General features: G+C 47.4%; 3 protein-coding genes across 3 annotated transcripts; 2 read left to right on the top strand and 1 right to left on the bottom strand.

Annotated features, from left to right (window-relative positions):
* The first annotated feature begins 20,515 nt into the window (after positions 1 to 20,515).
* LOC144101857 (nucleolar complex protein 4 homolog B) lies at positions 20,516 to 22,513 on the top strand. The gene has a single exon (XM_077635081.1). It carries the CDS (start codon positions 20,636 to 20,638, stop codon positions 22,427 to 22,429), a length of 1,794 nt encoding a protein of 597 aa, XP_077491207.1. The 5' UTR covers positions 20,516 to 20,635; the 3' UTR covers positions 22,430 to 22,513.
* A 5,563-nt stretch (positions 22,514 to 28,076) lies between these two features.
* LOC144101858 (uncharacterized) lies at positions 28,077 to 53,612 on the bottom strand. The gene is made up of 11 exons (XM_077635082.1): positions 53,473 to 53,612; positions 50,204 to 50,335; positions 47,169 to 47,441; positions 45,046 to 45,512; positions 43,349 to 43,403; positions 40,981 to 41,061; positions 38,966 to 39,195; positions 36,560 to 36,712; positions 32,496 to 32,629; positions 30,641 to 30,725; positions 28,077 to 28,688 (listed from the first exon to the last, which is right to left on the bottom strand). Exons 1-11 carry the CDS (start codon positions 53,495 to 53,497, stop codon positions 28,542 to 28,544), a joined length of 1,782 nt encoding a protein of 593 aa, XP_077491208.1. The 5' UTR covers positions 53,498 to 53,612; the 3' UTR covers positions 28,077 to 28,541.
* Positions 53,613 to 54,217: 605 nt separating this feature from the next.
* Positions 54,218 to 71,073, top strand: Amun (protein amun). Its single transcript, XM_077635084.1, has 4 exons — positions 54,218 to 54,375; positions 62,722 to 62,815; positions 64,744 to 65,059; positions 68,728 to 71,073. Exons 1-4 carry the CDS (start codon positions 54,218 to 54,220, stop codon positions 69,189 to 69,191), a joined length of 1,032 nt encoding a protein of 343 aa, XP_077491210.1. The 3' UTR covers positions 69,192 to 71,073.
* Positions 71,074 to 71,379: the final 306 nt, after the last annotated feature.

Here is a 71,379-nt window from a genome sequence, read left to right as displayed (position 1 = left end):
AGAAGGGAGGCCCCCTACTCCCTACCCAGGCACGCAGGCCTAGGGGGTAGGGGCCGGGACCCCCGTGATTAAAGGCAGGCAAAGAGTTGCTGGCTCTTCGCGGCCTCCACCGCCAGATGAATGGCTTGCTTCTGCTTGACGGGGTCCGTGCTCCGCAGAAGGGTCTCCCAGGCTTCTGTGCTATCAGTTCCTTCGTTAGCCCCTGGGGAGTCTACACATCCCCAAATTACGTGATCGAGGGTTCCCCTCCCTCCACATTTTTTACACTTATCATCTATGTTTTCGTCTTTGAGGACGTGCGATGCCAGACCGGATTAATGTAATTTCCTGCATGTAATCTGCGCCAGACCGTCGCCTCTTTGTTTCCGAGCTCTCTGTCCGGTGGAGGGACTAGTCTCCTTTGTAATCTGTAGTTTTCAGTTATTTCCGTGTAATTCTGCAGTCTCTCGTCTAGTTCTTTGCAGTCGGGCGGTTCTGCTCCGGCTCGGAAGTAGAGATCTCGAGCCAGAGCGTGTGCCGCCTCATCGCCTGAAACTGACGTGTGAGCTGGTGCCCATACGGGGCTAATTTTCCTGTCTATCTTTCCTCCTGTTAGTATCCGCACCGCTTCTGGTGCAATCCTACCTCTACCATAGTTATATATGGCCGTTTTGCTGTCGCTAACTATGAATTTTGCTTCTGTCCCTACGCAAGCAAGCGCTATTGCAGCTTCTACTGCTGACTCCTGATTGCGGCTGCGTATGGTTGCTGATGAGACTGCCTCACCCCGGCCATCCTCCACCGAGGCTACCGCCACTCCCAGCTTGCCACTCGCCGCGTCCGTGTATGCTACTGTTTTCTCGTTTGCCTCGCTGAAGCGCCTGACTAGCGCCTCAGCTCTCTTCTCCCTCCTTTCCTTGTGAAAGGTGGGGTGCATATTCCTAGGGAGAGGATCCACCCTAAGTTGTTCTCTAATTATTCTTGGGATGTCCTGCTTCTTTTGCATACCCCTGTCTATTTGTAGTCCTACCATGTTTAGGATAGCCCTACCTGTGCTGGATTGGCTAAGTCTTTCCAGCTGGGCTGTTTTAACAGCCTCGGCGATTTCCCTCCATGTGTTGTGAACTCCCATTCCTAAGAGTCTTTCGGTTGAAGTGCTTATGGGTATACCGAGTGCTCGCTCGTAGCATCTCCTGATTATCGAATCTAGTTTGTCTCGTTCCGAGGCCCGTATATTAAGGTATGGTGTGGCGTAGCTCAGACGGCTAATAACGTAGGCCTGCACCAGCTTAATTAGGCTCCTCTCTTTAAGCCCTCTTCCCTTGAGGGCTATTCTCCTAAAGATTCCTATGACCTGTGCCGCATAGCCTTCCAGCTTCTTTATAGTCGCATCATTATGTCCATTGCTTTGGATATGGAGACCAAGAATCCTGATCTTTTCTACCTTGGGGACCGGTTTACCTTCGACTGTGATGTTAAAGTCATTGCTTTGTTTAAGTCTTAGAGATTTAGGGTTGTACACCAGGAGCTCTGACTTCTCTGGTGAGCACGAGAGCCCCCTAGCTGCTGCGTAGTCTACAACTATATTTGTGGCTTCCTGCAGCTTGCTCTCGATGTCAGCGTGGCTACCCTGGTTAATCCAAACGTTTATATCGTCCGCATACATGCTGAAGTTTAGGCTTTCTATCTGAGTCTCGTGGGGAGGCCTCTCATTGCTAGGTTAAAGAGGAGCGGGGATAGTACAGAGCCTTGGGGGGTACCTCTGCTTCCCAACGTGATTTCCTCTATGTCCTGATATTTTATACGCGCTGTCCTATCAGACAGGAAGTCTTTAATGTAGTTGTAGGTTGTACAGGCTACACCTACTTCTTGCAGTTCTGCTAGGATTGCCTCGTGCTTGACATTATCAAAGGCTTTTTTAAGTCTAATCCTAAGATTACCTTTGCGTCTCTCGATCGCGAATCTATGATGTCTTGCTAAAGTCTCAGCATTACATCTTGGGTGCTCAAGCTCGGTCGGAAGCCGATCATCTCGTTTGGCCATAGCTCGTTATCTTTCATAAATCGAGTCATTCTCGTTTGGATCACGTGCTCCATTAACTTTCCTACGCAGGACGTAAGAGAGATCGGTCTAAGGTTTTCCAGCTTTGGTGGTTTGCCTGGTTTAGGAATTAGTATAATACTAGCTTCCTTCCACTGCTTGGGGAGCTCACCCTTTTCCCATACTTGCTGGATGTAGTTTGTAATTGCTGTGATCTACTCGTCGTCTAGATTCCGCAGCATTGCGTATGTGATTCCGTCCGGGCCCGGAGCGGATTTCGTTTTGAGCTTAATTATCGAGGTGCATCGAGTTCCTCTCTGGGAGGCCCCCTATACTCCGGTAGGCTAGAGCGAGTTACATCTCCTACGTATGTTTGTATGATTCCCTCCATAAAATGCTCGTCTGACCCATCATATACGTGTCGCGCTTTGGCTAGCCTGATTTCTGCCTGAGATTTTGATTTGGTTGGATCTAGCAAGTGTCGCAGAATTTTCCACGTCTTTGCTAGGCTCATACCTCTTTCCATGTCGTCGCACCTGCTACACCAGTTTTGCTCGCAAAGTTGCATCGCATACTTTTCGATCTCCCGGTTGTGTCTGGCTATCCTTCTTTTGAGGTTTCGATTCCAGCTTTGCTTTTTAAGTCTGCGTTCTAGGCCACATTTTGCCTCCCACATGTGGAGGAGCCTGCTGTCGGCTATTATTGGAGCGTCTGAACCCTCTAAAAATATCGTCACCTCGGCGACGTGTCTCTTTAGTGTATCTGTCCAATCCCCAATGTCCGTGATGATTCCGATCGAGATTTCCCCCCGTCGTTTTCTAAATATTTCCCATTCCGTAACTTTCGGCTGTTTTAGCCGGTTTTCCCTCACCTTTTTCGTTGATGTTGTGGCTATTATATAATGGTCACTTCCCAAGTCTTGATCTGTATTCTCCCAAGTAACCGCTATTGCGTTCTTGGAGAGCGTCAGATCAGGCGTGGTGTCCGCCATCACGCTATTGCCTCTTCTGGTCGGGCAGCCTGGGTCGGTGTGTAGTGTAAAACCTAGCTCCTGTATGTCCTCCCATAGCTGCCTGCCCTTGCCGTCTCTTCTTCTGTAGCCCCACTCCTCGTGTTGCGCATTTAAATCGCCCACTATAATCAGGGGATTTCTCCCCGCCGCCTTCAGGGCCTTCCTAAAGATGGCCCTGAATCTGACTTTCCGTTGTTTTGGTCGCGAGTAGATGTTTAAAAGAAAGAGGCTCGGCTCGTCCTTTCGCCCCGTGAGCATCTCTACTAAAACCCCTTCTATGTCTTTAGAGTTGATTTCGTGTTCAATTGTCGCTATGTTTCTTTTCACTAGAGTCGTTACGTGTGATTTCCCTCCCCTATGACTGTGAAATGCCTGATATCCTGGGAGGGTTGCTAGTTTACCGGTTTCCTGCATCGCTATTGCCAGCGGCTTTTCCTTCTATAGTGTCTATGTATTGTTGCAGTAGCGCTCGCTTGCGTTGGAACCCTCGGCAGTTCCATGGCCAAATTACGGAATTATTTCGAGCGTTTCTGGCCAGGTTGTAGCTGAGTTAGAATTCCTTTAACGTTTTTTGCCGCTCCGCGTGGGCAACCAGCTCAGCTCTTTGCATTTGTAGCTCTGCTCTCTGCGCTTGCAGTTCTACTCTCTGCGCCTGTAGTTCTACGACTACGCTTTCGTGTTTTTGGTTTGCGTTCTCTTGCGCTTGATTGTGTGCAAGCATCATTTGTGCCATGAATTCTCTGAGTTCTGCCTGATTTGCCTTAGTTGCGGCCCGATTGTCTTCTCCCTCTTTCTTGAATGCTACCCATATGTCGGCCTCTTCCTCTCCCCTACACTTGAGCGGGGGTCTCCTGATTGTTTCTGCCTCCTCCATCGCCTCGCCTGCTATTGCTTGCGGTTTGGGTGCTGGGGGGGGGGGGGGGGGGGGGGGGGGGTTGACCTGTTGTACTTTCTGTTTTGGCTGTGCTAGTTGTGTGCGAGAGGGGGATTCCGTTTTTGCCTTTCTCTTATCCTCCTTCTGTTCTTTGACAAAATTGGCTAGGAGCCCTTGAAGCTCCTCTACCTTCCTTTTTAGCTGTTCGATCTCCCTATCCTTATCATCTTTAGCCTGGGAGGGCCCTTCTACAAAGCTTACTTTTTTCGGGTCCTTGCTCGGGTCTCTCCGCGTCTTGCCCCAGGGGTTCTTGGGGTCCCTGGACCTCGATCTTCTGTGCTCTTTGGGGGCCTCCTGGCTCCCGGGGGTCGCCTGGTCCTGCTTGTCTTCTCCCAACCTTGGGAAGCTGCCGTCCCTGCGGAGCTCCTTAACTCTGTCCGCGGCCTGCTCCCATTGCTGGGCTTGTCTTTGCAGCTCCTACTGTTTCTCGATCTTCTTCTCCCATATTCTTTTCTTGACCTCGTACGGGGTTCTGTATATCTCTTTGCATTTCTTGTCGCCAAGTGAGTGCTCCTTGCCGCAGAGCTGGCACTTGGTCTTGCATTGGTGGTCTTCCTGCGGGTTGTTCTCTCCGCATTGTCTGCATTTCTTGTTGTTTGGGTCCGGGCATACGTCCGCTCTGTGGCCCATATGGCCACATGCGTAGCAAACTTCGTATCTCTTTTTGTAGAGTAAGCACTTAGTCGGTGCGGGTGAGAGGTAGACCTACCACGGAACCTTCCTGTCCTCAAAGAGAATGAGTACAGCCTTGGAGTCTTTCCCTAGTCTTCTTAGCCCTAGGATTGAGGGGTTCCTCGTTTTGAAGTATTCGAGTCTCTCCATAATTTCTTCCTCCGTCCAGAAGGATGGGACGTCGTAGATTACGCCTTTGTCGCTGTTCTCCGGTGCCGCCACGTAGGCTTTTATTGCCACCTTCTCGTTTTCTATCGTGAGTTCTTGGACCGCTGCGTATTTGTCTCTTTTCGCTTCGTCCTTTGCAGCAATGAGGATGGATTGCTGTTTCGTATTGAATGTTATGATGTCGTTCATGCCTCTACCGTTGGTGCCGGCCGCTTTGCTGATTGCGTCAGCCAGGAAAGCGCCTCCGTGCTTCAGCAGTTGCTCGAGATTCCCCTGAGGTCTCATAACGATCTTCTCGAAGCCGCTTGGAATTCTTGTGAATTGCCGTTCCACCGACTTCGCCGCTAGTCGTCTCCCTTCACGCCTCTCCGCCGCTCGTCTCCGCTCATCTTGGCCCATGTCCACGTGGCCACCATTGTCCGTCTCCGCCGGGACTATCTTCCCGTTTCATTTTGCCTTGAACCACTGTCCAGGGATTTTCAATTCGCTGGGATCGATATCCGTCCCTTCTACGACATCCATGTCGTACGGAGTCGCCTAGCGGGGCCGTTAGGCCTCGGTCTCCTCCTTTGTCTTCCGTCTTGCCCCTAGGCCTTAGTAGGCTTAGCGTCCCATGTGGCATGTGGCGACTTCACGGGCATGAAATGTAGGAAAATACGGTCCCACCTTGTGAAATTCGGTGAATCCGCTGATCGGGCGTCCCCTGTCGTTGATTCCAGCCAAGAAGGTTAGCACCCAGGGCCCTGAGTGCTTCGCCACCCCCGATGTCGACGGAGCTCCTCGAACGCAAGTCCGACTACCTCGACAGCCGGCGGAGGCGAGAAGAAACCACGCTATAGCTGTGACGTGACTCGGCCGCCGCCGCCGAAACTGAGCGCTCGCCTCTGCCTAGTCACGTGACAACCATGACATTCTTCAACCGCAGCTACGCCGGAGCCGTGCGTTCGCTCTGATGATAGCCTCCGCTGTCTCTCAACCGGTGCCAACGGATTGCAACGGATGATCACGGCGAGACGCCTCATGATCTGTCTGCGTCTCAGAGGTTGTGGGGACGACAGGCCGAATCCGATGGTCCAGTGGCTGTAGCTCGCCGATAGGCTGCCGCACAGAGACGAAGAGAATAACCAAAGCGAAAGTTTAAAAACTTTCAAACTTTCGCTTTGGTTACTTAGGTTTAGCTGGGTTGAACCTTTGCCTATTTTTTTCAGTGCCAACAAAATATGGCTGACTCTACCGCCCTTTCCTATCCTCCTATCCTCCTTATCTCCCCTTCGAGCCTGACCCGTCACGGTGGCTCAGTGGTTAGAGCGCTCGGCTACTGAGCCGGAGTTCCCGGGTTCGAATCCGACCGGGAAACGCTAAGGCGCCCGTGTGCTGTGCGTTGTCAGTGCACGTTAAAGATTCCCAGGTGGTCGAAATTATTCCTTAGCCCTCCACCACGGCACCTCTTTCTTCCTTTCTTCTTTCACTCCCTCCTTTATCCCTTCCCTTGCTGCGTGTTTCAGGTTTCCGCCGTTTAGTGAGACAGATACTGCGTCATTTCCTTTCCCGGAAAAAAAAAACAATTTTCGTTTGTTTTCCTTGAACGATTAATAACTGGACGCCCCACTCCAGTTGTAACCAGCACAGTGCTGTGCGCATGTGTGATTTAATTCCTCTAAAATGAACTAATCACGCGCACAACCTGGACACATTTCTTATTGTGTAAATAGTTTGTACATATTACTTCTCCCCATATCCTCTCTTCCTGTCCCCTCACCTCTTTCATTTCATTTCTCCATTCTGCCGCTATCCTTTATTCCCGCTGCCCGAGCTCAGGTGCTTCAGTATCGATGGCAGATGCCGGGGCTAGCAAAAATCTTTTCCTTCCTTTTTACTATTATTTTTAATGAAACCACTACCACCACCACCTTTTTCGAGCCTGCTCCACGTCTGTAGGGGAGAGTATACTCTCTTGGTGGCACCCTAGGACGCAGCAAGGAAGAAAAGAAGCTGCCGTAAGCGGGCGCGTGCAGCTCCAGAGGACTGTGCATTTAACCGATCCTGGAGTCCCGCGGTGGCTCAGTGGTTAGGGCGCTCGTCTACTGAGCCGGAGTTCCTGGGTTCGAACCCGACCGCGGCGGCCGCGTTTCGATGGAGGCGAAACGCAAACGGCGCCCGTGTGCTGTGCGATGTCAGTGCACGTTAAAGATCCCCAGGTGGTCGAAATTATTCCGGAGTCCTCCACTGCGGCACCTCTATCTTCCTTCACTCCCTCCTTTATCCCTTCCCCTTACGTCTCGGTTCAGGTGTCCGCCGATATGTGAGGCAGTGAAACAAGAAAGGTTCAACCCGGCTGAACCTATAGTAGACGAGCGACAGCAAAGCCAGTGGTATTTATAGCAAAGAATGGTGTGACATCATTTGCTATGTCATTGCATGACGTCACATCAGGCGACGCAAATTTCAGCTCTAAAGGATAACGATGAAAGGTCAGAAGTCGAAGGTCAAGTGACCACTGGTCATCGATCACGCGGCTGCTGGTCATGTAGCTATGACCATACCATATACTATCATATCGTATAAAGAAAGAGCGAGGAGAGTGAAGTTCCTCAAAATAATGTCAGACCAGTGGTGGTTCCGTACTCCCACAATGGGGCTCATAGTCTGAAGAATGTTGCTGTGAATTACTAAGTTTCTGTTGTCTTCTCTGCGCCCAGAAAACTTACCTCGATGTGTCGAAAGATTGAGGCTGATAATGTCAAGGTAACAGAATGCGAAACAAAGCATGGAAACCCATTTGTGAAATGTGCTGGAGGGATAGTCTATAGCATCCCGCTTAGGTGTGGAAAGGTGCACATCGGCCAGACAGGCCGATGCGTTAACGAACGTCTAATGGAGCACAAACGTTCGCTAGGAAAGGGTACCGGGTCACTTATACCGCATCATTACAAGGGCGGTGGTAAAGAAGAGCAGAGAATTTGTGAAGCGAAGCTCCAAGGTACTAAGATATTATGCAGAAGCAAAGATAAAACTGCCCGTGAATTGCTAAAGCCCATTGGATTAGAAAAAGCAGGAGTTCCTGTGTTAGCACCCCATCGTTTGTCACTCATAAGAATGAAAGTGTGTTTTTAGATAAGTTTCAAAAGAGTTTATTCATTTTTGTACCCTCCATTGCATTATTGTTGTCCTCCCACTTGTCATACACCTGTTTTGTATTGTTTTTTCATCGTCCCTTATGCCACACCTTCCTCTTGGCTATATAATAAGTCGCACCTGAACTCAATAAACAGTTGCAAGTAGGGCGTGTCTCGTGTTACTCTTTTCCGTGTGCTGTCTTTTGTGCGCTTCATCTATGTATTTAATCAAATTGAACAAGCAGAGGTCAGGGAAGATTTAAGCCGCCTGAAAAGCAATTAAATCAGCAGCCGGCCCTCACGGTGTAAGCAATAAGACGCTGCGAAACTCAATCACCGAGCTCACTAATTACATGCACTGAGAGTGGTGGGAGCGAGGACAACTCCCAGAGATATGGAAAACAGCTCAAATTGTAATAATTTCAAAACCAGGAAAGAAATTGCGACTAGAAAACCTGAGACCCATCTCCTTAACATATTGTGTGGAGAAGCTCATTGAGCATGTAATATAGAAAAGATTTAGCAAACACACGGAAGAAAAGGGATTACATCCCAACACCGGAATTGGTTTCAGACCAGGCTTATCCACGCAGGATGTTATGCTAGAAAGGAAGCACTAAATATTAGAAGCCTATACAAAAGACACCTGAGCAGTCCTTCGATTCGACTTGACAAAACCGTTCGATAATGTCAAACATACATGAAAACTTATCAACATACTCAGTTTTGCCCTCTTACTGAGTACAGTTATGCAGAGAGAAAAGGAAGAATTTATTAACCTGCCTCGCTAGTGCGAAAATGCTCCGACGAGCCTTCGAGGTGATGCGGAAGCTCTACCAGTGAGGTGTCCCACTCTTGCTTCTCAGAGAAAAACGTGTGCATATTTTTTTAGTCACGGTTCGAGTTCATCAACTGTACGTCCAAAGCGCAGATCTGCGTAATGCAGAATTGTGGTAGAATCAACAAAACAGAAAGAAGCCGCTTAATTTTCACTTCAGTGCATATACCTGCCTGGGATTTTTCACGAAATGCATACAATGAGTTCGTAATCCTCTTTTAGACGCCCCCAAGAAAATATGCCCATCACGTGTTTATTCTCAGCTCAATAAAGGGGCACTGGTTGCCGAAAGCATGCTGCCTTTATTTTCCGTTGTTTTTCACTACTGAAACTTCGTTTATAGCGAGAGCGCGCAGCATGCCTATACTTGCACGCAAGGCGCTGGATGTGCCCATGGCTCTGGGGTAGAGCGGTTGGTTACTGGACCGTGCTTTTTGGGCGCGCGAACCAATTTTCATACCACTGTTGATAAACGTATGTTAATAGCCGTGGGTGATTTATATATTGGCTATCGCCATAAAAGTTCTCACGAGTGTAAGCTGTCTCACGTGGTAAGCAGACCGAAAATCATCCAGAAGAAGAATACGTAACTTGCTATCGAACGACTGTGACAGTGAACAAAGAGCTTAACCTTTGGGCTGCAGTTCACTGCGCACTATATATAGCTGTCGTCAATTTCATACACAAAAAGTCACTGATAAGAAAAAAAGTTGCATAGTGTTCTAATGCGCAGTCCGTACAAAATAGCTGGCATTTAGAAGCATCAAAGACATAGTGCACGCCCCGTCTCATGCACGGGCCGCACCCGGCGGGCGTGAGCATACTGCGAAGCTCGTGCGAGTGACGCAAGCAGCTAGCTTTCTTGCGGTTCTGTCACAGCAGTATGCTGCGAACTCCTAACAGCGCTTAGATTTTTCGATACACAGAATCTAGGCGCGCACGATGCAGCAAAACAAATACTTAGACGCAGGATTAGTTCGTCAATTGCAGGAGAAAACAAAATTGAACAAAAAGAACTGACCCCGCCGCGGTGGCTCAGTGGTTAGGGCGCTCGACTACTGATCCGGAGTTCCCGGGTTCGAACCCGACCACGGCGGCTGCGTTTTTATGGAGGAAAAACGCTAAGGCGCCCGTGTGCTGTGCGATGTCAGTGCACGTTAAAGATCCTCAGGTGGTCGAAATTATTCCGGAGCCTTCCACTACGGCACCTCTTCTTCCTTTCTTCTTTCACTCCCTCCTTTATCCCTTCCCTTACGGCGCGGTTCAGGTGTCCAACGATATATGAGACAGATACTGCGCCATTTCCTTTCCCCAAAAACCAATTATAACAAAAAGAACTGTAAACTTTTGGAACGGTTTGGTTCTAGGAGACGTAACTTTCGTAATCGATAGGTACGCCTAATCTGCAGTACAAACCACAGTTGCATTACGAAACTTTACTTACCAAGATCATCAATTCTGCTGTGGCTGCTGGGGCTATGATCACAGTAGTCACATCGAATACTCTCCTGGGCCATGTCTGAGGAGCGTATACCGCCATTTAGTAGCTTGCAGTCGCATTGCTGCTCATTGCAGCGGCCGCAGAAAGCGTTACAATGTCTACACTTGACGTGCATCGCAAGAGCACAGCGTCCAACATGAACAACACACGCGCAACGGTTATGCAGTGGGGTGACGTTTCAAACGAACCAATTGCGAGCTGAAGCTGGAGTTTGCTCGGCGACGCTAGCGCTGGATTTCTCCCCTCCGCCAGCGGAACAGGCGCAGCGCGTCCTCCTCGCCGAATGATCATCGCTCGCCCTCTTTTTTGTTAAGAATGCAAAACTTAAACGTGTACAACGCACACTCGGTCAGCCATAGAAGTCACCGCTTACGGTATACAGGTCAGCTATATCCTTATTAATGAGGAATCCCAAACCTAGTTCTACAGTATTAACGAGAGGGTAACAGCTATAGTAATTAGGCTGAACATGAGGTACAAGCTGAAAGTGGTGCAGGCCTACGCACCCACATCCAGCCATGATGACCAGACCGTTGAAAGTTTCTATGAGGACGTAGAATCAGCAATGAATAAAGTAAAATCGCAGTACACTGTACTGATGGGCGACTTCAATGCGAAGGTGGGCAAGAAGCAGGCTGACGACCACGCGGTAGGTGACTATGGGATAGGCTCTAGAAATAGCAGGGGAGGGCTATTAGTCGAATTCGCGGATAGAAATAATTTACGGATCATGAATACCTTCTTCCGCAAACGAGAAAACAGGAAGTGGACCTGGAAGAGCCCCAATGGTGAGATTAAAAATGAAATCGACTTCATACTATGCGCTAAACCTAGCATCATTCAGGATGTGGCCGTCCTCGGAAAGGTGCGTTGTAGCGACCACAGAATGGTAAGGTCTAGAATTAGCTTAGACTTGAAGAGGGAACGGAAGAAGCTAGTGAAGAAGAAGACCATTAACGAGTTAGCCGTAAGAGGGAAAGCACAGGAGTTTAGGATAGCGCTGCAAAACAGATATTCGGCTCTAACTGAGGAAGATGAACTTGATGTTCATTCAATGCACGATAATCTGACATCAATAATTACGGAGTGCGCAGTAGAAGTAGGCGGTAGGACAGTTCGAAAGGATACCGGGAAGCTATCTCAGGTGACGAAAGATCTGATTAAGAAGCGCCAAAACATGAGGGCATCTAACCCTACCGATAGAATAGAACTAACTGAGCTATCAAAGTTAATAAATAAGCGCAAGGTAGCCGACATAAGGAAGTTTAATATGGAGAGAATCGAGCATGCTATAAAGAACGGAGGTAGCCTAAAAACAGTGAAGAGGAAACTAGGCATAGGTAAAAAACCAGATGTATGCATTAAGAGACAAGCAGGGCAATGTCATTAGCAATATGGATAAGATAGTTAACGTAGCCGAAGAGTTCTACAGAGACCTGTACAGTAACCAATGTAATCAGAGCGCTAATGAGAAATACAGCAGTGCACAGCAATGCGTCATCCCGCCAGTAACGAAAGATGAAGTAAAGAAAGCCTTAGAAGCAATGAAAAGGGGAAAAGCAGTTGGGGAGGATCAGGTAACAGCAGATCTGTTAAAGGATGGAGGGGACATCGTGCTAGAAAAACTAGCCACCCTGTATACGCAATGCCTTATGACCACGACTGTACCAGAAGCTTGGAAGAATGCAAACATTATCTTAATTCATAAGAAGGGAGACGCCAAGGACTTGAAAAATTACAGGCCGATCAGCTTACTATCCGTTGCCTACAAAGTATTTACTAAGGTAATGGCTAATAGAGTCAGGACAACGTTAGACTTTAATCAACCAAATGATCAGGCAGGCTTTCGTAAAGGATATTCCACAATAGATCATATTCACACTATCAATCAGGTGATAGAGAAAGGCGCAGAATATAACCAACCTCTATATATAGCTTTCATTGATTACGAGAAAGCATTCGACTCAGTGGAAACCTCAGCAGTCATACAGGCATTGCGCAATCAGGGGGTAGAAGAGCCTTATGTCAAAATACTGGAAGATATATATAGCAACTGCACAGCTACTATAGTCCGCCATAAAGTCAGCAATAAAATTCCAATAAGGAAGGGCGTCAGGCAAGGAGACACGATCTCGCCAATGCTGTTCACCGCATGTTTACAGGAGGTATTTCGAGGCCTGAATTGGGAAAAGTTGGGAATAAGAATAAATGGAGAATACCTAAATAATCTGCGATTTGCTGATGGCATTGCCTTGCTGAGTCACTCAGGAGTTGAACTGCAAATCATGATCAATGAGTTAGACAGGCAGAGCAGATCGATGGGTCTAAAAATTAACATGCAGAAAACCAAGGTAATGTTCAACAGCCTAGCAAGGGAACAACAGTTCACAATTGGCAGCGAGAGCCTAGAAATTGTGACGGAATACGTCTACTTAGGGCAGGTAGTGACAGCTGATCCGGATCATGAGAGGGAGATAACTAGAAGGATAAGAATGGGGTGGAGCGCATATGGCAAATTCTCGCAGATCATGAGTGGCAGTTTACCAATTTCCCTCAAGAGGAAAGTGTACAACAGCATAATCTTACCGGCACTCACCTACGGGGCAGAAACGTGGAGGCTAACGAAAAGAGTTCAGCTTAAGTTAAGGACAACGCAGCGAGCCATGGAAAGAAAAATGATAGGTGTAACGTTAAGAGATCGGAAGCGGGCAGAGTGGGTGAGGGAACAAACACGGGTTGATGACATCCTAGTCGAAATCAAGAGGAAGAGATAGGCTTGGGCAGGGCATGTAATGCGAAGGCAAGATAACCGCTGGTCCTTAAGCGTAACGGAGTGGGTTCCAAGAGAAAGTAAGCGTAGCAGGGGGCGGCAGAAGGTTAGGTGGGCGGATGAGATTAAGAAGCTTGCAGGCAAAAGGTGGATGCAGCTGGCAAAGTATAGGGTTAATTGGAGAGACATGGGAGAGGCCTTTGCCCTGCAGTGGGTGTAGTAAGGCTGATGATGAAGGTATACAGGAGCTTCATATCTTTAAATTTAAGTTGTGACCTCTGTGAACGAGTATATTGCCGCGAATCTTTTTAGTGTTTGTTCATTCTTCAAAGCTGCCGGCACGCCGCTTTATCGCTTTATAACCTCGGCGACCTTGTCGTGGCGCTTTCCACTGCGGAAAACAGACGGCGCCACTGCCGCCCTTCAGCGAAAAAACGTCGTCTGCGGATTTTGGTTCGCCGATCTCCACGTAGACAATTACGTTGTCGCATCATGCACGGCTTAACTCAGGAAGTACCGTTGTAAAACTTGCTACGATTCAAAAGTTACCATAATACGCAAGCTCTGTGTGCAGTTTCACCGCAAATAAGCCAGCGGCTGAGGCGGGGAAATTTTTGAAAGTCTTCACGATAAAAACACACAATACTATATATACAGTATTGTGCGTTTTTATCGCTGACACTTTCAAAAATTTCCCCGCCTCAACCGCTGGCTCGTTTGCGGTGGAACTGCACACAGAGCTTGCGTATTACGGTAACTTTTGTATCGTACAAGTTTGACAATGGTACTTACTTAGTTCAGGCGCACATGATGCGAAAACGTAAGCGTCTACGAGAGATCGGCGAGCCAAAACCCGCAGACGACGCTTTTTTGCTGAGAACCGGCAGTGGCGCCATCTGTTTTGGGCAGTGGAAAGCGTCACGACAAGGCCGCCAAGGCGAGCATTGCAAACAATATTCTTTAAAAGGTAAAGCCTCGTTAAATCATTTGTTCTGATGTTTTTCCGCTTAATTAGTCGAAAATGTTTTAAGCGCTTCAGTAGAAGCAGACGAAACGACAGGAACGGCCTATTCAAACGGCCCGCGCTCCTTGCAACGCTCTCCTCGACGGCCTTGTCGGGACGCTTTGCGCTACCGCAAACAGATGGCGCCAATGCCGCCCTTCAGCGAAAAAGCGTCGTCTGCGGGTTTTGGTTGCCGATCTCTACGTAGACGATTACGTTTTCGCATCATGCACGGCTCAACTAAGTAAGTACCATTGTCAAACTTCCTACGATAGAAAAGTTACCATAATACGCAAGCTCTGTGTGCAGTTTCACCGCAAACGAGCCAGCGTTTGAGGCGGGGAAATTTTTGAATTTTGAAAGTATATATATATATATATATATATATAGTGGGATGCCACGGGGTGGCCACGGGCCCGCCCAGAGAAATATAGCAGCAGTACGGAGGAGAGCCGGCGAAGCACGACCGGCGGCGGCCAAGCTTTTTCGTTCTATCTCCCTCGTGCTAGAGCCGCGCGCTCGCCGCTCGCGCTCGCTCTCCGCCTCTTCTTTTATTCCCGTATCACCTTTCCACCGGGGGGGGGGGGGGGGGGGGGGGGGGGGGGGCGGAGAAGTCAGGCCGTGCTTTGATGCAGGGTTTCCTGGGGCGATGCAATGTGGGCTCGCAGATAGGAAACGGTCACACTCTTCGTTGAATTCGAAGTGTGTGAGCTGGGCGAAGGTGTCTGCAGTCGCCGAAGAAGGTCCCACACCGGTTAGGCTAACTTCAGGGAGTTTTATGCATATTGAGCGGCGATCCGTTTATGGGACTGCATTGCGTGGGGAAGGCATGGAGCCAGCAGGCGACGACGGCACTGATGAGGACCCGGTAGCTAAGTCGGAGTCACCGCAGGCGCCGTAGACATATCGCTTCATGTTTGAAACATGCTCTGGGAAAATGTGGTGCACACCGCATGGTCGATGCTCTGGCAGGTCTTCGAGGCGGTATGTCACGGGGCCGAGTCGGGCAACGACACGGTAAGGGCCGCGGTATCGGGGCAAGAGCTTTGCGGCACGGCCAGTCGCACGGATGGTGCGGCGAACGAGGACCAAGTCACCGGGCCGGAAGGGGGGATGTGGTGGTGCTGCCGCGTTGGCGGCTTGCACACGCGCGTGAGCCGTGAGGAGGTTGCGCTGGGCGTCGAGGCGGGCGGAATAAAGTCGTTGAGCAGATTCAGTTGGTGACGCAGTAGGATGGGGAAGGCCCAACTGCGCGTCGAGAGGGATGGAGGGCGTTCTGCCATAGACGACTGAGAACGGCGTCACATGCGTTGTTTCTTGCGCTGCAGTGTTGACTGCAAAAGCTGCAGCAGAAACAAAACGATCCCAGTTTGTGTGGGACGGAGCGACGTAGGATGCGAGTATATCCGTGAGGGTACGGTTAACACGCTCCACGAGGCCATTGCACTGCGGATGATTGACGGATGTAGTGGAATGCGCAATGCCGAAGGAGCGGAGGGCTCGCTCGAATTCATGGGACATAAAGCAGCTCCCACGGTCCGTGATGAGGCGCCGGGGAACACCGTGCCGAAGAACGAGATGCTGTTCCACAAACGCGACGGCATGAGCGGACGACGTGTCTGGAACGGGCAGTGCTTCGACCCACTTGGAGAAGTAGTCGATCGCAACCAGAACATACCGGTTGCCGGCACGCGTCTTCGGAAACGGGCCCAAATGATCCAGTCCAACCAGCTCGAAAGGTGAACTTGGTGGCGAAAAAGCCTGCGGGGGTGGCTTGGTTACACATGTGGACGGTTTTCTGTACTGGCATGTCTGGCAGGACGCCACGTGTTCCTTGACATCTCTGGACATATTAGGCCACCAAAACCGCTCCGACACTCGTGCGTAGGTCTTGCCGCGACCAAGGTGACCAGCCGTGGGAGCGTCGTGTAAGCCGCGCAAGATTTGCGACCGCAGTGTTGCCGGCACAACTGGCAACCAGACGTGTGGTCGACCACGGAGCCGCTTCACATGACACAAGAGGTCGTCCTTCATTCGATAGACCCGGCGTAGTTGGCGGAGGCCTGCGCCGGCGGCGGTGCCAAGGGAGTGGATTATGGCAGCAATGGCGGGATCTTGCGTTTGTGCAGTCCTCAGGTCCGTCAAAGCCGTCACGGAACAAGGGTGGCGAGAAAGGAAATCGGCATCTTGATGGACAGAGCCGCGCCGATGCACTATTGTGAAATTGTACTCTTGAAGCTGCAGGGACCAGCGTGCAATCTTGGCATTCAAATGTTTGGCGGACTGCAGCCAAGTGAGAGCGCTATTGTCCGTGACTATGGTGAAGTGACGGCCGTACAGGTAGGGACGGAACTTCTCGACGGCCCAGACAACGGCGAGGCACTCGAGTTCTGAAGAGTGGCGGCGGCGCTCAACGTCGGAAAGCTGGCGGCTGGCATAAGCTAGGACTTTGTGGTCACCAGACTCGTCTTCTTGCAGGAGGACAGCGCCGAGCCCATCTTGGCTGGCATCCGTGTGGAGGACGATGGGGGCCGATTCGTCGTAATGGGCCAATGTAGGAGGCTCGAGGAGGGCGTGCTTGACGTCAAGAAACGCGAGCTGTTGGGCCTGCGTCCAACTCCACGGTGCATTCTTCTTCAGCAGGGCGGTCAATGGAGCGCTGCGCTTGGCAAAGTCCGGAATGAAACGACGGAAATACGAAGCAAATCCAAGGAAACTTTTGAGCTCCTTGGCGGTGGTGGGAGCTTCGTAAGCTGTAAGCGCTTTTAGCTTTTCAGGGTCGGGACGGATGCCATGCCGGCTCACAACGTGACCCAAGTACGTCACCTCCGCGAAACCGAAGAAACATTTTTTTGGTTTTAAGCGAAGCCCAGCAGAGGTAAGGGCTTCGAGGACGAGTTTGAGGCGTCTCTGGTGTTCTTCAAATGTAGCCGCGTAGACAATTACGTCATCCAGGTAGACCAACGCCATAGTCCACTTCAAATGGCCTAAGACTCGGTCCATGAGACGCTGGAAGGTGGCTGGAGCGTTCGAGAGACCGAAGGGCATACGGTTGAACTGGTAAAGGCCGTCGGGAGTCACGAAAGCCGTCTTTTCCGCATCATCGGGGTGAACAGGCACCTGCCAGTAGCCCGAGAGCAGATCTAGCGTGGAAAAATAACGGGCCCCCTTCAGGCGGTCAAGCGCATCGTCGAGGCGAGGCAGCGGGTACACGTCGCAATTAGTAATAGCATTTAGCTTCCGATAGTCAACGCAGAAGCGGAATGTTCCATCCTTCTTGCGCACAAGGACGACAGGGGAGGACCAAGGGCTACAAGAAGGGGCAATGATTCCCTGGTCAAGCATGTCGCACACGTGCTGCTGGATGACTCTCCGTTCGGCTGGCGCTACACGGCGAGGTTGGTGATGAACGGGCCCGCGGTTTTCGGTGTTGATCCGGTGTTGAGCCCAGGAAGTGCACCCGAGTTCACCGGCGCTGAGAGCAAGGCAACTGCGATGCTCGAGCAGCAAGGTCTTCAGAGAGGCGAGCTCCGCGCAGGTCAGGCTGGGTCCAAAGTTAAATTCTTCCCATGATAGGATCGCCGGCGCTGGAGGGTGGCGAGGCGGGGCTTCAGGTTGCAGAGACGCCACTGGTGACCCGGGGTCCAAAACTGAGGCTGTACCCAATTGCGTGCCGGAAGTCAGCGCGAGAGGTACGCTGCTGATGTTGAGCACAAATACGTGGGCCTCTCCTTTGAGCACCGGCAGAAAGCTTCGAGGGGAGGTCATCTGACGGGCTGGAGCTGAACACCGGATGGGTTCGAACAGCACGTCTGCTGTGACCGGACTGTCAAGCTTGGCATACACCCACGTTGCCGCACCCGGTGGCAGGGTCACGGCGGACGCCACAGTCACGGTAGTGACGTCGAACGGCTTGACTCGACACGGCCACTTCGTCGCGAGGTCACGCAGAGATGCTGAGGCACGCTTGGTCGCCGACACCAGGGACTGCCACAGGGCGACACCGAGGCTGGAAACCCGGCTAAGCCAGCCCGGCCCACAGAGAGTTCGGCTCGCCCGTGGTTTGGTTCTAGTAAAATTAAGGACGACTCCGGCTTGCTGGCACCACCCGCACCCGAGGACCACTGGCCAAATAGGGCTGTCTGCGACAACAAACTCGGTGGAGATGGTATTTCCGAGTGCTGTCAGGTTGACGACGACACGTCCGACTTGCTCCACAGGGGTGCCGTTAAAAGCTAAGAGCCGGGTTTTGGCGGCTGGCAGAAGCAGGTGGGGCGCGTTAGCAACAAACGATTTGTGCAGTACATTGACAGCCGCTCCAGTGTCAACCAAGGCCTTTACGTGCCGGTCAAGCAGGGCGACGTCGACGAGCACATAAGGAGCATCAGTGGTAATCGGAGCCGACGAAAGGAGGGGACGCGGAGAACGAAGGAGTGTGGGGACGGACTCTATTCGGCGGAACGGTGCCCCCCGGAGTTCCGCCAAATCGTTTCCCGACGTTGGAGGGCCGGCACAGTCCCTCGCGTAGTGTCCCCGCAGGCCGCAGCGGAAGCAGGTCATGCGGACGTCGTTACGCAGGCGTCGGATAGAGGCCGCAGTTGGGGCTGCGGACCGAGGAGCCTGCACCCGGACGCTGCGCTCGGCAGACGGTGGCGACCCCCGCGTGGCCAGCAAAGTCAATTCCGCCTCGATGGCGAGCGCCATGGCGGCGCGGACGGAATCAGGACGGCCAGAGCGGACCAAGCGCTGCACCTCGGGGAGTCGGATGGCGTCGACAAACGCCTCGGTGCCGACCAGGGCCACGGCGTTCTGAGGCGCTCCCGGCAGCGACTGCAGAGCCAGGCGCTCAATGGCGGCGGCGAGGTCCTGGTACGTCTCCCCGGGCTCTTGACGGCGGGCTCGCAGGCGGTGGTACTGCACACGGGGTTGACCTGAGGCACCATAGTGGTCGGCGAGGAGGCCCGCCAGGACAGTGTAAGAGCCCAGCTGGTCGGGCGGCACGTTCTGCAGCAGCTCGGTGGCGCGGCCCCTCAGTTTTGCAACGAGCATCCATGCCTTCATTTGCTCGTCCCAGCCTCTCGCCGCCGCAACACCGTCCAGCTGGATGCGGTAAGCATCCCACGAGATGGTGCCGTCAAATGTGGGCAATTCCACAACGTCCAACGAACACTGCGGCGAGGACGCACCCGCGCCGAGCACGCCATTGGCGGCCACGACCGCAGGCCCAGCGACGGCAGAGCCGTAAACAGCGGCGGCGGGGACGCCCAAAGGCACCTGACCTGTGCTCGGCTCGGCTGGCACCAGGCGACGGAGTTCGCGCCGGAGAGCTTCCATCTCCCCAGCCTGGGCAGTCAGACGGGCCTCCCATGCGTCCATCCGTTGGGTGACTGTATCCAGGAGGCGCTCAACACCGGCGTCCGGCTGCTGCGAAGAGCCGAGCCTCTCCGAGCGCCTAGGTCTAGCGGCGCCGGCCGCCGCGTCGTCGGCGCTATCGGCTGGTGGTGGACTCCTGTCGTCTGGCACGTCGGGTGCTTGATTCTGGGAGCGGGTGAGCGGCATGATCCCACCGCTGCCACCAAAATGTTACGGTGTGGGATGCCACGGGGTGGCCACGGGCCCGCCCAGAGAAATATAGCAGCAGTACGGAGGAGAGCCGGCGAAGCACGACCGGCGGCGGCCAAGCTTTTTCGTTCTATATCCCTCGTGCTAGCGCCGCGCGCTCGCCGCTCGCGCTCGCTCTCCGCCTCTTCTTTTATTCCCGTATCAATATATACAAGCAAGAAAAGTTTTGCTTTCTTTCTAGTCTTCTATTGTTTCATTGGTGATAGTTAATTCTGCTTGCTATAATGCCACGCTCAATGCAGCTGCCTTATGCGCGGCATTTTAGCAGGCATAATTAACTATCACCACGAAATAATGGTAGACTAGAAGCTGCTTTACGCGCGGCATCTTAGCAGGCAGAATTAGCTATCGCCAAGAAATAATGGAGGACTAGAAATAAAGCAAACTATTCCTTTGCTGCTTTGTGCGCGGGAAGACGATGGCGGCGCGATAGCGCGCTGCTGCACGATGGCCCGAAAGCTGACGCGCCTTCAAGTGCAGCCGACTGCCGCGCCTCCGCACCTTTCTACAGTTCGAGGCCGGTGGGAATGCGACATCCAGCCACCTAGTGGAAATCATGAGGATCAGTGACCGAAATTGATTCAATTCTTGTCGCCAGAGGACGCCACAAAAACAAACATTTGTAACCTTTGTACTTTGATACAACAGCAGATATTGCACGAGAAGAGCACAAAGAACTGTTAACAAAGGCACAAAAAGCGAAAATTTTTTCCGACAACATCCATTTGACTTCCAGAACATATTGTCTAACTTCCGGTGGCTTCACTCCGAAATGCGATGTCCAGCCACCTAGTGGAGGTCGCAGAGATCAGCGACCGTAATTGATTCAATTCTTGTCGCCAGAGAACGCCACGGAAGCAATCAACATTTGTAATTTTTATACTTCTTAGCCGAGAACACGTGTTAGTTTGTATGTGCTGTTTGGCAGTGCTTTATTTACGCCGTATGTGCTCGAGCCGCCGTTGCTAAGCTCAGAGACAATGGCAAAAGGCAGAAGAAGTAAGAAGGCGCCGACTTCGTCGGAAAAACTTCAGGAAAGCGCCAGTGCCGAAAACGGAGAAAAGTGCACGCCATCGTCACCTAGCCAGGAAGCAGTAGCGAAAGGCAAGGAAATTCAAGATTTGGACTCCGAAATTGCGACAGATGTCGTCAAAGAAAGAAGTTCGAATGCGTCCAAAGAATCTGAGGACGTGGCGAAATCCAAGAAGCGGCAAGATTCCGTCTCTGATGTAAAGAAGAATGCGTCGCTCGTCATCGAAGACCGAAAAAACTCAAACCTCCTGATCGACATCGTCGGTTCCTTGTCTTCCAAGTCTGACGACGTCGTCATCGCGGGTGCCCAAGCCGCTAACAAGGTGTTCTGCCACTTTCTCAAGACCAGCGCGGCGTTGTACGAGAGTGACAGCCTCGCCGGAAAGCCCGCCGAATCTGAAAGCCCGTTAGAGAAGTACCATGCCTGGCTCCGGGACCGCTACGCCGACGCCTGGCGTCACATCGTCGCGATGCTATCGGGCAAGTCCTCCAGTCGCAAACAGAGCCTGGCGCTCCAGGTGGCCATGAAATGGATCGAGCTGGAGACTGTGTACCGAAAGCAGGGAGAACACCACGTGCCCATCAACAAGCTGGGTACCGTCGTGGAGACGCTGCTGGACCCCGAACACGACATGAAGAGCATCATCTCAAAGTTCAGCCAGTACCTCGACCTGGCCGACGTCAAAACCTACACGCTCAAGGCTTTGGGAAGGATAGCGCGAACTTGGAGGGTGAACCCTCAAGCACCGGCGGAAATGAAAGGCGATGGGGAAGAACCGGCGTCGCAGAAGAAGCCGGAACTGACCGATCGGTACTTGACGAATGTCTATCACCTTCTGCTCGGCTTCGACATGGCGGCGGAACCACCAAAAGCCGGAGAGCCGATTGCCGTCTTGGGAGGTGACAGCATGCGATATGTCATCGACCGCGAGCAAGAGGTGAAGCGCCTATCGACTGTGTGGATCACTTTCTTACGCCAGAAGCTGCCTTTTCGGCTGTACCGTGAGTTGCTGATCATGCTGCCAGAAAAAGTGGTCCCATACCTGCACAACCCTCTTCTAGTCACCGACTTCTTCATAGAGTCGTACAACCGTGGCGGTTCCCACAGTCTAATGGCTCTGAATGGACTCTTCGTGCTAATCCACCGGTATCATTTGGACTACCCGAACTTCTACGAGAAGCTGTATGCCCTCCTGGAACCAGACGTCTTCTACCAGAAGTACCGGGCCCGTTTCTTCTTCCTCACAGACTTGTTCCTCTCGTCCACCCATCTCCCTGCCTACCTGGTCGCCTCCTTCGCCAAGAAGCTGGCGCGCATGGCCCTGTCGGCACCCCCTTATGCCCTTCTGTACATGATACCATTCATTGGCAACCTCCTGATAAGGCATCGCAGCCTTAGCACAATGATCAATGACCCTTCAGACCAGGATGCTTCCACTGATCCTTTTGACGTGGAGCAGGCAAACCCAAGCAAGTCGCAGGCTGCCGACAGTTCCTTGTGGGAGCTGAAGACACTACAGAGCCACTGGCACCCGACAGTAGCCAAGAAGGCCAAGTTCATTGACGACAACTTGCCTCGCATGGAGTGGGACTTCTCAGAGCGACTCGAGGAGGGCTACGCAGAGATGATGAAGCGTTCCAAGGCAGCCAAGCACAAAGAGGCACCCACAAACTTCCACAAAGTGGAAGGGCTCTTGAAGCAGAAAGAAGAATTGCTGAGTGAACTGTGGACTTTAGAGTGATCGGGCTTGACACGTTTCTCGGCTTTCGCCTTAGGGCAACTCTTGTAAAGTAATAAAGTGCCGCTAGGTCTTCGGGTTTCCTACCATCTGCATTTGGGTTCTTTATCCTCTTGTCCTTTTCCTTTTTGGCGGCTGTTACATGCAGCTCAGGTGTTAAAAGGCTGTTACATCAGCTCAGGTGATGTTGATTCCTAACTCAATACAGTGCTTACGGGTTACGACACCTTCATGCAAGTCCTCCGTGTTGCTGCTAGAGCGCCCGTGTAATCTCGTGTTGTGTACCAGCACAAGATGGTGGCTGGAAATACAAGGCTGCAGTGTATAAATAAATAAACTATAGGGAGCCTATAATTTGCAATACTTGGCAAGACTAGCCTCTGCATTTCCCGAACGTGTGTTATTGTTGCAATCGTTCTGCCATGTTATTTTCGGAGGGTACAGCCCCCCATGTAAACTTGGCCATTCCCGACAGTGTGCCATGGCATTTGTCTGGCAATATGCACCTTTGCAGGACTGCGCTAAGCTGCCACAGTGTCTGACTGTAAACCTGTTGTTTCATGCAAGCTTAAGAATGTCATGTAGATATTTTCAGTACATGATAGCAGTGACCGTCTTTTGAAAACTTTTTGAAGGAAGTATGCAAAAACATAGCAAGGGCAGCCAAGTTTTCCTCAGTTTTATTAAGTTATCTTTATATTTATCCATTACATTATTCACCGTCAATTTGATGTGTTCGTAGGATCTTTCGACCATCTCGTCATTTCTGAATGTTGCTGCATAAGCTTGACACTGCGTTCCAACTTTTTCCTTTTCCTAGATTATTTGTAATGACAGCCAACTCTCCTCAAAGCTGGAAAACTTGACAGTGCTTCTGGGTTTTTGCACATGTAGGAGAGCACGCAATGTTCTATTCTGTCCAGTATTCATTTCCATACGCTCGAGACGTGGAGGAGTAAAACATAAAACTGATAGCAGCTTCTTTAAATTTAGTATGGTCAGAGACGGAGGCAAGGAGGTGGTAACATTCATTTGAAGTGTAAAGAATTGACCCATGTGACTATTCTGACATGATAGCGTGCCTTTCAGAAAGGAATCAGTGCAACGTGCGACGACAGCTTGAGATATGAATGCTCCTTTAGAAATGGTTCCAGTAACAAATTCGATTAAACAAAGTTGGATGAAAGGCATAAAGAAAGGTCAAGCAGCTTTAAACTTTTTTTGCATTGCAAATATGCGACTCTAAAAGAACATTAAAACTACGAATGAATGATCCTGATTTTTTACAGAGAACACAGAAAAAGTGAGCATAGTCGTGATTCGGTCTTGTCATTGCTTTGTAAAACTGCAGATAAGAATCAAAAAGAAACTCCAAAGAACCCGGCATGCATTTGGCATTTTTAGAAAGGCATTCCAGATGCTTCATGATGAATTCCAACGTAGGCCCCCGTACTGCTGCATGTGCTCGCGCCTTTGCATAGTTTTCCCATCTCCTTGAACCCTAGCTCTTCAAACAACACAACTAGACTAGCCACATTTGATAACATTCATTTGTTAAACATTGCCAAAGTTTCCAGTAACAGCCATTACAATTACAGCTGTTTGAGGCTATAGCTCAGTACCAAGACGTCCTGAACTTTTTAGCAAAGAGCAACTGTATAGTTTATTTGTGAAATGCATGAGACAGAAGGAATGCCTTTTGTGAATAAACCCTTGAATTGAACCATCCCAGATTTGAGGTGGAACTGCTTCATTGCACCCATCTATTTCCCGGTGCGGCCACCTTGAAGGGGCGCTGAGGACAGCTCAATCCAATTGTTCTCAGTAAAAATCAATTCTAGGCTCTTCTTAGCTATATGTTGACATTTGTTATGCGGGAAAATGTGCACTTATCCCTAAGAAAACCGTTATTTAATATTTCCCCGCCACTTTATTCAAACTCTTGTCGTCCACGTCAAAAAGGACTTCGTGTTCACCATTTCGGAGTGGATGGCAGGGCAGCCTAGCCTCGGGAATCCATGCTCAAAAAATGTGTGGATACGCTGAAGTTTACTTGCAAAATCGAGCAGTGATGACAACATGTGTTTTTTTTTTTTTTCGTCTTTTCTAACTGATGAAAATCTTAAGTTTCTAGGGAAAGCAGTAACTTTGTAGCTTAGAATGCTATGATCTAGCAGTGCAGGTCAGCTTCAATTTGTCCTTAGTGTGCCTACGCCAATTTCAGTGCCAACGGCATAGTAGGAAGTAGTGGTGGTCATTTCCCTGTAAATGCATTACATTTTTTTTGCCACATGGTTTCATATTAAAACGTTGGCCACGATAGAAGAGCCATGCCAGTTAATTAAACAGTCCAGTGGTGACAGGCTTTTACAGCTTTGCTCGGTGCATGAGCTTCCAAGACCATGATGGTTTTGCAAGCAATCGCGAACCCGGTTGCAAAGCATTGGTAATGTTAAAAGCCAAATGCAGAAAAATAGGTGCTAGCAGCAACAATACGACAGCTGTACAACAACGCAGAGTTCTTCTGACATGCAGGCATAGACACAGTATATACTGCACGCAAAGCAAAGAACAGGCATGCTGCTGCATTTGGTTTTGTAAAATACAACTATATACCACAGACTGGGCCTACAATGGACAGTCTGTAGACACAAGATACTAATGAAGACGAAAGTCTCTGCAGCCAGTTATTTGGCAACTATTCTTTCCATATTTTGTACTTTTGCTTGCTAATCAGTGGCCAGCTGGCAACTGACATCACTTGTTCAGGTGTAAGTCATGATGTCACAAGTCAACCATCAGTGGTAAATAGTAAAACGGTAGTCATAAAGCACAGCCCCATGACATGCGAGTGGCAGCCAAACTACGTAGCTACGTCTGGCTGATGGGTTGAGGTCACAACAGTGGAAGTGCCAGTCAGACTTGCCTGCTTTCATGTGCGGTAGAGTAATCATTGGCACGCATTACACCTATATACATACCTGGATCACCTGCCATGCACACAAATTTATGTCCCCAATAGTCTATCAGCGTTGCATCGTCTGAACAGCTTGTGGTGAGGTAATCCGGTGAGTCTTTTTTACCGAGAGTGCGTATATAAACGAAGCTTCCTTTCCATGGCATCTGTAGTGTGTAGCAAGTAAACAGCAGTAGGTGCTACAGATGCTGCCAGTGAAGCATGGTAATGAGTTACCCCATTTACCAACTCTCATCATCATCATCCTGGCTACACGCACTGCAGGGCAAAGGCCTCTCCCATGTCTCTCCAATTAACCCCGTCCTTTGCCAGCTGCGAACACCCTGTCACAGCAAACTCCTTAATCTCATCTGTCCACCTAACTTTCTGCCTACCCCTGATACACTTGCCTTCTCTTGGAATACAAGCTGTTACCCTCAGAGAACAGCGGTTATCTTGCCTCCTCATTATATACCCTGCCCAAGCCCATTTCTTCCTTTTGACCCCGACCCACTTAGCCCAGCCCTCTTCTTGCCTCTTCACCCTTTCAGGCCCAGTGATTCCAATTGAAGTCACAAAATTTAGGGGCCACCAGTCTTGAATTGAGCGAGAAAGTTGTACTGTTTTTGCAGTAGTTCCGCAATTTAGCAATTTATCAACACATGTTAGCAGCCTTTCACCTGACTAACATGTGCTAGTCGGTAGGAGGAGGATATAGAAACTGCGTACGCTTTGCTGTCGCCATCCCCTGGTGCCACGTCTTCCCTTGTAACATGTAGAAGAAAACCATTTTTGTTTGTCTCTAACCGTGTGGAAAGATAAGCTTCATGTTACTCCTTAAAAATAAATTATTTTCAGCTCAACACATTTACAAGTGCTAAAATTATTTCGCAAATAATAATAATTCCAAATGGAATCACTGGACCCTGGAGGCCCTATTGTAGAATAATCAGGGCGGAAATATTGCCTCTTCCGCAGTCTATAGTAACTAGACGTTTTTTCCAAAGATGATACATGCATTCAGTGAAAGTGCTTTTCATACTGAAAGGAAGAAGTTTCAAGAGCGGCCCACCAGACGTGTTGAGGTGTCGATTTTAAAACTGCAGGACAAGTGGTAACGCAACTACGCTATAGATTGAAAGCCATACAACTTTCAACCTTCGAAAACCCGACCAACTTGCCTAACATTTCGTGTTGTGCAACCAAAATAGTCACCACAGAAAAATCCTTTTTGTGGATGCAGCACGATACTGCTGAACAAGGCAGAAATCGTGAATAGAAGCCCTCACTGAAACAAGCACCTTCACTATACGAATACTTCAAAACGCTTCTACATCGATTCAATCTTTGAGATTCTCGCATTACAGATTTTTAGTTCCTGCAGTAAGCAAATGCTGTGAGCTGGAGGCTGGAAATCTGGATACTGGCAGCGTGGTTGCCCTGCCTCTTACACGGCATGTCTCAAAAGAACTCGTGCTTGTCTTCAACCAACTCAAGAATTCTGCTTACATAGGACCGCACACAGTGAGAAAATAACAACAGAAGTACAAACCGAGAGTCATGTCACCGTCGCGCATTCGTCGTAAGAACTGTGGCACGAGTTTCAAAGCAGATGATATTTAACTTTTCAAAGACACAAAAACAAACCATTTCAAGCCCCTCTAAGGCCCAATGATTCCATTTGGAAACATGCACAAAAACTTTGAGAACAGACGAGACTTTGGCTTTCTGATGTTTTCGAAGTATCCTCCTCCTACACATGCTAGTTTCTGGATATTGATTTTTTTCTATTGAACAGTTTTAATTTGGTCGGAAAGAGTTAACATTACACTTGTCATTTTCCTTTCCATAGCCCCCTACATTGTCCTAAAGTTACTCTTTTCGGTAACCTGCACGTTTCCTACCCATAGAAGTGTGCCGGCAAGATACAGCTGTTATATACTTTCCCACTGAGGGATATTGGAACTTCAGCAAGGCGGAAATTTGGGAGAGTTTGTTGCACTGTGAGTAAAAATGATATTGGAACTCCCATTTATGAACAGAAAGAACTTACCACATGCGCTACAACCCATTCGTATTCTTCTTTGTAATGCTTTCATTGGTAATGCTTTGAAATTCATCCCCCGAGTGACTTAGCAAGGCAATGTCATCAGCGAATCGCAGATTACTAAAGTGTTCTCCGTTAACTCTTATCCCCAACTGTTCCCAATCCAAGCCTCTGTATACCTCCTGTAACCAGGCAGAAAGATCGCGTCTTCCTGCCCAACACAACACCCTTTCTTACTGTAATTTTATTGCTTATTTTATGGAGGACTATGGTGGCTGTGCAGCAATTATAACCTATAACTATAACCTACAAGAAAACTTCTAACCACTGCTCAACACTAGCAAATACAGGTACCATCTGTTACAAAAAGTAGAAGCCACCAGTAACTTGGCTGGAGCGGCTTGGTGACTTTTATTTACTGCCTAGACACAGCAACTTTGTTCCCACACATTACTCAAATAAAAAGAATTTGTTGACACGCTAGCAACATTATGTGCTTTTCAAATTTCAATCCCAGCACGATGTAACGTGATGTACGCTCTATCTAATGCAACACTCCACAGACATACGGAGTCGAGTCTCTGGACACAAAAAGCGTCGTTGTGCTGAATCCATCACCTTTATCTGGCAAATAATCGATGAGAAAATGCAGATATAAAATTCTTTATTTCTGTAATTCTTGCACACCCACAGACAGGAGTTTGAGAATCAAACTTCACGAAGGTCAACTTTGGCGGCATGTTAAAAGGTCCGTGGTTGTTTGCAACGGCATTGATGGCAGTGGAGAAAAAGTAGCCAACGGCAGTCGACACAGCCTCTCGTTTGCTACCGGTGTCAGGTGGATCTGCTTCGTTTCTGGCTAAGCATGGCTTGGCTTGCAGATTACAAGCCATCCTGCAGCTTTTGTATTGAAGCTCTTGTTTTATTTTGTTTTGTAGCTTTGGTGTTAAAAACACCAAAGCTACAAAACAGGTGCCCGCAAGAATTGGCCAATATCAATACTGGTGACCTAATGTTCAAAGGCCAGCAGGTGATGACAATGGCGCTAACAGCGGTGAAAGATGGCTCGGGAGATGAACATGACAGTCTGTTGTCTTGTGTACACTTTGTTGTCAGGTGCGCCTCCCTCGCTTCCGGCTTGGTGCAGCTTGGCTTGTGGACACCCAGCCGCCATCCTGTGGCTGGGCAACGAGATTGTACAAGTTTTGCGTCTCTGCATCCAACTGCTCCCTGAACTCGCGTCGCATTCTCTCGAGTACCTGCAACGATCAAGGGAGAAAGACTATAAGGTCACTAACTATGCGTGACCAAGCTTCTGAAACTGACATCTTCTAAACAATTGCCATGGAAACAAAAGCGGCTGTTTATAAGCGTAGTGTACAATACCAGCCCTCCCTTCATTACAAATCTGCTAGATGCTGCTATAGCAAATTTTTTGATAGATTAATTCATGCAACGATATTTAAGTTCCGGATTCTAGCAAATATTCGAAAAAAGCAGCTGCAAAGGCCATTGTCCCTGCAGCTGCTACGAATCAGGCTTAGCAGGAGGATTGCAATTCCAAACGTGAAAACGTTTTCTTTTCTTAATTTCTTTGATACAACACAGCTGCCCTTACACATGTCAGCATGAATACCAAAAGAAAAAAACTGACATGTAGTATTTAAATCAAACCATTTGTTGCAGAAACTATGCTAATCCAAACGCTACACACAGCAGCTGCATGACACAGAGCTTGGCAAGCACAGAGTTTCCATTGTTGTGCCAGAAAATTTTGTTGTGTTTCTTTCTGCACGTTCCTAGCAACATAACAAATACGTGTATTTACTGGTCTTTTTGCTTTCAAAATATTATCAACAAACCTACTTGTGTTGAGACCTAATCACCAACACTAATGGATCACGTGCTCGTTAATTTTAACACAGGCACTAGCCACTAATTTAACACGGGACACACCCCCACAAGACAGAAAATGCACGGGGAAGGAAGTGTGTCTGGCAGCATACTGCAGAGCAAAAGGCGGTATCAAGTTACAGCATGATGGGACATGACTGAACAGGCTTTCGAAGCACTACTCATGCCAAATTTGTAACCTCTTAGTGACCAACACTGCCGAGAAAAAAGAAAGCAGCAAATAAGCTGGCATCCATATATATACCTTATTCACTCGCATAACAAATGCACTTTTTATGCAAAAAAATCTCAGAAAATTTGGGTGGCGCATTTATCACGCGTGGTGAAATATATTCGGAAAAAAATTTTGAGCGGTAAAAACGAGACAAAAAGTAGGCAGGCGGGATAAATACACAACCCAGTACAACTTACCGTTAAAATACAACAAAACGAGTTTCCCGGTATGGTTTATTAACGGCCCACAGTGCTGCCCGAAGAGAGAGAAACTAGAGTACACTCTAGTGCGACCCTCAGCACTAGAAGCAAACCTCAACCGCAAAAAGTTTCTACAGTCCTTATTACGGCAGATCATACATAGATGCCCATTAACACCAGAGATGATTTCTATTGGTTCTTGTATCCCGTGCAGAACATTTTTATTGGCTTTTCATCCTCTATGGTGAGGTTTATGAGTCTGGACGTTGAACAAATGGCGCTGTATATTACTGCATATGTGCTTCGGCGTTCCAGGACACCTGCGAGTACTTACTACCATCATCAGCAGATTGCACGCCGAAATATGGTGTGCGTTGATTACACAAGCGCATCCCTTGGGTGAATAAATACGATATACTCAGTCAATGATGATGATGGGTTTTTATGGCACAAGGGCATCTATGGCCAAAGTGCGCCATGACACAAGGTTTTTTCGACTTCTCAAAGTGGGGTCAAAGACCCACTTCCCAAGCATTTCACCCCAAATAAGCCGAGCACCAGACCAGGCCAAAGCTTGTACCCATTGTATCACCGGTGGGCACCCGGCGGCCCTAGGGATCGAACCCCGCACCTCCTGCATGCGAGGCGGATGCTCAACCACTCGACCACCGCTGCGGTGGTATACTCAGTCAAGCACAATTCCGGAAAACAGGTGGCACAAATGTACACTAATCAGATATGTGAATGCTCACCTCACGTTATCAATGACCATAGGTAAGAAACAACAGGTCTTCCAGCAAATATGAGATTGTAAAGCCAATCAAGGCCAGGGGGCAGCCAAGCTTTGCACGTAGCAAGAGAGGCTGCAATGCACAATTCTCACCCTGCTCTGGGCTGCGGCACGCTGCTTCAACTCCATCTTCTCCTTGGCCAGTGACTCAGTGAGCAGTGACAGCTGGGTCTGGTAGCTGTGCGCGGACGGACATCAGTCAAGGAAATTCGCACTCACTGCATTGTCACCCCCCTCATAACACTGTCAGCACCTTAGAGAGAGAGATTTTCTTTTTTTAAACACCATTTGTTGAACTGTTCAGGGCACAACATGAAGACACAATCAAAGACCACAAAAGAAGAAGCGCTACATCTTGATTAACCAACACTCTCTGGGTCAAATCTGTTCAAGGCTGCATTACACAGAGGCAACAGCTTTGGCCGAATTCTTCTGCTCAGGAATGGCAGTGTCTGAGCACAGTTGTTGCTCAGAAGATAAAAGAACTCGCCAAACACCAGGAGTTCAGCTCTGGTCAAAAGGACTGAATACACGAGCATGGGCTAGAGGACAACATTCCCGTCAGGTGAAGACACAAAGGTTAAGTGCTCTGACTGTTGGACCTTGGCCAGGTTATCGGGAAAATGAGATTAAAGGTCCTGATTGACAGGAGCAGGCGTATGCCAACAAATGAAGCAAAAGCATAGGTGCAGTGAATCTAACTTCCTACGCACATGCTAGAGAAGTTACCACCGAAAGCTAATTCAAAGCTAATTCATAGATGGAGGTTTACGATTTCAAACTGCAGCAACACAAAATGGGGCCAGCAGATAGTATACAAACATCGATACTTGCTCTCAAATACATGTATGGTTTGTGCTACCACATTTTCAAGACTATTTGCGTAAACATACCTCGGTTATGTGCCTTGCATACACCCCTTGTTTTGTTTGTGTGAGCAAGCAGATACAAAACTGTTTTCACACTGAATAAAAATTCAGTTCTTGGCCAACCCTTGCTGGCCAAAAAATAATTCTACCGCCAGCAGAGGCACCAGCCAGGATCTGCACCAACATGCTTTTTGAGTCAATGACCAGATAGTGGCTCAAGTGTTCAATTATGTGCAAAGCACACATAAGCAAGTTCCAAATGGCAAATTTTTGTCAAATTGTCTTTGCAGACTTCAGCAATTCAAAGTTCAACATGACAAAAATGAGGAATAACACAAAGGATGCATGAATTGATGCCAACTCTTAAAATTAATGTTTATTTCTTGCAAAAGCAAATTTATGTCCGCTGTGCCCATATATACAGGCAAAAACAGAAGGTAAAACATGCAAGCTATGCAAAAGAGATGCATTTATGCAAAGTGCCAAGGCAAGCACAAACCATTCATGTGTCCAACCGCAAGTGACAGTCTCTGTGTCCCTTCTACAGGCCTCATTGTGCATCACTACACCCAAGTCACTAACTATCATCTACTAGATTAGCTTTCAGTCCTTTGTTAGGAAGTTTTTGATTAAATGCACTAAGCAAGTGGCAAGAACTTAGCATTTGAAGGGTGTTATGACAACAATTACAAATTCGCCTGCTGCTTTGCTAAACAAGAATGTGAATTAGTACACCATCATCAGCTTGAAACCAGCTTGGTTCAGGCAGACACATTAATAAAACGCGTAAGACAAAGTTTGAGGTGAGTTTTAGACCAAAATTAATGGGCTTTCATAAGCAAGGACAACATTTGATTTATAACATAATAATTTCAACCGCCTAGGACTAATTAATGATCAAAATAATATCAGTGCATCACTGCTTTCGCATTTTGCCTTTACCAAAAAACAGTCTAGCAGGGAAGTTTAGCTGTGGGATTCAACGGTTTAAAAATGCCTCAGATACGAAACTAAGACATCTCACACATAAAAAAAAAGAACAAGTAAGTGAGGGCCAGTCTCTTTCACAGAAAGGATACAAGTTTTCCAGCGAGGCCAGGTAGACCCGGTGCCGATCTTGCTCACGCAGCTGCCGCTCACGGACGGCGGCCTGGATGTCGACGAGGTCAGCTTTCCGTGTTCGAATGCTCTCCTTGAACGCATCGTGCAGCATCTGCAGAGAACGCACCAGGAAGCTATTCAAGGGTGGAAATGGTGGGTCATTTTGTTTATCGAGCATCCTGGATTAGCTAGCCAGACACCCAACTGCCCAGAGCAGATAACTGTCGCCACAGTGCTGCGTGACAGGTGGAATGATGCCTCAGCTGCACTCATACGGCCGACCCACCACAGTCACATCAACTCACTTCACACACAGAGCCGGTGCATTGTGCCATGTTACAGCAGGAGACATGAATGGACAGGGACGCTAGCAGCACGTAATGCCCGGTTGGCTACCCTACACATGTAAAGGTGCACAGAGGGAGTGAATGAGAAGAGAGATTATTAAGATGATGATACTGGAACATGTTTCTGGCACGAGGGCATTCCCAGCCAAAGTGCGCCAAACACGTGCCAGCAATTGCTTGGCAAGTGCTGACTCCTTATGCTAGTAGCTGACTTATGGTTTGGTTATGGGGGTTGAACGTCCCAAAGCAACTCAGGCTATGAGGGACGCCGTATTGAAGGTCTCCGGAAATTTCGACCACCTGGGGTTCTTTAACGTGCACTGACATCGCACATGTAGCTGACTTATGCTCGTCCTTAGGCTAGTTTAACCCGCCAAGGTGGCTCAGTGGTCAGGGTGCTCAGCTACTGAGCCGGAGGAACCCGAGCCGAAGGAACCCGAAACCTGGCTGTGACGTTTGCATTTCGATGGAGGTGAAACCACAAAAGGTGCCCGTGTGCTGTGCGATGTCAGCGCACGCCAAAGAACCTCAGGTGGCATAAATATATCCGAAGCCCTCCACAACGACATCCCTCAGAGTCCGTGTGTCATTCCGGGACATTAAATACGACAATTTACAATTTTATGCTAGTTGACTTAAGTCCAGAACATATGCACTGCGGTTCATATTCTCTAAATGTGTAATAAAGCAATGAAGGTGTGTAGGGCCCAAAAGTCATCAGAAGAAAGATGAAAGTTGAGTTTGTTGCGCACATGGAATGTCACCACAGAAATGATTTCCTTGTGGCTAATACTACATACTACAATGGACATCCACAGTGTCAATACAGGTGGGCACTCAAGCCTACGGCTCCTGAATATACCTACACAGTGCTTTCGAATTGTTTTGTGCAGATAAAAGCTATGGCGAAGCTAATTCATAACCAATGATGACTTCGCAGCACTGTAGCCACACAACCGACTCCGATATAAGGTAGCAATGTGTACAAGCAAGTTCTGCGTAATGCCAGAAGCCTCATTCATCAGGCTCTCAGCAATGAAGGCCAGCTAACATCAACCACAACAGGACATCTGGCCTGAAGAGATGCGTCCTCGAATCAATGACTCCCAACTCACTCCAATCCGCACTGAGGCCACGATGGCTTGCCTGCTCCTACTTGCGCTTCAAGGGTATGACGCGATAGCTAACGGTTTACTGCTCATATATATGCAGAATTGGTCTTTCTCTTTCACAGATTCCTGGGAGTCCCCATACCACTCCTGGTATGATGGTGCAGCGGTTAAGCGATGCACCACTGCCCTGGGATGGTAGGTGCTGCCACCGGTGGGGCTTGTGCGACCCATTCCCGAGCAACCTCGCGCAACCTCATGCAACATGGCAGGTGACATGAGGATTCCATCTTTTAAGGGTAGCATCGAGTGTTAACACACACACACACAAATGGGTTTTCGCTCAATGGGGCAAGTAGGGCCTGCGCCTTAAAAACTAACCAGGTGCACCCAGCTGTCTCGGGCCACATACAGAGCAACATTTTTCGGTTCCGGGCGCCAGAGCATAAAACCAGACAAGGACTACAAACAAAAAAAGACAAGCTTTTTCTCGGTCTTCGCCCTTGTCTTGTTTATGGATGCAATAACATTTTTTTTTTTTCACACTGGTGATCACAAGCACGCACTTTTGAATGACCTGGCCAAAACAGATGGCTGGTGGCATTAGCCCCGATACAATAATTTCTAATCTAGAAAAGCAAGTCTCTTTTTAAAAAGCTAAGTGATTCTGCATCTGTATCTCTCTCTCTGAATGTTTGTCAGCCTTCAGCACACAGCTCCCGGGGTGCTTCTCTGGACTCCTTGGGTTGCTTTCCACTGTTTCAGACCCCTTGAGCACCTAACCTGTGTGTGCCTCAACCCTTAGATTTCCTTTCACTCACTTTACTTTGGAACTGTCTACACTGCAAATACTTGTAGAGTAGAAACCCACAGTTACATTCCCAGCTTCTATGTTCTCATGAGCCAGTCCCGTCCAAGCTTTCATAGAAATTGACGCAATACAGACCCGCCCGTTAAGTGCCACTGTGGCAGTGTTCCCGTATGCTGTGTCTCGAATGCCACATCATGATGGTGCTTTACCCCATTCTGGCATTTTGGCAGCCTATGTTTAGCACGTGCAGAACGGCGACGGCAGACCGACCAAAGCGGGATCTCAACTCCAAAGGTGGCTTCCGGCACTGGTGCACCGGACACTGAGCGCACTTAAGGGCGGTGCGAGCCTTGTTATGGCTGTAAGTGCAGTTCCATGACTGCCATGGCACAAGTGCGAACGACCGAACGCGCGAGAACGAAACTATGCCGCGTGGGCAGCGCAGTACGAGATACACTTGCATGAGTTTGCTCTAAGGCATGTCCCTGTCATTTGCCTTGTCGCCTGCAGCTTAAAAAAGTGATAGGGTCTTAACGTAGGTTAAGCCGAGCAGACATGCGAAAGCATGTGCTCATTCTTCGCCTCTTCTTTCTGGCACCTGCATGTGCACACAACCGCGTTTCTCGCTCTTCATCTTCACACCCTCTCTCCATTCGGTGGAGCTTGCACGACGCATTCCACTCCGAACTTACCTGAGCTTCCTCCCATTGCCTGCAGCTTGCGGGACGCTCGTCCGAACAAACCCGAGCTTACCCGACTTACTCCAAGGCTTCACACAAGATTCTCAGTTGGGTTTGACCCCATTAAGTAGTACTTTCACGCTAAAATGCAAATTCTAGATCCCAATAGGCAGTTATTGCGCAAGAGTAAAGCGGTTGCCGCGGAAACGGTGCAGACCCGCGAACCCATGCCCACCCTCTTCGCCGCTGCCTCCCTTCCACAGACAGCTGCTGAGCCAGACAAGAGAGCAGTCTCAGGGCGTTTAAGGCAGTCTGTGCATGCAAACAATCGCGAGAGCCACAACGTGTCACAAATTCCAGAGAAGCATGCTGCCCTTACTAGAAGTGAAAAAAAATGGCAGACACCTATGGATATTGTTTTCACGTGCACTTTCGAGCTACTGTACGTTTTCCAGATGGTACGCTTTTTTCAGCAGCCCCGTGAAAACATAACAGCAGGGTTCTCCTGTACCTGACTGTTTAGTTATAAACCCTGTCATAACTACTTCAATTTGGAAATTTTTTATGGGGCATTGCGCTTGCATGATTTTTTTTGCATGCACATTAGACAAGAAGAGACGAAAGCCGAGACATAGGGGGTTCCTCAACACCTTTTGGCATAGCCGGATACAACTCAAGAACAAGCGGCTTTTCCCCATCCAACGGCCCACTTCCAGCCAATGGTGTTGGCCAATCCTCATAAGCCTGCTAGCATAAACATGCAGGGAGTAGCAGACAAAAGGGGATAGCTCATGCCCTCCCTGGTCAGGCAGCTTCCAGCATTGTCACACTAGCAGGTTCATGATAATCGACCGAAGCTATTGGCTGGAACGGGGTCCTTTGAGCGGTAAAAGCCGCTTTGTTCTTGAGTTGTATCCAACTATAGTCGCTGGAGCTCCCTGAGGACGGACAACCCTTGAGTAAAACTGCATAATTCTTCAACCTTTCTTCAACCTTGAAGAATCAAAACTTGTGGTAAGCCTGGACAGAAGAATAAATGCGTCGTCCCGAAGAGTTTTTTTTCAGTACAAGTCAACCGCAGGTAAAAAGACAGACCTGCTGCTGTCGGTGCCTGTGGGACAGTCGGCGCGACCGCATGATGCGGTCACGCTCGTCATGGTGCCGCTTTAGTCGTGCCGCTTGCTGCCGCCGGTCATTCTCCAGTGCGCCAATGGCCTGGTGCAGCTGCCTCTGCGTGTCGAGTTCATTCTGCGAGTAGGGGCCGTTCGCACAGTAAGCAGGCAAGTCTGCCAACCTGTCTGCCACATTTTGTCATGCTCTGATAACTTAAGAAATATTTTTGATGATTACATACTCGGGAAAACCAGATTACCAAGTAAACAATAACTACAAACTCATCCACAGATTAAGTCAGAAAATGATTCAAGGATAAGTTTAACAAACCTAGCTTGAAATCATAAGAACTGAACTGAAGGCAGTGTTATATGTAAAATTATTTACAAGAAATGGTTACAGACTCATTGCAAATTCATTTTAAAATCATAACATTTAAAAATTTCGAGCCACTTGGTTGCCAATCAGGATACGCAAGGCTGGAGTCGGTCTTATTAAGTTATTATCATTTTTTTTCTGCATTGTTCAAGAAACAGCTGTGATTATAGTCTTCAGACAAAATAAGTGAAGTGAATACAACACAGTAAACATATTGCCTCAACAAGATGTTCAGGAAGGGGAGAAGTTTCAGAGTAATGCAGGCTGCATCACCTTCAGCAAACACAATAGAGCTAGAGTAAAGCCTCATTAATTCAGACTTGAACGGAGTGGAAAAGATGTACGGACTAACCAAATGTCGAATTATCGAATGGCCCCCATAAAAACTGCCCCAACCCGTTTGCACGAAAGTTATTTGGTAAAAACCTGGGCAATGGTCATTGCATTTTAAGACAAAAACAGCGCAACGATTACTTTTAACGCCTCCGTCAAATACTTTTAATTTGTGCACACTATCGCCAGTGTTAACAGCAGGACCGCTCCATAGTGACAATAGTCTCCGTGGCTCTTTTCAGCGAGTAATGGGGCAGCGCTGGAGCTTGTTGGCTTGAGGCGTCACACATGAGGAGGCTTCACCGCACAAATGGCAAACAGCATGCGACGACTGCAAAGCTTCAGCGCGGAGGAAGAACGGAACTACCATGTGGAAGAAAGCAAAGAAAACGCGGATTAGTGCCGGAGCAGCAAGATGCCTTCAAAAAACAACAAAAACGATTAGTGACACAGCAATCATTGCTCTAAAAGGCTTGGCTTGCTGTCTGATATGCGTGACAGATACCACCATCGCTACGAACAGGTGGCAAGGCTCCGAAGACAAAAACTACGCAGCTGGACTCTATTGAAAAGGGCCTGCCGATTGTCAACAAACCAGCAGTTCCATGCACGTCAGATGGGTACGGGAAGCACTGTAATATGCAGTTCAGGCCTGATGACAAATATTTGGACAATCGCTAGTTGAGCAGGTTATACCTCACACCACGGCGCCACTTCAGGATCCCATCCTAATTAACAGATGCCAACAATGGGCCGTACGAATAAACGAGCTTCCGACACCATAGACTTAAATGGGTGATTGGCGAGAATTCAGCAGCAGTCCAAACTATCCAAATTTCCAAATTAACAGGGGCCGGGGGCAAATTAACAGAAATTTTCAGGAAAAAAATTTTTAAAAAATGGCTGGCAGTTTACCATTGCTAAGCAAGAAACATTGTGTCTAATCTTCAATGGCAACTTACCCAATGTATGCTAGCGGCCTATGTTCCAGTATCGCGCTTATGCAGCAAAGTTGTCAATGCCTGCGCGTACTGCTCTAGTGCCGTGTTTTCTGCCACAACACCGTCCATGCCAACGCATGCAGCGCAGATCTCTCTGTCACTACCGCCACATAGCTCAAAATGTGAATATTAGTTTGATAGTAGTATTAGCTGATGAAGACAACGATGTGCAATGCACAGCACAAGAGTGCATTGCAGTGCGTTGCACGATGCGTGTTCGGCTGCGGCGATAGCCTAGTGCTCTCGGGCAGTGGCCAGCGAAGCTGTTCTGTTCGCGCAGCCGCAAGTTCGAATCCTATCGCTGATATTTATTTTATTTATTTTTATCTATTCATTTCACTTGGCACAAACATCGCAAGCATACAAACTGCAAGAAATTGCTCAGGGTTTACCCACTGGAATGGAGCTTTCGCACTAAAAGAAAGGCGATTAGGCCTCACATCTGCATGCATTACAGATGTCAGTAAAGAAGCACTGGAGGAAAGGCACCAAAGGAAAATTTAGTGCAAAGGCTGACGTTCGTGGCAGGTACAAGCCTCCCAATGTTGGTGGTTCTTGGAAAACGAATGCAGTGCTCTAACTTTTCCCAGTGACACTAAATTCAGCCCGGTCCTCTGACGTGCCACGCACTGAAATAGCAGCGTCAAATCTGTAGAATGACTTTGGCACTCCTCACCAGGCGGCGTGAGCGAGCCAGATCTTTCTGCAGGGCATTCATCTTGCATGTATGCCTCTGGAGGAGCTCCTCGTGCTTCCGCTGAAGCCGATCCGCATCAGCAGCCACATCTGAAGCCGACGAGGCGGTGTGCACGGCAAACCGCACGTGCTGATCATGGAGGCGCCGCAGCACACGTTCAGCGTGGGGTGACATGTCGGCACCCGCTGAAGACTCTTCTTCCGGGGCCACTGAACAAAAGGAAACGAAGAGAGAGAAAAAAAGACCCTTTTCTAAAAAAAACCATGTGTTCTTGAAATCGACACATTTTGAGGCAACACTGCCGCCAAGTTTAAAGATGTCTTCTTTGGAATGGTGCTTCCGTAAATGCAGAATAAAGAATCCGAAAATTACGCAGATGCAGAATTAAGAATCCGCAAAAATACTGCAGGTAGCGTAAGAAACAAGAAAGAAATATGCAAGTTCATTTTTTTTAAGACATGCCTTGCATGCTGCAGAAGTCAATCTTATAAAATTGAAGGTGGCTGTTGTAACTCAGCATTGAGTAACGTTTTGTGTTAGCTTCACTCGAAGAATGGGGGTTGTTTGCGACAAAATCTCTATAACGATTGCAATATAAAAGAGTGTTCGGGGTCACTTCTTTCAATCCAGACCAGAAAGATTAGACACTGAAATCTCCACCTTATTCATCACGCTAAGAAAAAAACAGTATAAGGGTTCTGTCGCTGGATTTCAGTTCTCAAGCAGTTTTAAGGCACACATGCTACTAAGCAGCTAGAATTGGCAATTCCCGACAGAAGTCGAGGCACGCTTGCAAACTCCAACCATTTTTCTACTAGAAACCTGACCTCATTCACACAGCGCAAAGACGAACACGGACAAGAGCGGAGACACCACAACAGCGCTTTGTGATATCTTTGCGCTGTGTGAATGAAACCATGAAATACCAACTTGCCCAGCAACTGATTTTATGCAGCAGATCCTTGTGATTTCATTATAATCGCAATATTATATCTTTTAAAATTTTCCAGGCGTCTCAAGCTCTCTTCGTGCTGTATTCATGCAAATAAAATAAATTCGTAATTTTCCCATGGTTCTGTGGTTCCTACTGATGTCAGTAACAATTGTATATAAAAAAAGATAATTTGGCTGCCAACATAAAATTGCCTGCCAACGCAAAAATGCTTATATCCGCAACTTTTTACGGAACCGCAGGAAACTAAGAGCCTTAGACATTAGTATTCACGCAACACTTCTTGGAATGTCTCTAGGTCCTCCAGGTAACTTGAATTCATTTTTGTCATTTTATGTTGTTTCTCTTTCAACACCTTAACGACAGCCACAACGTGTAAGTGGACTTTAAGTTACATGAGGCATGAAAAAGCAACTGGAATATGGTCGCTGCTTTATCAAATTAATTCATTCCAACTTTTGGATTAGCCAGTTCCAACAGCCAGAATTAGAACAAATGAACAAATAGCTAAAACAGACAGCAACATAACAGAAGCACTAGACAATGTGACCACTGAGAAGGGGCAGGCATTCTATGCAAAAAACACTGCATGCAGGCAATATAACAACTCCAGTTTTCAATACATACAACATCAGTGACCCATGATGTCTGCCTCCAATATGATGAAGTCAGTTTAGATATTTCCTAACTACAACAGGAGTCCCTGATATTTTTTCGCCTCGGGGGGGAGGGGAAACCAAAAGGTGCTGAACAACCCCGCAAGTTTCCATATCTTCCTGCTTGACATGCATGCCGAAAAGAGCAAGCAGACGTCCAGCCTTTCTAAAAATGGCCAAATTCAACTAACAATGACTTACTGCGTTGTACTGTATTGTAAGAGCCTGCTACAAGCAATTACACTGTGGTCAGTCCCAAAATAGAACAGTTAACGATAAGGGGGGTGTTTGAGACATGCATGGACTTAGGTGATCAGGGAACCCCAAAGATCACCTCAAGGAACCCAAGGGTTCCGCAGATAGTCAGGCTTCAAAAGGAAACCTACCATCAGCATCAGGTCGAAGCCGCTTCCTCGAGGTGCTGGTTCTCGAACGCTTCACACCACGCACAGAAGGAGACAGCAGCACTGGAATAATAACGAGGAAAAAAATACTAATCAACAAACACAACAAACTGCACCTACCATGAGGAACTGTCCTCAACTTATCATGCTCATTCTCATATACTGCTCTGCCTACTTATCATATTGTGTAAGGGCAATATGATAAGGCAGGTGCTTATCAGCCATGCACGGAAGTGCAGGGGTGCCGCAACGACCTTGAGGCTGGTTTCTCTGTGTTGTTAATATATTCGTTTAGTTAGTTTCTTGAGTGTGTATATATATATATATATATATATATATATATATATATATATATATATATATATATATATATATATATATATATATATATATATATATATATATATATATATATATATATATATATATATATATATATATATATATATATATATATATATATATATATATATATATATATATATATATATATATATATATATATATATATATATATATATATATATATATATATATATATATATATATATATATCAACAACACAGAGAAACTGGCGACAAGTTCGTGGGAGGACTCCCACACTCGGGCGCACATCATACAGGTGCATACCTTATCCTGCTGCCCTTACACAATATGATAAGATAGGGGCAGGGTTTGAGACTGCAAATATGATAAGATATACACAGGATTGGATAAGACTGATAAGACAGGATAACCAAAAAAGCACCAGAGTGGAGGAAGCATTTAATGATTGATAAGTACTGCGGGCCTGGAAGCCTGTTTCCACAACGTGAATGAGTGGTTTGGTGGCACCGTGTCATCTCACGGAGCAGGTGTTGGCAGTGAAAAAAAAAAAAATGTGCATTGTGAATCGCGATGAAAACGGGCATAAATGCGCTTTTGCTATGGCTCCAGAGAAAAACACAAAAAGGGGAAGAGGCAGGGGAAATTATAAACCTCAATCTAACGTCTCTAACATGAAGGTCACTAACCTTAGCGTTAATCATTAGCCTCACACTTTTCACCTCGACTTGCTAGAACGCACTCTGCTCCACTCACAGTCGTGCCTCGTTAATATAGACACTTGGTTCCCGAGCAAAACTGTCCACAAAGTGAGTCATCCAAAGAAAAACTGTGAATAAAAAACAACAAAAAATCATGCTATGATTAAGGTCCGCTGCTCAGCGTACTGGTGGGCAGCAAATTTGAAATTTTACATGATTTTTGGAGCTACAAGCCCTTTATCCCAATCGCCATTGTGCTTGAAATAATGTTGTGCAGCTTGACACTCCTAGTGGTCTATGATGTGCTTGATGGCGTTTCAGGGCTAAATGATCTAACTACTACTACTACAACTATTCACATCTCATGAACCACTACTACATATCAGCATCCAATCAGCTGACAGCTGCTGAATGTGGCTCTCTACAGAGTATCAGCTGCAGTGGGAGTTCTCATCACAGTCATTCAAGCAATATGAAAAACTGACACATGAATTGGACAACTCTGCACAGTAAGGCACAAAACCGGAAAATACAAAGGCCTTCACTTCTTCACTGCATTCCTGTGGTGTGCTGTGCTCGAAATTCCGAAATTGAAACACTTGGTTGGGGAAGTAGAGATTTTGTTCTAATTACCATCCATATTAGCAAGACAAAAATACACTGGCCCTAATGGGCACTGTGCATTTTCCTCCTGTCTATTGCCCGGACAGCGAGTTTCCCAAATTAACGAAGCTTATATACATTGCAACATTGCAAAAGCTGGTCCCACTTCTACACAAGCTTATACCCCTGTCACACACTCAAAAAAGTTGCGCTGCTGCTACACGGCAAGCTCGATCGCCATTGAGAGTTTTCATCACCTCACAATGAGGTGTTGTGGCACAACTATTGCTGTCAATAATTTTGTAGGCAAGCTAGCAATCGATAAGTTTAATTGAGAAGGATAAAAACAAAATGTTGATTTGTTACAAACAATATTAATCACTCTTGAAATGAACTTCTTGGACAAGATGTAGTAGCATTCATGCACTTATGAAGAAGCTGCTGTTTGCTGTTTTTGTATCGCTGGTAACAATGGTGTTATGCTTGCTGCTGAGTTTTGTAGGCCGAGCTGTCTTTTTTTCTGCAAGATGAGTTCTATTAGAGATGATATTGCAGTGATTTTATTCCCCAGCGCATTACTGTGTGCACTCAGTGTCTGAGTGCATGCAGCCTCCACTCGAAGGCCTTTGAGATCTCGACAGAGTTTCCCTATGCGATAGGCCAGATCCTTGGCCTGTGGCACGCAATGAAATGTACAAATAGGAGTGGCAAAAGTGACCTGCCTGATTTCTTCACTGTGCGAGGTTGTCTGCGGACAGGTAGTTCCTTGTCAGCACGCTGCAAAAAAAAAGAGACAAGGTAATACTTTTTTCTAGAACGGATAATTTTTTTTTGTACATGCATTAAGAAAGCAACAGCTACTGTTTGAAGGTGTTTTATCTATTAAACAGTAAATGGCACAAAAAACAGCCTGCAATGAATAGTAACTGATACAATCCTCCGTGATATCATTAAAATAAAGAATGATGACGAATTTTTATGGTGCAAGGGCAGCTTTGGCCAAAGAGCACCGTGGCACGAGATATTTTTCATCTTCACAAGGTGGATTCTAAAACCCGTTTTCCAAGCATTTCAAACCAGAGAAGTCAAGCACGAGGCCAGGGGTTAAGCATGTACCCATTGCAAAACCAGCCGTTGCAGTGACTCAGTGGTTATGGTGCTCGGCTCCTGACCCGAAAGACGCGGGTTCGATCCTGGCAGCGGCAGTTTCATTTCGATGGAGGCGAAATGTTAGAAGCCCATGTTGTGTGCGATGTCAGTGCATGTTAAAGATCCTCAGGTGGTCAAAATTATCCGGAGCCCTCCATTACGGCGTCCCTCATAGCCCGATTCACTTTGGGACATTGAACCCCATAAAGTGAAACCAAATTAGTGCAAAAACCGATGGGTGCCTGCCAGCACTTCATATCAAACCCTACACCTCCTGAATATGAGGCAGATGCTGAAAATCACTACACCACCGCTGCAGTGACATTGGTAGAGTGAGGTCTCCAGTTTTTGTGGTAGCTTTCACACAGTTAACTGCGACAAAAGGAAGCGCAATCTGTCTCTCCATATGTTTCATGCAGAACTCAGTATTACTTAATAAAATTTATGCTCAAAACTGCACACTGCTGAGTGCACTAATCATAAGGCCAGTCATTTCACCATAACATACCTTAAACTTGACTTGGACAGCTCAGATTAAGTGCACTGCTGAGTGCACTAATCATAAGGCCACAGTCATTTCACCATAACATACCTTAAACTTGACTTGGAGAGCTCAGTTTAAGTGCACTTCATTTGTACAGCAGAAAAAAAGGTGTCCTTCACAACTACTTCTTCAACTGTTTGGCATGGGAAACTGCCCTTATAGCCAAAAAAATCAAGCAATTTAACACATCAATATGTATTTTCTGCCACAAAGAGTGCACCAATGACATCAAATGTGGTGTCCCAAAACTGGGCATCATGGTGGCAGTGGCCAAGTTTAAGAACATCTACCACTACCCATTTTTGTGCTCTTTTGTACTTGTTATGCTCAACAGTATGTTAAGCACAAAGAGCCCGCTCAAAATACCTCTTTTTAACCTACTTCACGGTTCTCAAATGGTCAAAAACAATTGACGAACACAGCTGATAACAAACCATCTAAGAGTCACTATCACTCGCATTACAGAAAAGTGAACAGTAAATTGCTACACGCACATAACATCAATGATATTTTTAGTTTCATAGGACAGTCTGTATATATTGGTGAATTTTGATATGCGACAGCCTTGAAGATTAACGCATAGATATCAATTCACTGACACCACCTCATACCAATAAAGGGAACGGGCCAATTAATAATTGTAGTATGCAGCCAAACCTAAATGACAATTGACAGCAAATGACCCCAGACGATTGCTCTTTCGTCTAATGATGAAACTGGCTGCACCTCATCGACTGCTGCGAGCCGCCGCCGGAGCTCTGCCAACGTCTCCTTCAGCCTCTCCTCCACACTGTTGTCGGACTCTGTCGTCCCGGACTCTTCCAGCTTCGGTGTGCCGCGCAGCCAGTACGGACTTCCCTGCCTCCTCCCTCCTGGGGCAACTGCTGGCGCGCGGTGACTTGCACTACCATCCGCAAACTTTTGCGCATCAACATCATCCAGGCCAGACTCCGCCGTCGTGTAGTTTGGACTTGTGAGAGGCGAGGGTGTATCAGGAACATGTCGATTCGGTGGCAGTCGGTTGGGTCCGACGGAGGGCGGAGCGGCAGCGGTTCGCATTTTAGCCTTGACGTAGTCGCAAAGGAAGCAGGGCCCGTCGCTGTACAAGGAGCAAGAATCAGGCGAGTCTGAGCTTGTTGGAGTAGAATGGCTCGTGATGCTGCTACTGGCACAACAGCGTCGACAGAAATCGCCTGCATGCGATACAAAAGAGTTGAAAAAGTTCAAAGAAGAAAAAACATGAGGCGTTGAGGCACATGTCAGTCATTCGCTGGCAAATGACTGGTGCGAACACGACAGAGCTCGAACTCAGTGCAAAACGAGGCGTGCTGAAATCATCAAGGCAGATAACTGACCAAGTTGGTAAACATTCGCTATGAATAATACAAGCGCTACAAACACAGGCACGAAGAGGGAACACAGCGCTTTGTTCCCCCTGTGTGTCTGTGCTTGTATTATTCACACTGAAATCATCAAGGTAACCATGCAGCCTATTTAATTCCATCATGGACACTAACACTTCCTGCTCCAGTTAATTCAAGCTCGTTTAAATTGAGCAGCCAGTTTTTTCAAGCTTTACTCTCAGCAACATAAAGCTTATTTAAAAAATAAAAGTTTATTTGCACACATGAATTGCACATGATTCAAACAAATCCCCAGTCTCCTTTGAGCTTCATCACTGAAAGTTCGTTATAATCCCTTGAAACTGATTAGGTATGTTAGCTGCTACAATTCCTGCGACAGGTCCGATTCCTATCTTTATTTTTGCCCAGCCTAAAAGATGTGCTCAGCTAGCAATGTACACTGTACAGCTCTCTGACTGTTTAGTAATGTTACAGCAGCATCGGCCCGAAAGTGCCATACCTTGCTACAATACATTCAGTGTCCTGCGTGGGACACTGAATGAGCATCCAGTCTATGCTCCCGTGATACTGCTAAAATATATGTGTATCATGGATTATGACGTTATTCATACTGTCTTCTTTGTGTTAAAAACAAGACAATTTTTCTTTCCAGCTACAGTTGGCCCTTTTACGGTGAAGTGCACACGCTCATCTCATTTACTCCCCGATTCAGGCAAAGGCCTAGATGTTTATAATACAGCCGCTAGGCACACGTGGTTTGGCTCACAAAACTGTTTGCGGGAAAAGCGACTGGCTAACAAGCATTCACTTTTCTGCATGCAGGCCTTGTCTGTAAGAAGAATTGCTTATTCAATGATTCAAGTCAGCCTACAAGTCCTCCAAGTCTACAGATTTTTTTTTAAATACTGGGAGATCTCTAAAGTGTCCTCTGCTGCACATTCAATTATTACTGAAACTGGCTTGGATTTTACTGACACAACTGCTGTACTAACTTATATTCAAGCAATCCTGTTCCTTCCAAATGGGAACGCAGGGTGCTTAGAACTGAAGAGTGCTGTGATTTTCGCCCATCATATTTTTTTATTTTTAATAAGGGCCCCAAAACTTGCAACCAAGTGGTGTTCAATTCTGCATTACTCTGGTGACTGCCTTGCATTCCTAAATGGGCATGATATTCTTTCCAATAAGAACCTCCACAGTGGCTTAGGGGTTATGGGGCTCGGCTACTGGCCCGAATGACGCGGGTTCAATCCCGGCTGCTGCGGTTGCATTTCGATGAAGGAGAAATGCTAGAGACCTGTGTACTGTACGATGTCTCTGCACATTAAAAAACTCCAGACAGTCGAAATGATTTAGAACAATCCACTATGGCGTCCCTCATAGCCTGAGTCGTTTTGGGATGTCAAACCCCATAAACCAAACCTTTCCAATAATAATATTAACAACAGTACGTCAATAAAACACTACAAAGACAACAGAACATACGGTGCGGGTCCTGTTCTGATGAAGAAGCTGGAAGTGGGGAGTCTGGCGATGACGGTACTAATGATGATGAAGATGATGACGAGGCACCCTGAAGGTCAAGGCACCCGGAGAGTATCTCAAGCAGGTCAAAAACAGCGTGCGGCCTGCCCCCAATGACGTCGTGACCTTCAATGTGCGCCAACGACGTCAGCAGGACGCGGTGCGAGAGGGTGTCGATGGCCGCATCCACGTTGAACACTTCTTCCTCACGGGTCTGTGGATTCTTGATCAGCCCTGCGCAAAAAAAAGTTATAGCCCTTTTCTAAAGTTCAAATTTTACTTTCAGTGTAAGAAAAGGCAACAGAGTGCATCTCATGCACAAAAGGAATTGACAAAGTTAATTAAGCTCAGCCATGATTATATGTACATGTAACTTCGAAGGACAAGTAAGCAGTAGAAGAAAACAGCCACTGAGCACTTTAGTGCTCATGGGAGGCAAAGGCAAGTGAATAATCACAAAGCAAATGTTAGTTATAATTAAGAGGACAATGAAAACAAATTGAAGCTGCCCTAAATTGATTCACTGCAATGTTCTAACAACAAGAAAGGCTACTTTAACTGAAAAAAGAGCTTTTAAAACCTAGAAAAGGCCCAGAAATTCATACAGGTGTTGCCATCACTGGCTGATTTCACAAATAAAATGCAACGATATCAATACATTTTTATGTGGATCTCTGAGGCTACACAAAACCGCCGACACCTTCCAACACGCAACCATGGAATCCATAATAGCCCCCATGTAGGCATCTACGCACAAGTTTGAGTCTAGTATTGGGAAAAAAATGTTCCATCCTTTCAACTCAAAATTTCACAATGATAAATACATCTTTTGCTGCCAAACAAACATCAACAAGGGAACAAACATCAACAAGGGAACAAAAAGTCAAATTTTACAAACAACAAAAATTGGATGGGGTTTTCATCACAGTTCCTTTAAATTCAAACTCAAATTCCTTATTTATCCAAGAAAACACAATAAAAGTGTGTGCAGCACTGTTTGGACCCATAGCCGTAGGCTAGTTATGGGTCCAAAAAAATTGAAATTCTATAATGCAGACACTTCGTGACATGCACAATAAAACCTTGGAAGAGCGGAAAGGGATATATACATAATAGAAATCACAAAGAAAAGCATAGTAAGGAACAGTGGCTACAATTCAAAAACATGGTGCATGTTCAATTACAATAATAAATTACAATGCCATTTTGACTTTCTTGTTTTTCAGAAAGCTGCAAAAGAGGCCTTGAGACATGAGATGTTTCAAAGTGGCCTTCAGCAGCTCAGAAGAGGCAAACTTTACATAACTAAAGCAAACCGCACAAGCAGAACTCAGGACCTTCTGGCACCGAAGGCTGCCAGCATTGCGCAAAAAAAAAATGCCGGAGTTCTAACGCTGTTAAATCGAGTATAACGTGCGGAAGCACTTGGTTTCAAATTAGCTTGATTACTGCCTAAAGACTGCCTTAACTTGTCCTTCGAATTCAATTGTCTCATGTCTAGACATAGCCTTACATTGTCCTCCAAGATAATTTTTTAAACTTTCGTACCATGTGACCTTCCCCTAGCCACACTGTATCCAAATCACTTCATCTCAAAGGTCGAGGCTTCAGAGACCCACTGGCTTTTTCAGGATTGCTACTGAAGAAGTGCTTTCGCACCAAACGGACGCTACATGGTGCTTCCAAACGAAATGGTCCATGCAGTACAACCCCAACCTATATGAGAACTGAACCAAGTGAACACAGCTGTGGGAAATCGAACAGGTCCACAAAGCAGTGACGCCAGATATGCTATGTAGGCAAGCTTCCTAGCAGGAACCACAGCCAGCAATCATAAGAAGCCGTGACGGGCGCCAGCACTCATATGCAACAGCTAGGATATACCAGCGCTTCTTTTTCTTCCACTTTCCAATCAATTATCTTTCAAGGATGAAGTGATTACGTTACTGATTTTCCATTGATCGATACCATACATTTATTTTTTAAACAATTCCCCCATGCTTTCCTTGGTTTTGGTGACAGTTGGATTCCTTCATATGAAAGCTAGCACAAAATGCTTATGAGAAGGCCAAAGAAACCGTACACTCGTGAAGTGAGGCACCAACGCTAATTCATCGCAAGCCCGAACCACGCACATCAACAGATGACACTGGCGAAATAGCGCTGGCACACCATGTTGGTAGTGACTGGCACCACACACAAAAAGAATGCACCTCCACCTGGCTGCTACGCATGGAAGACAAGCATCCAGGGACATGACCGCGTTGTATGTGACCACGTCCCAATCGAAGCTACACTAACACCCCAACAGAAATCCAAATAAAAATGATAATGAAACAATTTTAAAATCCTAACAAATTAAACCAATTAAAATATAACAAGGGAAAACCCTGCATATAACCAGATTCTCATAATCTACTCAAAATTCCTGTGTCCTGTGCAAGTTCGCCTACGCAACTCAAACCAAAACAATGCAGTTGGTTACAACCTTGTCACACAAAGATATGCTCCATCATTCACCCAGAATAGAGATAGCTTAAGGGTGCCACAAGATCACACACGGCCGCCAGCCTACGTACCCGCCGCGGTGGCTCAGTGGTTAGGGCGCTTGGCTACTGAGCTAGAGTACCCAGGTTCAAATCCAACCTCGAACCCAACCGCGGTGGCCGCATTTTGATGGAGGCGAAACGCAAGAAGGCGCCTGTGCACTGTGCAATGTCAGTGCAGGTTAAAGATCCCCACGTGGTCAAATTATTCCCGAGACCTACCTACCATAACTCTTTCTTCTTTCGCTTCCTGCTTTATCCCTTACTTACCATGTGGTTCTGGTGCGACAGATCCTGCCCCATTTCCTTTCCTCAAAACCAATTTTCATTTTTTTTTTTCAGTCTGCGCCCCTGATGGTTAATGGAACAAGAAAAAAAAGCAGTAACATCAGCAGCCTCAATCTAATTCAGCTCTCCATTTCAAAAACTAGACAAGGGCAAGCTTCGCACCTGCTACTTCAATGCCACAGCAAGCCTTGTACAGCATCATGATGAGCTGGTAGGAGAGGGCCGACAGCTTGCCGATGCGAGGGTGTGGCAGCTGGCATTGCACGATGAGCTTGTTGACGAGCGCCAGGCATTCTGCGGTTGAGGCAAACGAGGCCAGAAAGAACAAGGCCGCAACATCAGCAACTGGAAACTCGTTGCTAGGGCTCAAAACTTTTTCACCCAGCACTGAAGTAAAGAACTGCATGCAATATCTATGCCATGGCCGAGTACCCTGATGACCACGCCCACAAGTAAAAGGACTGCCAGGGTCACAACTTCGAAGCTGTTAACGGCCAGAAGAATGAGGGAGAGATTTTTTGGCAACAACATAATTGGATGATGCCAACAAAAGGCATAAGCCCCACAGAATTTACCGCTGTAAAAGCACAAGCAAGACAATCCTTCCACTTCTCCGACTTATAACCAGCACAGCTACACTGCAGCCAAAGAAATTAGTTACCTGCATTGAAGACAGGCGCTTGGTGCATGAAGCAAATGTAGAAGAAGGCGCGAGGCGAGCGTGGCTTGTGTATAAAGTCACACGCCATAATCACAGCCGGGATAACAGCTTTGAGGCATGGCTGACGTGCCTTCCTTCTTCTACAATATGGTCACATGTCTCAGAGAAATACAAGTACCATGCAGCTGCAGAGGCCCAGAGATTTGACCATCGACCTCATATACGGGAGGTATGGGGTTCAATCCCCAGTTCTGCCGGGCACCCAATGATATTCCAATGTGTGCAAGCTTCCCCTGGCCGCAGTGATCATTGCTCATTCGTGAACTCTGTATTCTGCATGTGAATTGCCCTAATGAAAAAAAAAACATATACACAGAAGGAATTCTTCTTTACAGGTTTTGAAAGAGCCCTGAAATGCATTTGAAATAACCCTGAACACAAGAAACGGTTTGGAAAAAGTAGAACACCTTGCAAGTGACTTAAAAATGAGTCATAAACAGGGAATGGAAAAAAAAGAAATGAACAGCACACTCTATTTAACCTCCTGCTTGATTGCAGCACAAGTTCTAGCGCCCTTTTCCCCAAACTGCAGCTCTGCAAGCAATGCATGGAGTAAAATCCCCAGCCACTGTCAAATCAAAACACTGCCAGTTGGAAGTGCAAAACATAAATCATGCTCGAGAACAAAAAAAATAAAAAGTACACATACAGATGATGAAATAACTGTGCCATGATGATTGCACGCCCCACTGTAATCAAACTTAGCACTAAAACCTTAGCAAAGAAACGCGCTCGTTTCATGAATTTTAAAATAAACCACCTAGCCTAGGTCACACCACTGGGAACAACCCCTAAGCCTTACTTCCTACTCAGCACATACAATGGAAAATGAAACAATGAAGCACTGAACTTTACACATGTCCACAACAGCTGGTCTCTGCAAAATTCCATGTAGTAAGGCTTCCGGGTAGTGATTCAAAAACTCCGTTTTCAAGCAAAAACATAACCTGAAACGTCAGAGCACATACATGCTGAAGAAAAAAACATGAAAATTTAACATCACCTTTCAACACAACAGTGCAGGTGACAATCACAAGTACAGCTGGCGAATGTTTTTTACTTCCACTCTTGTTAACATTTACTTTGCATCATAGTGCTTTTACTATAGTACTAAACTGCAATCACAGCTGTTTCCACTGCTTCTGGTTGAACAAGGCGCAGCAAGGTTTCAGTGCAATACCGTGCTATAGATCCTATTTCCATACATCTCTTTTTGTATGATGCATTACATATGACATGAATAAAGAAACTGAAATCTGTACATGACAAGAGGCTGCAGCAGAGTTTTTAACCATCACCTCAGTCCCCGTGACACAACAAATGCCCCAAGCACCTATTCTCTTGAAGGCTAATAAACAAACCTGCAAGGACTTAAGCTATTTTGCAGACGCATTCGCCTCGGGAGTGCACAAAGTTTTAGACATGGAGGATAATTGTTTTGAATGAAATGCAAAAGCCTTTTTGTTTGTAATGTCTATTAGACAATCACTGTAGAAGTTAGTTGCACCAGAAACCTACTGCTATCAGCAGAGACACGAAACACATTTGATTACTCATAACGCTTGTTATGCAATGATGAACGAATCAGTGCCCATGATCCTAGCGTCACAACCTTTGCTGCTGCAGTTAAGATGAATAGGCCAACACAAAAACATGTCTGGAAGCAGCTCAGTAGAGTGCCATAGCCTGCGTTATTTGATGTCAAACAATGCACACAACATATGACGAAAATTATTGGGTAAGTGAGCACCAACACTGAACATGAATGTGCTTGCTCAAAAATTAGTCTGGAATTCTTTCTCGGGTGTGCATATTCACTAAAATAAAATAGTTCAGCACATGGCAGACATAGAAAAACTTGCAATCAGCGTTATGCCATAAATTCTTCAATATAACCATGTAAGTGAATTTTAATAACTTTTGCTCAACACTACAAACAGCACTTTAATTCCTTATGAGGCACGGTAGAATGAGTGGCCTTAGATTAATTCTGACTGTTGCGTTTGTTCTCAATGTGCATGGGACACTTAGTTTCTGTGTTGTGGGCATGGCAGGAACCATGACAATACGTGCCTTTTAAAAGACTGTTCCCAGTCTGTTCCACCTTGTTTTTTTCTTTTTGTTTTAGTGTTTTGCATCGATCACACAACTTCCTGAATTACATTCAAGTAACCAGGCATTCCTGTTGTGCGCTTTCATGCATTTCTCCACGCTTTTCGTAAAGTAGATTGCACACTCTGACGCAGCAGCTCTGCGGACCTTAATAATCCGACAAAGTAAGTGCATTCGGCCGAATATTAGGTTCTTTCTAGATCGCGGGATTGACTGTTTTGTCATCGCCTGTACGACTTTTAAGCATCAATTCAGAATTGCAGCGACCACACACAAAATCTAGCCACAAAGTCCGGCAACTGCTGCTTTGGAAATGGCCTCTCGAGAACAAAACCGCAGCGTCGCAGCACCTGGTTTCAAGGTGAAACGAAACTTGAGAAACAGCGCGGTTGCGAAACTGCTCCTCCTAGAGACGTACGCCACGCTCAATATATACCATTCATCAGTCAGATACCCGCGGCATGCCACCGCCGCTACAGCGTGCGAAATGTCACGGCCAAGTGCGCTGCAACACATGTGGCGTAAGCATTTGTTTGGAGAACCTTTCGACGCGTCTACGTAAGCACAGCCTCAAGCAGATTGAAGAGAAATACCGCACCTCGTTCCACGTTCAAGTCACTCATGACGCCGCCGACGGGGCGGTCACCGAAGATCAGCGCCGGATCCCGAGGCGCCCCGACATCGGTGGCGCGCTAGGACTCCGCACTTGGCCGATCGCGAATTCAAGCTTCCCTCCACGGATGCCCAGCCATCGTCCCGTGGCTTCTCGAGAGACCGCTCCGCCCTCACGGCGTTGACGTAATCCCACGCTGCGGTGCTTTTCCACTGCGCGTTTCGGCGTCTACGGGTGCCTGCAGGTCCCGCACTTCGCTCCGGAGCCGACGTACTCGAGCCGAAACGCCCGTTTTCGGCGGAAAGCTTCGGTTTTCGCCTCGGTCGAGGCCAAAACCGACGCACACGCGTGACACGCAGGGCTGTCCTGACACAAGCTTCGCTCGCTGTCCGCTGCATACCTGGGCGCTGCCGGTCTCCAACTAAAAATAAACCGAAACCATTTTTCCGGTTGCTAAACGACACCTACGTTCCACTTGCCGGTGGCGCGGCAGACATCGCTCAAGGCACTGACGTCATGTGACGTCAAATTTGTGAGAATACAGGCAGCGCGTGTGCGACTCTCCTGGCAAAGCGACGCTGTACTCGCGCGCGGCCAATGGAACGCACCAAAAAGTAGGGTGGCGCCATCTGTTGTTGGGCCTAGAAAACCTCTCGCGCCGCCTGTCTCATTGTTCCCGGAAAGGCCGCAGCCAAGTCACAGAGAAGTGTACGTGTTCAAGCTACACACCATGGCCGAACCGAGCGACACGACTTTAACTTTCTTCACCAAGGCGACGCCGAGCCAGTGGAGTTATGTCCTGTCCCTGTACAAAGAAGTCCTCAAACAGAAGGCCGCGCTGCGTACCAAGAAGGGAGGCCCCGAGGAACTCATCAAGCTCGACGCCTGGTAAGTGGAAAAAAACTTTTCTTTCCTCCCTTGTCGCGATGGAGCAAAAAAAGGCAGCCGGGGCCAGCCTCAACCAAGGCCGTGGGGCCTCTTTGTCGGGCTGCCGCTGAAAGCGAGCGAAAACAGCGGCTAACGCGTTGTCGAAGCGCTTTGAGCCCGACGAGTCTTTTACCGCGACGAGTGGTGTTTTAATCCCAAGCGTACTACATACGTGTCCTCCCCACCGACGCAGCCGCTTCTGCTGAAGCGAGCGAGCGAACGCCGCCGGCGTCGCGATCTCGCACGCACGCACACGGCCGGACCGCCGCGGCTTTTGACAGCGGGCGGTTCGGCCGCGCGAGCGACGCCGTTCCGAGCCCACTGCTCGCGCGAAACCGTCTCTGCTGCCCCGTCGTCGCGTGCGGCGAACAGCCTCTTGCCCAACGCCGCGGCGCTCCGCTTTTTCGTGATGTGCGCGTTTTGTTTTGTTCAAGTGCAGCGGACGGATTGCCTCCCCCCCTCTTCCTTCTTCCCCCTCGCGCTCCTTCGACGTGGTGTGTCGTCGTCGACACTTCCTTTCCACCCCGCACACCAATCGCTTCCGAATCGCCGTCGGCCCGCTTTTGTTTTGGGGCGCAATCCCGCGTTTTATTCCCTGCCCTTTTTCATCCTCATTTGCTTGTTTTCTCGTTGGCCTGGCGGCGTTCTGGGCGAGGAGAAGAAGACGTGGGTGGCTGCGTGCGGGGCGTTGAGGTGACGAGGGAAGAGGAGGAGGGGGAGGAAACTGGCACGGGCTGCTGCTGCCGCCTGCGCTGCACGGCACATCGATTCGGGCTAGGCCTAGCTGGGTTCACGGCGCCGCAGGGAAAGAACGAAGAGAGGAAAGAGGAAAAAGAATTGAGGGTGCGGGGAAACTCAGCACGGAGGGGAGGGGAGCTTCCCCGCCGGGACGTTAAAAGCAAAAGGGGCGAGCGAACGCAAAGAAAAGCGCGTGCTAGCGTCACCAAAAGAGCGCGGAGCGTTCCTCTTTCTCTTTCCTTCTCTCTGGGGCCGTCGCTGCTGGCTCGGAACGTTCTCGGCGCGGCCGCTTGCTGGCACTGGGGAGCTCGCCGGTGTTCCTCGTCGTTCGGCTCGTGTGGAGGACGTGAGCGCGATAGCGGCGCCGAGTGCGAGGGTCGGCGGCGGCGCAGCCGCGTGCGTGCGCTGACCGTGGCGGAGAGAGAGAAGGGAAAAAGAAAGAAGGGATCGCAGCAACAGAAAAATGGGCGCACGGTTGAAGGCGAAAAACACGTCGCAGGAAAGAGAGAACGAGCGACGACCGCTGCTGGTGCGGCGAGCGCCGCCTGGCCTCCGAGAACGGAGGCTGAGTGCCGGCTCAGCGGCAGCCTGCTGCCCGGAGGGGGGTTTTTCGCTCGATGGGGTCTCTTTGATGCTTGTGCGGTTCTGTCTGCCGGTGGAAGGAAAAGAAAAAAAAAATTGTTCTTTTCCTTTTTAACATCCGGCGCAGCTGAAGCGGCGCGTCGGCGGGGAGATTTCGCTTCAGTGCTGCCGCCGTTGCGCTGAGCTGCTGCTCCCGCTGCTGGGTTCGATGTGGTGGACATGTTCGTTTTTTTTTTGTTTTTTTTTTGACGTTTTCGCTGGTGCCGTTCGCTTTGAGCGGCCGCTCGCCGGCTCGGGGATAAAAAGCGATTCGCCGCCGGTCCGTCCGTGTGAGCGCTCGCTCGCGCGCTCTACTTTTTCTACTCTGCGTTTTGCGTCACTTCGTCTCTTTCTGTGCTGCGCCTCTTAATCTCGTTCATTCCTGCCCATTCGTCGCCGTCGCAGGCTGAGGATTTTTCCTTTCTTTCTTTCCCTTCCGACGGAGCGAAAAAAGTCGCTGGTCATCCGGCGAATTTGCGCGCGCGTGCGGTGACCGCAGTCCCGCACTGAAAAGAAAAATCGCTTCAGCCTCGCTAAGCCTACAAATGTCTCGCATTAAATTTTGTTTTGCAAATTCATTTTTGCCATCGTAAGCCGTCTGTCATCACTTCGCGCGGGTCTGAAGAAATCGATGCGAGCGTTGCGTTTTATTGTTTAACGATTGGAAGCGATGATCGAGCTGCAGGAGAAACGCTGTAATTTTTCCATTGCGAAATTGAGGCCGAGTGTGGTGTTACGATTTCGGAGCCGTCATAATCGTGTTTGAATAAATGGGAGGCGCTTTCGGCACATCATAAAATATATTTCGCTGACAGAGCGAAATAGTGGTGGCTGAGGTAGAAGACAGCATACCATATCACAGTGACGCAGCAGCCTATTTTTGTGGAGAAGTTCATGGGCGGTCTACAGTGGAATCTCATTGGAACTTGCTTAATTCGAACGTACGGTTTGTCAGAACTGACACGTCGCAATATTGGCGTGAAAGACTCCAGTAATTCAGGCAAATTCCTATTCCAATCAGAGTTGAAATTATCGGAAGCTGCCCGGTAGCACCGAACATTAGGATTGTGTTTTAAAAATGTTCTGTAAGTTGTAATATTACTTGTTGCATTGTAATGATACAATAATATTAAAATTAACATATAACGTTGTAAGTTACATAGAAAACGTTACGTTGGACGTAACTGTCAAACAACATTACAAAAATATTTCAAGCACTGATTCCCAGAACAACTCCCACTGTTTTATGGTAGAGATATTTTTAACTATCATTACTTTGCAACCACATCTTAGATGGTACTCGCTATAGCTTGCATGCACAGCCCCAATTATTTTGTCAGAAAACTTTGGTTATTACCTGTTTTCCACTATCACTCATGGGACATCCCTTGGTAATGGGTACATAAGCTCGACTCCATGAAATTTGTTCGGGGTTGAGTGAATATACGAGTGGCATGTTGTGCTGTATAGTGGAACTGAAGTGTCGCCCTCATTGCTGGTTCTTGCAAAGTGTTGTAGGTTGTGAGCTGTCAAAACTGGCAGGGCTGCTTCACCATTTTCGAGAATGTTACATTTGTCATTTACTTGTTTCAGTAGTATTCAGTGAAGCTTGTTATTTTAATGTTTATATGCAATATTACAAAAACATTAGAGAAAAGGGACATAAAGTGCATTGAAGCAACATTTGACCATAACAAAAATGTAACATTATCGGAATGCTTGGGTGCTACCTGGATGAGTGTGGTGCATTTGTGTTCACGAGTAATAACAAAGGCAGCTCTGAGATGTTACAACAGTGTCACTGTTTTTGTTTTCCTCAAACGTGACATATAGTTCTTAGCGTCCTGTTTTTCTAACATATTTGAAAAGTTGCAAAGAAATGTTAGAATAGCCCTGTACTAACAATAAAAATTTAATGTAACTTTCACTAAAATGGGAAGTAACCTTACAAAAGCATTCAGGCCTGGCAGTGATGAAGGTATTATCGTGCTCAGTATAAGCTGCAATGGTGTGGCAAGAGCTCTATTCTCAAAGCAGTGCAAGCACTCTGATGCTGGAAATTTATGCAGCTGCGTGTTAATACAAAGAACAAGGTGCACTTACTCGTTGTACACATTGGGTGCTCTGCATATATTCGTTTTCATTTACTATGAAGTGGAAACTTTGGTTGGTTCATATCAGGCACGTTGCAAGTCATATTCAGCCCAACAGTACACAGCTTAACACTTTGCAAGGACCGACAACGAGGGCAGCGTTTGAATCCTACAATACGCCACTACCAGTACATTCAACTCACTCGCATTTGGAATGAATACTATGGAGCAAAGCTTTTACAGACTTAATTGAAGGGTGTCTCATAAATGATAGTGTTGAATGGGTAACAAGCTTTCGAACAAGTTTTCTAACAAAATGGTGGGGCTGTCCATGCGATCTATGGCAGGTACAATCTAAGAGATTTATTGAAAGCGACTGCTAGTTGAACAGCTTATCCGTAAGAATAGTAGGAAAAGTTAGGACAAATACTTGGAATATGTTTGTTATGTTGTTTGATAATAACATTTAGAGCACAGTATTGCAACAGTGTTTAATGTGAACATTAAACTGATGTTTACAATACAACATATTACATTATTTTAACATTTTTAATGCTATAACAACATTTCAAACATTACACAATGTTTATTTTCAATGTTATAGTAATATCTAATGCATTGTATACAGTTGAACCTCTATGTAACGAACCTCTATGTAACGAATTCCTGGATTTTACGAAATTTTTCAATTCCCCAGCACATCCCCCATTGAAGCCCATGTATAGGCGACCTCCATGTAACGAACTCGTTGCGGCAGTCGACCTTGATGTAACGAATCCGTGGCTCTGATCATCGAGCTGTATCTTGTAATGTTTTGCCCGAAATTTGACCGGGCAGTGCGCAACTTTAATGAATGTTGTTTAAGTAAGTTTTTATATTAAAAGGTAAAGTAGACCGCGAGCAGAACGCTTGCAATCGCAGCAAACAAGCAGACCTCGGTGATGATGATGATGTTGAGCGCCGCTCCGTGGCAAGCGTAGCAACTTTTAAGCTTTCATTTTGTAGCTTGACACTAGGTGGCACTACTATGACAAATTCTTCGTGGTGTTGCGGCGCAGTTATGGTAAGCCTTCTTCTTCTTCGTCAGCATGTTGACGTGCGTGTGCTGGTGTGTGTTTACGGTGTCGGTTCGTTACGATGAGTTCCGCTGTGAGGAAATGCAAAGTTTTGTCGCTTGAAGATAAGCTCTCGATTTTGAATGCGGTTACCGCCGGCGAAAAAAAGAAGGCTGTCGCTGCCCGCTTCAATATACCAGCCAGCGCCCTGTCAACCATTCTTGCTGCAGAACAAAGCATCCGCAGTGCGATGGAGTCGGGCACAAGTGCCCAAAAGAAAAGACTGAAGACGTCGACGTATGCTGATGTGTACAACGCCGTTTTTGCATGGTTTTTGGACAGACGAGCACAAAACGTGCCCATAAGTGGCGTGATTTTGCAGCAGAAAGCCATAGATCTTGCTTGCATCCTGGGCCACGACGACTTCAAAGCGAGTAACGGCTGGCTACAAGGATTTAAAAGCTGGCACGATGTCGTCGGAAAAGTGGTATCTGGCGAGTCTGCCTCCGCAGACAGCGATGCTGCTGCCTCGTGGGTGGCTGAGAAGCTTCCCGGCATTTTCAGCCACTATGAACCTGCCGACATTTATAATGCTGATGAGACGGCCCTGGTTTATTAAATGCTACCGAGCCGCCCGTTCTCACTAAAAGGAGAAGACTGCCGCGCTGGAAAGCAAAGTAAACTCCGTGTGACGGTTTTGCTTTGCGCCAACACTGATGGCAGCGACAAGCGAATCCTATTGGTTATTGGCCGCAATGCCTGATCCGGATGTTTTAAAGGAACAAGGCGGATGCCAGTAAAATATGTGGCAAACTCCAAAGCTTGGATGTCGTGGGCAATTTTTTCCGACTGGCTGAAGGAGCTCAACCAAGATGTCAAGCGACAAGTTCGCAGCATTTTTTTGCTGCTTGACAACTGCTCCGCGCACCATGTGGAAGGCCTACAGCTTTCGAACGTCGAGCTGCAGTATTTGCCACCTAACTGCACTTCTCTGGTACAACCCTTAGACAAAGGGGTTATTAACAGCTTTAAATGCTGTTACCGCCGTCGATTGATACAAAAGATGCTCCTGGACATCCGCCTTGAACGGCCAACAAAAGTGGATATCTACCAAGCAATCGGAATGCTTGCTGCGTCGTGGCAAGAGGTCGAATCACAAGTGATCGCCAATTGCTTCGCCAAGGCTCAGGTAAATAAGGCCATTCAAGCTACAGTCACTGAAGACGAACTTTCAAGCCCACCCGAGGTCGCAGAAGCGTGGGATGAACTACGCATGAACGGTGGGGTGCCCGACGGTGTCGAGCTGTGCAACTTTTTGTTCGTGGACAACGGCGCCGTGGCTATGGAAGAGATGACTGATGCGGCACTTGTGGAAACCGTTAAGGATAGCCTTGAAGGTGGCGGTTCGTCAGAGCCTGATACGTTTTGTGCTGTGCCCACCGTGAGGGAACTGATGGACGTGGTGGACGTTCTGCGCCATTTCGTCGGCTCGCAGGACGATGAAGCAGCCCTGGATGCCTTAGTTTCCTTGAAGTGCCGAGTAGTGGCTTCAATTGGGCAAAAACAGCAAGCGAAAATTACGCAGTTTTTCTCTATTAAATAAATTCTTTGAATGGCGAGTTCACTTGAATTGATATCTGTCGAATTTTTATTTAGTTTTGGCATGATCCTTACCAGTCTTAACCCAAAACCTGGATATAACGAAAACCTGGATATAACGAAAAATTGCGAACTTTTTTCAATTTCGTTATATCCAGGTTTGACTGTATTATTTTTTATTCTTGACGTTAAAATATTGCTACTGCAGCTTACCTAACAATTTTGTGACATTGTTTTAATGTTTGGTGCCTTTTTAAGTGCAGTTCGCAATTTATTGCAGATATTTTTTAAAATTCAATGTGGCAGAATTTTTTTATTGCAGTTCATAAATACAGTTTGCACTAAACATTGCAAAAATGACAGGGCGGTTTCCTACATTACATTCACAATGCCTAGCGGTATGTAGGATTACTTGGACCTAGAAGGTAACCGCTGACTTATTGGTAATTTGTTCACCCTCGAGTAGACTATGCAACATGTCCCCTTGTGGTTCCTTTAACACAAGTATAGATCTTTCCCACTGAGGGCTCCCCGGGTGTCGCCACGTTGCTTGGTGGGCTGTTGTGTGCTGTTGTGTGCATTTGGCACTAGCGTGGTGGAAGTGACGGAACTATGCATTGTTGCAGTGACAATAAGGCTTAGTTCAGCTTGAGTAATCGCTACTCTCTCTCTCTTACATTTCGAAATGAAAATTGTGATAGTGAGGTCTAGGCCACAGAAGCTTTTGTTTTCTCTTATTAGCAGTGCAGGATGTATCAATAAGCATTATCTGTCTGCTGAATCTGATCTCGTGCAACCTTTTGGGATTGTTTATTATGAGCAGTTCTCTTTCTCTCATTTGTGCTTTCATAACCTTTGTGTTGATCATTTGCCTTGAAATTAATTTGAGGGTCATATTCTGATGAAACAGATCTGTAGACATGGTCTTTGTGAGTGTTCGAGTCAAATTTTACAAGGTCTATGTGGACCCTATAATTTTCAGATAAGTTTTTTAATTGCTGCTGGCAGTAGCTCGCAACTGATTAGGGCAACCCCTCACTGCACATTGTTGACAGCCCTACCCCGATGATTTAAAGTGGGCAATATGGGCAAGCCCACTTATTGGCTGTGACCAGGTGGTGTGGGAAGGGTGCAGTCCCCACTTTGTTTTCTTTATTTTTGCAGCGATAGCTGTTAGGCGCCCGTTCCGGGCTTGCGCGTCGTCGCCATTGGCGTAACCGGTTATCCACCCACCGGATGGATGTCATTAACGCACTCGCCTTATATGGCAGTCAACCTAGGTCACATAAGGGAGACGCTGATGCTAGTCGGGAGTATTTAGTAGCTCTGGATAGGAACATTGGATGCCGGGTGCGTTTATGCCGCTACACTTGTGAGTGCCACGGAATGAGCCCCAGTGAGTGCCTTTTGCTGAGTGTGTTCAAGTAGCCAGATGCAGTAACCATTCACAGGGTGGGTGGGGTTGCGGTGTAGGTGGGTAGGTGTTCATCCATCCGCATAAGATCGTTCTTCCATCCATATAAGGCGGGCGCAGTATGGGTGTAGTATATGGTGTATGGCGGCGTGGCACACACAGATGACACCACTGGCATGATTTCACCGATTAACTCCCATGCAGATGTCGCTGTAAGAAATAACCACATGTCACAGCTACGTGTAGCATTCCGTTACAAAGACATGGGCAACACTTGCGGCACAAGTGAGTTCAGCGAAAAGTTTGTCTCAAAAACAGTTGCTGAAACATGCACATCAACCATTGCTTTGCTCTGCAGAGCATGCAGAGCAGTACAAGGGGTGGTGTAGACGAAAACTCAAAAATGAGTTTTATTGGGTGAATGCTAAATCATTACATTTAGATATGATTGTCCTCAACCAGGTGAGTTTTTGTTAAATGCTAATTGACTGCATGATAGCAGTGCATGTACCAAAATGTCCTGGTCACTTGTGGTTGCTTTCCTAGCAGACAAGGTTGCTAGAGCAGTGCATCATATTTCAGAATAGTGAGAGTGAACTGCTTTTGCACGCTCACACCTGGTTTGTTGGTTTTGGCACGTCTCTTAGGCTTCCCCACACTTGGGCATTTTTTTTTTATTTCTTTCTTTCTCGGTAATCTCATACCTGACCACTGGCATTGAAGGATGAGATTTGGAGATGTTGTTCAGCATGGATACTTTAGTTACTTATCACTGTCCTCTTCGCAGGTACCAGGAGCAGCTTCCCAAGGTCATACAGTCCCGAAAGGACAAGCATTTAGTTCATGAAGAGCTCGTTAAAATAATGAAGTGGAAACTAATGGTGAGTGGGATGACTACGTAGTTTTCCTTTGCTCTGTTACCTAGAATTACTGGATTAGTGTTCAGAGTACTGTGTACCTTTTCCATCGCCACCACGGCCCAGAGTTTGCATACCAGCAAACACAGTTTTCAAAGAATTTCCATAAAGTGCCGAGCTTCCAAAGTGGCTCTCCTCTAGGACCAGCATGCATGCACAAGGTGCTGCTTCAACGAGTCATGAAAATGACGGTTTCCTGTTTTATTTGAGTGTCAGTTGATGATATCTACAAAGTTATTTATGCCAATCACGCAGTATTATAACGACATTGATAAGGAGGATACATGGGGAACCCATGGTTGCAGTGCTGCGAACATCAGGCAGGGGCAGTCTTGAAGCTTCCAAATCCTGTGACGGGGAGAGGAGGATCACAGTACTCTGAAAACATACATTAACTCGAGTGCTACCCACTGTGGAGGGCCAGTGGCTATGGCATTCAGATGGTGCTGCGCATTGTCAGCAGATGTTAAAGAATCACAGGTGGTCTGAAATAATAAGGAGCCCTCCACTATCGCGTCTCTCTTAGCCTGTGTGTGTTGCCACGGGACTTTAAACCTCGCACACCCTACCATACAATCTTTCTTTTGCAGTGCTAGAACTGCAAGCCACCAGAAATCTTCTCTTCACGCAGTTGCAAAATTTGGCTTGTGTGCTGTTTCAGTCTAATTAACCTTTATATGCTGAAACTCCAGACATTTGAAAAAATTACAATTTTTCAGAATTCAGATTCATTCATTTATCGGTGGAAACATTTTTCTTAACATCGAGTTTTGAGCCTTCCTACAATTTAGGACACTAGTCAAATACTATTACGTGTAGTTAAGCTTCAAACATTTGTCATCAGCTTTAAAATCACATTTTTCATCATGCGTGATGGTTTTCTTAAAACAGTATGCAAAAATTATTTTTTTGGAGAATCACCAAGATAGTTGGTGTTGAACCTGAAAAATGGCATCCAGAGAAGAGTAGCAGATCTGAGGGCACGCCACTCGCCCTTTGCACAGGAATAGTTTAGAGGTTCTTCAACCTGTGTTAGTGGGCACAGGCTTTTATGCAGTAAACTTTTAGTGTTGCTGCGCAAAAAGCGGTGCCCTACATGTGGGACGCTAGGCTTATATGGGTTATTACGCACACAAGAGAGCCACGATACCTTCTCACAGGTTTCAGAGAAAACTGTTCACATTTGAAAGCGACAAACATCCACATTCGGTTTTTCGAATTACTTGGTGGGTTTTTTTTTTGCAAAAGGTTCTCTCAGAGAGATTTGAATCAATGCAGCTCGTACACCTCAGTGAGAGGATCATATCGACTCTTGCCTCTTAAATGTGAATGAAAGGCTCTGCGACATTGAAAAGAGGGAAGATGCGTTCATTGATTAGGGTGCTCGCAGGTGATTCCAGGGTGGCATGGAATGTAACAGGTGGCACATTTCAGCTAAACCTAACTCCTTTGCTTCTGTCTTAGTTGTGTAGCCTGTCACCTTTGCACTTCGCAATGCCTGAATATGTGGCCTTCTATGCATTTGCAAAGACAGTAGTCAGTGAACATGTTTTTCAGATTTCGTGCAGTATCATAGGGTAGACTGACAAATATTTACACAAAGGGCACTTAAAACACCTGGGTACCATGCCTGTGTATCCGTTTACTTCATGCTATTGTTCTTTCTTAATATTTTACACATTCTGTAAACATTTCAAATTTTCTGTTCTATAGCGGCCTGCTATATCAAAAGCATCTGGTGTAATTGACATAACGGGGCTCTTTGTGCTGTTGTGTGGACAGCTACAGTTGAAACGGCATTGTTGAGGAAGCAGAATGACAGTGTTGGTGTAAGGTGCTGTGAGTTCAACACCTTTTGTTGTTTTTTCCTCTCCTCTGTTACCCTGCTGCAGAGAGGAAAGTACCGTCCACAATTGCTGGACCTGGTACGCATAAACACAGAGTTGGCGGTGAAGTCGACAAGCAAGAAGGCGTTCCGCAAGCTGCCCAACCTGTCGGGGGCCATCACGGCACTGACCAACCTGAAGGGCATCGGGCCAGCCACGGCCTCGGCCATTCTGGCAGCCGCCTTCCCCGAACAGGCACCCTACATGGCCGACGAGAGCATGCTGAGCACGCCGGGCGTCGAGGCCACCGACTACACACTCGCAGAGTACCTCAACTATGCCGAGCGCATCAAGACCTGCACTGAGCAGCTGGCTAAGAAAGGTTCGTGCTTGCATAAGTGCATGGTCGGCTTGTCTTCTGTTTTGATGTGATCAAATGGAACATGAAGGGGGAGAGAAAAATATGAACGTTTTATGTGGGGCATAGATGTATTTGTCTACAGCAAGAGTTTGCAGTCTTTTAGCCTCGAAGGAACCCCTCAAGAGAAAAGCATATAACAGCTGTATCTTACCAGTACTCACCTATGGGGCAGAAACGTGGAGGCTAAAGAAAAGGGTTCAGCTTAAGCTATGGAAAGGAAAGCTATAGAAGAGCTATGGAAAGGAAAATGATAGATGTAACACTGAGACACAGGAAGACTGCAGAGTAGGTGAGGAAACAAACGTGAGTTAATGACATCCTTGTCGAATCAAAGAGGAAGAAATGGGGCATGGACAGGGCATGTAATACGAAAGCAAGATAACTGCTGGTCCTTAAGGGTTACGGACTGGATTCTAAGAGAAGTCAAGCGTATCAGGGGGTTGGCAGAAAGTTAGATCTGTGGATGAGATTAAGAACTTTTCCGGGATAGGGTGGCCGCAGCTGGCACAGGACCGGGTTAATTGGAGAGATATAGGAGAGGCCTTTGTCCTGCATTGGGTGTTGCCAGGCCGATAAAGATGATGAACCCCGTCAGCTTATAAAGGGCGCCGAGGAACCCCGTGTGGGCTCATATCCATCCATTTCTTCCTAACATAAACGCAATAAGGAGGATGAAGTTCCACACCTCTCAAGAAATGGTGAAATTCAATAACAGTGACTGGCTCTATCGAGAAAGTAAAGTCTGCTTTCAGTTACGGTATGGTAAGTTCTAAGTTAAAATGGGCAAAGGAAAGGCAGAAGTTGAGACGTGCACAATATTGGTATTTGGGGAATCCAAAAACCACCCCAAAAAACCCAGCAGTTCTGCAGAACCTACTTTGAAGAATCTTAGTCTGTAGTGTTCAGGCTACATTCAGGCTAGACTAGTTTTGAGATATACATTGAGGTGGCCCCTTGTGCAGAAATACGATCCCCGCCTTGGTGGCTCAGTGGTTATGGTGCTCAACTGGTAATCCTAAATGCACGGGTTCTATCCTGTCCACGGAAAATTGAAAATTGGTTCTTGAGGAAAGGAAATGGCGCAGTATCTGTCTCGCATATCTGCGGACACCTGAACCCTGAACTGCGCCCTAAAGGAGGGAATGAAAGAAGAACGGAAGAAAGAGGTGCCGTAGTGGAGGGCTCCAGAATGATTTCGACCACCTGGGGATCTTTAACTGCACTGACATTGCACAACGCAGGGGCGCCTTTTGTGTTTCGCCTCCATCGAAACGCTGCCGCCACGGTCGGGTTCGAACCCGGGAACTCCGGACCAGTAGCCGAGTGCCCTAACCAATGAGCCACCGCGGCACCTGTCCATGGCGGTCACATTTTCATCGAAGTGAAATGTTAAAGGCCGGTGTACTGTGCAATGTCAGTGCGTGTTAAAGAACCCCAGATGGTCGAAATTATCTGGAGCCCTCCAACTATGGCTTCCCTCGTAGCCTGAGTCGCTTTGGGACGTTAAACCCCCTTAAAGCATAAAAAATGTGTACCCTGCCATTTGCTCTCACTGGTGAACACAGGAATTAGGGTGCCTCTAAGACGTGTGTTTTTATGGGGTTTGTCCTGCCTGTGTAAGTGCAAATATTGTTTGTGGACTGTGTAGTGGACTCTTCCTACTAAATTCATTAAAATACTTGTGGTGTTCGCTCAGAAATGAAATACACTGTAGTCTCTGGCTAGGTTTAACTCATAATGTGCAGTCTTCAGTGCCTGAAGCGTTTGTGCAGAAATTTAAGGCTCAAAACAGAGTATAGTCATTTGTTCCCCACTGCAGTAGTTACGGTAGCACTTGTTACGGTAGCACCTGCCCAAGTCTCAAGATGCCTTGGCGTGATGTGAAGCAATACATTCAGTTGCCGACCGATTTTTTGGACTCTTCAGGACCCGAAAGATTGGTGAACTTCAAAACAAAAAAAAAATGGCGGCGGTTTAGGTCTGGTTAAACCTTGAGTAACGCGATAGCTACAGCTGGCCGAGTGGAACTTGGTCACGTGACCAACCACGGGATCAGCCGCACCGCCGGCAGCTGATCCGCACCACGTGACAGCGTGGCAGCGCCGTCACTTTGAAGGCTCAAAATGCTACCGTAATGTAGCTATCGCTACAATAACCATAGGACCTATTCACTCTCAGATTTGGCAGGCAGCAGGAAGCTCTCATTCGGCAACCCTGTGGCCTGCCAGCCGCCACGCTGTCACGAGGTTCAAAACTAAAAGCTCTGAGGGCTGCTCAGAGCCCAAAAGAGGCTGCACAGAGGAAGGAGTGCCTGCCCCCCTAATGGGTGTGCAGAGGGGATCAGATTTATTCCCATACAGAGACATGAACTGGAGGGCGCTGCCAAAGTTGACAATGACCCCTTGCCCCAAGGCCACTGTCAAACTTTATCAGCCTTGTGCGGAACTGAATTACTCCTTTGAGACAGCCATGTTGTTGCACGCCATGGTTGCTTGTGTAGGTGTACCGCGCAACTGCAGGTATCACATCAATAGGCCATATAAGTACTATGAATAGCTGGCTTGAAAAATCGTTTTTGCCGCGTCGACGCCACGGTGGCTCAGTGGTTGTGGCGCTCGGCTGCTGTCCCGAAAGAAAGATGCGGGTTCGATCCCCGGCCGCGGCAGACGAATTTCAATAGAGGCAGAATTCTAGAGGCCCGTGTACTGTGTGATGTTGGTGCATGTTAAAGAACCCCAGGTGGTCGAAATTTCCGGAGCCGTTCTCTACGGCGTCCCTCATAGCCTGAGTCACTTTGGGACATTAAGCCCCAATAAACCAAACATTAAACCCTCATAAACCAAACCATTTTTTCCATGTCCCATGTCCACTTGCAAGCAATGGTATTAACTTATATTTGAGCCAGAGTCATGCTTTTGTCATGTCCACACCATACCTTGCATCAGTGATATCAAAATGTGCGAAGCCGCTGTGTGCCAGGTCGGGACATGCCACAAGCCAATTCTGCGCTAGCGTGGCAGTGAATGGTCTGCGCCAGCATTCCTGTAGTGCAGGAAAAGGTTGCTCATTTGGATCTCATGGAAATGGGGAAAACAACCCGATTTTTGTGATATTGTCGCAGGTTCCTCAGAAATTGCGAAGAAATGGGTTGCAATGGCGTGTTCTTATTTCACAAAACACACTGTTGCATGTGTTCTAGCTGAAATCTTGGCAGCTACAACCTTGTTGCTAATTTGTAACGAATGCTGAACGGCGCAAAGTGTGTAGAAGTGTTGGAAGTCAACTGGCCAAATTAGCCACGTGTGCCAGACTTTCTCTGAACAGTGAATGTTTGCAGTCTAATTATGTGGTCTGCAAATGACCATTGGGAACCATGCATGTGTAGTCTGAATTACCAGTATTACAAGTCGTATCAACTAGTTTTTACTTACACACAAGCCATGGGCTTGCGTACAGTGGTGGTGCAGAGAAATATGTTTCTTCATGCCTAGACAGCGTGCAGTGTGGTGATCAACCACAGAGTCCAGAGAATGCCTTCCACTTCTGCAGAAACTTGGTAAGGTTGTTGTTGAAAGAGAAAACAAACTTGAACCACTGCTGTGGCTTTTTTTTTTTTTTTTTTTGCACAGACCCTGAGAGCACGTGGACACCGCACAAGGTGGAACTTGTTCTCTGGGCGCATTACGTGGCACGGGAGCTGAAGCCATCACTTCTAGACGACCTCTCCAAGCATAAGGACAAAGCGCCATCTGCCAATGGCAACGGACCGTCAGCCACCACCACCACAACTTCGGCGGACGATGATCACAATGTTGCCTCCAACGGTGCAGCCGACGACGCGCCCCTGTCCTCGCCTTCCGACTCGCGGTCCAGTGCGGACTTGGCGCAGGTCACGAACGACGAGAGCTCTAGCCAGGATGGACCAGCGGAAAACAACGGCACAGCAGCGGCGGAAGACGACAGTTCCTCGTCGGCCATCGCCACAGATGACGCGATTGTGCCGGATGTCTCACCGTCAGGGAAAGGCACCAAACGCGACCTCGAAGCGGAAGAGGAGGAATCGACTGAGAGTGTCAAGAAGGCACGCGCGTGAGACTTCGCCGCCGCCCGTCCCCCGCCGCCGCCGCCGCCACCACCACCACCTTTGATGAAGAGAGAGAGAGAAAGGACCTATGTTTATTTCTCACCCCTCCTCCCCCTCTTGTCTCTTTTCATTTTTCCAACCCTTCTTTTATCACCTCCTTCACTATTCCGTTCGTTCCGGTCTGAGTTATTTGTGTAATCGGTTTAATCCTCCTGGCTTCATTGTTCTTGTCCTCTTTCCTTTGTTTCTTCTTTTTTTCTCTCTCATTTTGGCAAGAGACTCACCACCATTTGCTCTCCTCCAACTCTCACCCTTGCCTCTCCACATTATTGTCTTCCCTTTTTTTTTTGTGTCATCAATGCTTTTAGAACTCGTCCTGACCTCGCCGTGTGAAACGTTTGCTGCAGGCACCGGGATGCCCCACAGCCGCTGCGTCTGTTTTCCACTCGGATGTCAACCCTAGGGACCTTAGTCCTCCGCCCAGGCTCTTCCGCATTCGGAACTGTCGAGCACTGTGCAGATGACTTTTTTTTTTTCTTCCTTGTTGTATGTCACTACCATCTCCAAGAGTTGGTCACTATAAAAAAGAAAACAAAGTTGGGAAACCAGCGTACTCTGCCTTGTCATCTTTGGTGCCGTGGCGGCAAACTTTACCCTCATGCTCGGTTTTGTCTTTTATGGCTAGCAGTGCTCTCTTTTGTAACACTAAGGGAAGCAAAAGTTGGCTTCTGCGCTTGAACTCAGGTTTTATCGTGAGGCACTGCACTGTTTCCTAACCATTTCAGGTATGATCTTTTTCAATTGCCTGAAATGCGAGGCGAAAGTCTGCAGTTAGCCACATTAACCACGCACAAGACAGTGACGAGTTGTGAACGTAGTCACGTGTTTGAGTTTAAGGTGTCACTAGCTAATGTCAGGGTCGGATGGGAGGGAAGTATATGCTTGCGATCGCTTAGTTTATTTCATGCGGGAGCATTTGCTTGGGCCTTTGGATATACCGGCAGGACTCTTCTGTGAACCTTTCCTATGTTCTTTTTTGTTTTTTCCTAACTTAGTTTGCAACTTGATAGACATATGCCACAGGATTGTGGGATCTTCCCTTCTTTACCATCGAGGAACTTGAGCAGAGAGGCATTCTATAATTCCCTGTCAGCCTTTTCATGAAATTGGTCGCACAGTTAATGCTCCCTAATGGGGGAAACTTTTAACGGATGTACTGCTAAAGCAGTCTCCAAATAGCAGGCTACCTCAGTGCAACCAGTTTCCCCCAACCAATAGAACTTCTGCCTGGTTTTAGGTACTGCAAAAACTGCTGCCAGGCAAACGCACAGCCACTTATATTACTTAATCACTTCAGCTTTTATGAGCCGTGGCCGCTCGTAGACTCTGAGGTCCCTGGGTAGCTGACATCTTGGCAGGAGTGCTTCAGAAGCCGTGGTGAAGGGTATTAGCCTGGTCACATGACGTACTGGCCTCTGGGTACACTTTCTCTTTTTGTAATCTGGCCGGCAACGTATACCCTCTTGTGCTGGTAAGGGGTGGCACATTCAAGTTGTGATGCCCCGTTACTGTGCAGAACACATGGTTTCCCAATTCTCCCCACCTTTCCTTATATATGAATTCGCGGGAGTGCGCTCTTGCCTTAGGGCCTTAGTGTTGTTAAAAAGGAATTTTTTGCAGAATGGCCCAGTGTTCTCTGGTCCCCTGTGAGGTCGATGCCTGTTGTCTTGTTTTTTTTTCTAGCACATATTTTTACACTTCCAGTTCAACACCGCCCCAATTTACAATTGTGTATCAATATTACGTTCATATGTTGGAGTGATTTCCCCGTTTTTTTTTTTTTGCTCACTTTTTACAATAAATGAAATGCAGGCAGCAAATGCACCCTGAATCTCCTGCAGTCTTTCTTTGTCCACTTGGTTTTGCTTGTTCATGTAGTGCTGGCTAAAAATTTGCTTACAAGTGACAGTGTCGCTGTGGTTTGACTTAGTGGACTAGATTTAGTGGCTTGTGCTTGCAAGTGGCGCACATACGAAGCAGTGACACGGGGTACTGCTAAACCTGCCATGCTTTTTGTTCATTCTGTTTGCCTGCATCTTTGCTATGTCCTATTTTCAAACCTGTGTCAAACAACTCTCCTCTTCAGTGGAGTAGTTCTCTACAGTGGAGAAGCCTTCAATTTCAATTCATTGCCGCG

This window comes from Amblyomma americanum, chromosome 8 (genome assembly GCF_052857255.1).
Source record: "Amblyomma americanum isolate KBUSLIRL-KWMA chromosome 8, ASM5285725v1, whole genome shotgun sequence".
Lineage (NCBI taxonomy): Eukaryota > Metazoa > Arthropoda > Arachnida > Ixodida > Ixodidae > Amblyomma > Amblyomma americanum.
This window is presented reverse-complemented; position numbering and strand designations above follow the sequence as displayed.

Excerpts from the sequence above, each read along its gene's own strand:
- LOC144101858 (XM_077635082.1), bottom strand. The coding sequence starts at position 53,497 with ATGAGTGACTTGAACGTGGAACGAG. Across the intron at positions 43,404-45,045 it reads GGCTCGCAGCAGTCGATGAG|CGTGCTGACAAGGAACTACC; the intron begins GTGCAGCCAGTT and ends TTTTTTTTGCAG. Across the intron at positions 36,713-38,965 it reads TGGCTCGCTCACGCCGCCTG|AATGAACTCGACACGCAGAG; the intron begins GTGAGGAGTGCC and ends CCCTACTCGCAG.
- Amun (XM_077635084.1), top strand. The coding sequence starts at position 54,218 with ATGGCCGAACCGAGCGACACGACTTTAACTTTCTTCACCAAGGCGACG. Across the intron at positions 54,376-62,721 it reads CTCATCAAGCTCGACGCCTG|GTACCAGGAGCAGCTTCCCA; the intron begins GTAAGTGGAAAA and ends TCCTCTTCGCAG. Across the intron at positions 65,060-68,727 it reads TGAGCAGCTGGCTAAGAAAG|ACCCTGAGAGCACGTGGACA; the intron begins GTTCGTGCTTGC and ends TTTTTTGCACAG.
- LOC144101857 (XM_077635081.1), top strand. The coding sequence starts at position 20,636 with ATGGCAAAAGGCAGAAGAAGTAAGAAGGCGCCGACTTCGTCGGAAAAA.